This window comes from Eucalyptus grandis, chromosome 8 (assembly GCF_016545825.1).
Source record: "Eucalyptus grandis isolate ANBG69807.140 chromosome 8, ASM1654582v1, whole genome shotgun sequence".
Taxonomy (NCBI): Eukaryota; Viridiplantae; Streptophyta; class Magnoliopsida; order Myrtales; family Myrtaceae; genus Eucalyptus; species Eucalyptus grandis.
In genome coordinates this window covers 63,505,657-63,577,745 of record NC_052619.1, presented here as the reverse complement: position 1 = coordinate 63,577,745, position 72,089 = coordinate 63,505,657, and the positions used below count along the sequence as shown (strand labels likewise).

At 38.2% G+C, this 72,089-nt stretch overlaps 2 protein-coding genes and 1 long non-coding RNA gene across 5 annotated transcripts in view; 1 reads left to right on the top strand and 2 right to left on the bottom strand.

Annotated features, from left to right (window-relative positions):
- LOC104415584 overlaps positions 1-114 on the bottom strand; it is a 3,687-nt gene extending 3,573 nt beyond the window's left edge. Inside the window, exon 1 of the mRNA XM_039299124.1 lies at positions 1-114. This exon is cut by the window's left edge and continues 714 nt beyond it. The gene's annotated coding sequence lies outside the window, so the exon portion shown is untranslated.
- Positions 115-18,037: 17,923 nt separating this feature from the next.
- Positions 18,038-36,004, bottom strand: LOC108954479 (nuclear transport factor 2B-like). Of its 3 annotated transcripts, none has more exons than XM_039299121.1 (2): positions 18,912-19,280; positions 18,038-18,593 (listed from the first exon to the last, which is right to left on the bottom strand). In XM_039299121.1, the coding sequence occupies exons 1-2, from the start codon at positions 19,230-19,232 to the stop codon at positions 18,159-18,161; spliced, it is 756 nt and encodes a 251-aa protein (XP_039155055.1). In that variant the 5' UTR covers positions 19,233-19,280; the 3' UTR covers positions 18,038-18,158. The 3 variants fall into 3 exon arrangements, with proteins under 3 accessions (XP_039155055.1, XP_018716042.2, XP_039155056.1); XM_018860497.2 differs by lacking the exon at positions 18,912-19,280 and adding an exon at positions 35,641-36,004 and having other exon boundaries at positions 18,042-18,590; XM_039299122.1 differs by lacking the exons at positions 18,038-18,593; positions 18,912-19,280 and adding exons at positions 34,894-35,325; positions 35,641-36,004.
- An 18,755-nt stretch (positions 36,005-54,759) lies between these two features.
- Positions 54,760-56,910, top strand: LOC104415619. The gene is made up of 2 exons (XR_005545537.1): positions 54,760-55,311; positions 56,337-56,910. It is a non-coding gene; the product is annotated as an uncharacterized LOC104415619 (long non-coding RNA).
- The last annotated feature ends 15,179 nt before the right edge of the window (positions 56,911-72,089 follow it).

Below are 72,089 nucleotides of genomic sequence, written 5' to 3'. Positions count from 1 at the left end.
GCAACTGCGACGCGTTGCCGCTCAGGATGAACTCCATTTTTCCAGCTCTTCGCTTTCCCTCTCTGCACTGAAGCTACAGATTTTTATGAGGGCGGTCGCTGCAAAATTGGCGGGATGGGAAGAAGACGACACTTTCGGTCTTTGGATCGGGAATTAATGATATAGCACGTCAATTATCATTTTTTTGCCCCCCAAAGATACAACAGTATCACTGATGTTTATCCAAGATAGCATCCCCGGTTTTTTAGATTCATCATTGGATAGTATTGATGCGTAAATCACAACTTATAATTTGAAGGAAAATCACAAAAATGATTCACGAGTATTCCTGCTCAATTTTGATCCGAACACTTCATTTTTGTCATAAATTTGTTTGGTGAAATAATCTTCTGTTTTGATTTTAGGATAAATGTTGATTTCTACGTCCAGATGCAAACAAAAAATGCAAAGTAAGGGCTAAAGATTATTAAGCGACATTAACATTTCATAATAGTGCAAAACTAGTAGGCATCGTGTGTTATTGCATAGAATAAGTTGTTATATAGTTTGACACATCAAAAAATAATAAAAATGCTTTTTTTTTTTTTTGCATGGTTCAACAGCTGCGCGTCATTATTGTTAAGTACATTTACAGAAATTATCTATGATAGATAACATTTGCAATTTTTTAAGAATGCTTTGGCTGCTACTTAATTTAATATTAATTTGTCTGAAGTGATAGAAAAATGTTCGTGTTGTATATACCTTCTATAAACTATGTAGGTCCATGCAAATAATTAAACATCCAACTGTTTCAATCAATCCTGCTTACAATTCTATTATTTTTTTAGTAGCGTCATAGTTTTTTTTTCCTTTTTTTGAAATATCTATTTTTAAGTTTTAGGAGACCTAGAACTTCATTAAAAAAAAAATAATAGCAACTCTAAAATTGAAAGAAGAAACCTACAAATCTTTCTATATCTTGTTGAATTTTCATCCTCTTCAAAGGATTAATCAACAAAAATAGACAAAAGGGTACATGTTTTTCTTATTACTGATAAATGAAAAAATTTAGATAAAAGGGGAAAAAAGAGGAATTAAAGGGAAAAAGAGAAATGAGTTTATGATGCATTTTGACAAATTTAAGATAGAGCTAGCCTGTTTCTAAGTGAGTGCATTAATACAATGATGTTAGTTGATTAGGATTTAATTGACACGAAAAGAGCAAATTACTAACCACTGGGATTCGCTCCAGTGGCCACCTTTCCAACATGGAAGGGGGAGATGAAGGGTTCAAATCCCCACATTCTCAGGGGGCTGGGGTGGGGACGCGTAAGTTTTAGGAGTGTATTTCGACTCCCACGCCCTGAGGCGCAAAAGTCTGAGAATGAGTGTAAAGTAGGAATATGATAGAATTGACCAAAAAAAAAAAAACAAGCAAATTACTTACAAGGAATCCGCAATAACTGAGCCAAAAGAAGAAGTCGGTGGGGGAGAAAGTGGCCCCACTAACAAGCCATAGGAGGAGGGTCCCACCTCCATCATCTGCTGATGCAAATTCGTCTTTTTGACTACGTGTATCATCCAAATAAAGTTTATCGCAAGTCATATGAGTTTCTCTTAACATGAGGAAGAAATAAACAACTTGGTCCAGACAAAGAAGAAAGAGTTTCTCTTAACAAAAGACAGCAATAGTTAATGTGCAGTCTCTTCATACATGGGAGAGTGGCTAGTGAAAATGAGGTCTCTTCATCGATGCGATAGAGGCTTCTTGGCATTTTTTTTTTTTTCAAATTTTAAGATTTTACAAAAGACTCGATAATGTAAGCTCCATTTATTTTATGAAAATAAATAATTTGGTAAATATTTTTCTGAAAACAATCATTTGAAATAATTAGTTGATGAAAAATATTTTCACTATCGAAAACAATTTATATCTAAATATTTTTGTAAATGATAAAAATATTTTTATTTATTTATTTTTGCCAATGAAACAAACGATTATTTTTAGAGATATTTTCTTAATAGTTCATCTTTCGCAAAACAAATGTAGTTTAAATCTATTTCTTTTATCTCAGATTAATAAGTAGTTGTAAAAGTACCAAACTTGTGGAGAGAGATTACTCTGGCCATGAGTTTTACTTGAACTAGTTTACCAAAAACATCATGAAACTTCTCCAATTTAAATAATAGGAGGATGAAGATCCTCTACTTCAAAGGTGCTCTCAATAGCATTTCAACCAATTCGCAACTGCCAATGCACATAAATGAGGCATTCATCGACGATTGATATATGTTGAGATATTATGTTGTGATATAAATAATTCATGTCCAAAAAAATAGGATTAACGACAATTGGCAATAACACTATTTGATGGATCTTTTTTTTTGGTTGACTTTTTTTATTTTATTTTATGGATCTACAATGACTGAATATGCCTCTAAATACAATGTGTGCTCTGAGAGCCTCTGTCCTAAGACATGGCAAGTGGGTGCTACGAGTGCCACCCTCAATGTTAAAGTCAAGGTCGAAGAAAACAGAAAGTCGAGGTTCAAGAAGATGTTGAAATCAAGGCCCAAGAAAAACATAAATTGCGCTGGTACCAACGGTGGCACCTACTTGATAGGATATGTTTGATAGGGACAGGACATAAACATACAGTACATGAACGTTTCTGCATCATATTTTAAAGTTTATGTCCCTATAGCATATGTTCAAAGGAAATTAAAAAAAACATATATAAAAGCAAACCGCAGACCTCATAAACGAAGTGCAGACTGGTCTCATCTTCACCTGCGGAGGACAACTGCTTCGTTTCGTTCCCAAGACAGCCAGCTGCGAAGAGAAACCACATTTTCAGGAAGCAAAGGAGAGATTAGGCAAAGTCGAGAGTTTAATGGAGAACAACAATCCAGCCGATCAGAGGTGAGCCTCAGCAACTTTAGATATATAAAAAAGCACTGGAGCCCAGCTCCATCTGCAAGTAGGAAAAATTGCAGGGAAATTCATGCCTAAATGTTGATATTCTTTGGGGAAACTCGTACCAAAATCTTGATATTCTTTTCTGTCCTTCCTCTGATCATGTCACACTAGATATACCATCGGGAGTACTGCTATATGGCCACAAAAACCTGCATATTAGTCGTTGTATGTGCTAGTTAAGAGAGCTGGGGAATCATTCACTTGCCTGTAGAAAAATGGCCTGTTTCTTGCGTTAGATTGTGAGAGTTGGTCAGAACACCAATTTATAACATCAAGATATTTTCATCCGTTCATTTTTTCCTTTTATTGATTGAGATGTTCATAATGATTCGAATCTCAGAGGAGAAACTGGCTCTACTCATACCAGGAATAATCCCCCTCAAGTATGCATACCATTAAAATAGCTGAGTTTGTCCGAGGAAAGTGAAATCCATAATAACTGCCATGTCTTTTTGAAAATCACCAGGTTGGACAGAATGTGAACCTTCTCCTAAAGTTATTGGATGAGAAAATTCTATCACATTGAAGAAGTGACATGGCTGCATATCTGACTCTGCTTTTTTCTTTTGTCATGAGAAACTTATATTGAGAACAACTATTGATTTGAAGCCTTATCAGCTTTTCCTCTGAAGAAAAACCTGCTGTGAGCTTTGCTCTGTTTCTAGATGGTAAGCAGGGGCCTTACTTGGTAGTTTGGTGCGTCTGGTTGGTTTTGTTTTGTGAATGTGTTGTAAGAGTAGGTTAGGAAAGGTTTGTACGTGTTAAGGAGGCATCCCTTTACTCTGATGTTCCATTTTGTCGAAAAGAAGAATTTTCACTAGCTTAATTAGCCGTGGATCAAAAGATGGGTTACATACCCGCACTACATACAGAGTTTAGACTCCTGCGATGTACACTCATTAACTATGATTTGCACTAGAAGCTTGGCATCATATCGCATCAAATTTCCTTTAGAACTTAAAATGGTAGTTCTTGAAAGCTTTTGGAAAGACTGCCATCTTATGTGAAGCAGAAAGAGCTCAAAACTTGATCTTTTCCAAGAGACTGTTGTCACGGCCCAAATAAAAGCCAACCCAAGAGGTTCTAAGGGACGGCTATGACACATCTGTGGATCAAGCGACCCTTGACTTGTATCCCGAGACCTAGGTTTTCTCGAGTCTTCTAGAATACTCTTGGGTGGGCGATATAGTAATTGTATTCGTATGTAATAAATGCAAGTAGTTGGTAATTGGAGAGATGTGATCTCTACCGTTAGATCAAGGAGAGATCTACGGATACGGTTTGCCTTATACTTATATATATAGGGGTCTGCTCCCCCTCATTGTACTCATTTCATTCACAAGTAAATACAATCCAGAGCTTTTCTCTAGAATTTCTAAGATCGTTGTGAGTTGACTATGAGAAAGACTGTTTGGGAGAAATCCTAAAGCCGCACGGGCAAGAGGTGAAGAAGAGCAGGCAGGTTGAATTGTTGCATTGATCGAATTTTTTGAATCCCTCGAGAAGAACCTGATTCCACTTGTCGAGTGCACTAATGTTCCATCCAACACTACCCGTGCAAAAGTCAAGCGTATCTACAAACTCCTGAAAATCGTTAAGATGGGAGGGCGAGATATAGACCCAAGGTTCCAACTTGCTTTCGCTCTCATTGCTGTTGCTCTTGGAGCTGTCAAGTGCTGTTTGCTGATGTATGTTTTGCTTGGAGACATGCCTTGTTCAATTGTTGTTCTCTATGTCCTCCTGATAGCATTTACATTTAACGCGAATTAGAGAATGGTGACAACTTCCCATTCTCTAGATGCTGTGGTTAGCTCTTTGCAAACATGCTTTGATGTGTCCTAATGCTGGCTTGGAGATCAACCTTATTATTACTTCAAATACCTTTTACATCATGAGAAGAGTATGTAATGATGATGAATAGTGACAGTTTCCAGTTCTCTAGATGCTGTGGCTTGGACATGAACCTTATGGTTGAATCAAGATCTTAACAGAAAAATGAGATAGAGTAATTTTGGTTCAATATAAGTGTAGACATATATAGATGCATGTTGATGACTAAGAATGTTTTTATATGTAAAAAGGGTTGGGGAGTCAGAGATTTCCTGGGAGTGAGCTTGATCCAGAGATTCAGGGGAAAGAAGTTGCTCTAAGTCCTTAGCAATGATAGTTTTTCTTTTTCTTTTTTAGCTGAGAAAGGGGTTGTAAGCTTAAGCGAAGCCAACTATTTCCATTTCCTTCATTCAATTTTATGCGTACTTGAGGTCAAGTGTCAAATGCAGACCATCAAAAACCCAAAGCAAATCACTAGAAATTCCACTTTCTTGCACGTCATATTGTTTGATCATGAGAAACTCATAGATGAAAGCATTGGAACACCAAGTTGGACCCCCAAGAGGTGTTCTCTACTCTTTTTATTATTTTGTTAATATATCCAGGATTTAATTTTTGATGTTCCTAATGACTCAAACTCTTGGAACAGACAATGTAATCAGGGACTATTTGGTGACCGTAAATGTGCAGAAAAGTAAGATCTATTGCCGATAGTCATTGACCCTTTTCATGGACAAAGAGGGGAGAACGCATGGGGGTTGCGAGGTTTTTGGGAACCACTCTTGGGGAAAGTCTTTAAGAAAATGCAAATACCTTTGAGTTAAAGGTGTTTTCCAAAATGCAACTGTATTTGGTAAATTGTACTTTGAAAGCCCTTTGTGAAGTATTTTGAGTAAAATGGCGTTTGAGAAATTACATTTACAAAGGATCTTTGTGGTAAAAAATTATCAAAAGAGAAATTAAAAAAAAAATGACTAGCAAGGGCGGTGGCAGTCGGCGACCTCCGGCGACCCCGGATCTGGGGCGGCGAGGCCGCGCAACACCGTTGCGATCTCCGGCGACCCCGGATCTGGGGCCGCGAGGTTGTAGATCCGGGGGCGGCAAGGTCCTCTCGCGACCACAATCGCCCCCGGATCCGGGTCACGGCAACCCAGACCTCGTCGGGACCCAAATGGTGCGGCGGTCGCGCCACCCCCCGGCGTCGGTCGTCTGGGCGACGGTCGCGGCGACCGCTTGTGGAAGAAGAAGAAGAAGATCGCACCGCCACCCTAGATTTGGGTCGCGGCCACCCCCGGACCTCGGTCGCACCACCTCTGGCGTCGGTCGCGCCACCCCTCGGCGGTTGTTGGCGTCCCTCTAGCGATCGCCGGCCCTCATAGTCAGACAAAGTCGAACCTCTCCGGAGAAGATGAATAGTGTCGCATACAAGGGCAAGAACCGGAAAAACAAAAAATTCGTGAGGACAATTTCGAAAAAAAATATATATATAAACAATGCCCGCGTGGGCATGTCGAAAAAGTCGAAAGTCCAAGGCGTCCTCACCTGCTTTGGGATTTCAGCTTCACAAAACTGGCATTTGGGGATTAGGGGCTGAAAATTTTTTGCCAAACGGGCTGGCATTTGCTCAAGGCTCTTTAGGCCTTTAAAGGGCTTTGGGAAGTGGTTCCAAACGCATCCGGTAGAAGGTTACGGTTTTGGAGGAGGTCTTCGGCAGAGAAGGGCTTTTTGGGGAGGTGATGAGTTTTTTTAGTAAGGGGTCTTCTGATTTTGGGAGAAGGGGCTCGAGCTCTGCAGAAAAAGGAGAAGACTTGGCCATTGCAGAAGAGGCAGAGAGAGACCGAGAGTGAGAGATTTTCTCACTCTTCGCCGGTGGTTCGTCTGCATCGCCTCGGCCTCCTGCAGAAGCTAACTCGCCCGTCGCCGTTCGCCGTAGCAAGCTCCCGAACCAGATAACCCCGGGGACGCTCTTTTTGCCTTGCTTATCAGTTCGAGAACGTGAGACCGAACTGACGAGATTTTGGGGCAAATCGTACGAAACCATACTGATTTGTTGCCAATACGGTTTATCTAGTGCTGGTTTTGTGCCACAAACGATGTTAAATCCGAACTTGGTATTCCGAATCGCACATGAACCGTTTGACAAAATGGTTGAATGAAGCACCGAATTCGAGTTCATAAAATCGATGCTTAAAATCTTTGTTTTACGATCGGTTTGTCCTAATATTGTTGCATTACCACTGAATCTGGGTTTGCCTTTGATTTTGTGGCATGTCGTTTGATACACGAGTCGGCCATGGATGAACGTCTTCCCGCCCGAAAGTCCCCTGTCGGAAACCTACCCCTCACCAGCGTGCCAGCGGTTCGAGGCCGCAATAGTTAGGCTTTCTTTTCTCTGTATTCATGTTTGATCGCTTGCTGGGATTGTTTATTTTTTTTTGAAGAGATATTAGCTTCGGTCTGGATTTTCCCTTTTGTTTGGGGTCGTCGGAGTAGGGGGCCGGCGTTGGTGGGCGTCGGTCGAAGCGGACGACCAGCAACTGATGTTGTTACTATGACGGCTGAGGACGGTGGTCAGTGGCCGGATAGAGTGGTGGTCGTGTCGGTTTTCTGGGGCTGGTTTGTAGGCGATGGAGGCTTCGGCGTAGAGGAAGGAGGCGTGAGGTCGAAGACGATTCTGGAAAAAAAGGTGGAGGGCAAAAAGACAAAATAGAGAAAATGACAAAAGAGAAAAAGAAAAAAGAAAATTTTCGTTTTTTTACCCGATTAGGTCGCATTCGGGTTTGGATCGGATCGGATAGACGGTCCGAATCCGTTATCCGAATATATTACTCCTAATAATAATAATAATAATAATAGTAAATTAAAAAATTCGGAAAAAATATTTAAAAGAGTAAAAGTTCAGAAAATGATAAATTTTTTAAAAGTTTTAGTAAATAATACAAAATTTAGAAAATTCGAAAATCAATAAAAATTATAATTTCAGAAAATCAATAAAAATAGAAAATCCAGAAAACAATAAAAATTAGAAAAATCATTAAAAAATTCTAAAAAATTAGAAACATTCAGAAGGATTAAAAACACTTAGAAAGTGAAACCCAAAAATTGGACAGACCTTTATGGCTTTACAATGGGCTTCTTTGTTTTGGATTACCTTTTTTATTTTTAGGGATTGTATAAGGATGCTCGTATGCTTTCCTTTACGATTATCATTGGTTGTGCATTTCAACATTTTGCATGTTATTTTATTGTTTTAGAATGGTTAGGACAAACCTAGATATTTCTTGATAGGTTGCTATGGCGTTAGTTAACACATGATTAGGTTGGTATTAAAATAATCAAGTCATTGAGTCCAAAATCTTTGGTTGTGTAAATAGTAAGATATCATCCTATATCTTATTGGATTTTTAGTCAGTCACAAAAGGCTAGTGGCAACTCCTTAGTCAAATTTACATAGATTTAATTGATTAAAAAATTTGAACTTTTGATATTGTGCAAAGTATGACATGGAAGAGCCCAAGTCAAGGGAAAGCCATCAATCCAAAGTTGACATACCCCTAAATCTAACAAACTTTTCGCTCTCGCTAGAGCGGTTAGGTTGCAACATAATAAATTGAAAGTTTACGAACCACATTTAACACTTAAAATTATTTGAATGGCCATATTGAACAAATTAAAAATCCAAGCATGCATATTGCTGGTAAGATCCTTTCGCGCATTCAATTAATGCTTTCTCGCCTCTGAAGCTACCGGCATCAAACATAAAAGAAGACAAATAGAATTAGAAGGGATGGCATTCTAAAAAATAGGAGCTGCATTAGTTCGAGTTGAGCACACGATCATTACTAAGTTCAGGTTTGCTGAAAATCAATGTGTATGCATAAAACGAGGGTCCTTACTTTTCCTTCTCTTGCACCGACATAATTCGGGGTTATCGGTTCTGTTCTACTCTCTCTCCCTCTCTCCCTCTCCCTCCCTCCCTCCTTTTTGACCTAACTAACTTCAAAATCTTTTATGCCTGGCCATATAGCATACATCAAGAACCCCTCCCTTTGAAGTGCATTTATCAAGTCAGCTCCCCGAGTCAGACGAAAGAGGCTTAAAAGGCCCACTACTTCGTAATTCATGGCCAAAGTAATTCACCGATAACATTCGCCATTAATCCAAATTCTGCCTTGGCACTAGATCTAGCCACAATGAATTGTTTCTTAGTATGAACATTTACAAAATGACCACCCCCAATCCTGAGGTATCCAGAGGAAGATCTCCCATCAATCAGCCCAATCTGCAAAAGTAAAAGCTTCTACTTGCATATTCTTATTCTTATAGAATTATATACCTTTCCTAGGAGCAACTTTCAAGAATCGAAGAATACGATAAGCCACCTTCATGTGAGACTCCTTAGGATCGTGTATAAATTGCCCATTGCATAAGAAATGTTGAGATGTGTGTGAGATAAAAAAGTGGATACACTAGGTCAAAGTTTAGGACTTATTAGTGCCATTTCCCTACCTTAATTGAACTATTATAATGAAATTAGGTAAAGAATAATTAAATTGATATACTAATAACAGAAAATGGAAATAAGAAAAAAATACTTCTTTTTTTGTTATTTCTAATTGAAAATATGTCTTATTTCATGCCATAATTTTAGCAACCAATAAACTTGCTTCATTTATACATGATAATAGAATTAATTAAGATTAAGAATTTAAAAGATTAACTTTTATAGTTTAATTATAAGGATAAAGCCGCAAAAAATCTTACTCCGACACATTTAACTTAAACTTTTTTCGTCATACAAAAAATTCTAAACTCGTACCTGTATGATATACTTACCTTATATCAAGGTTTTGTCAATGATTATCGTTAAAAATATGCCTACATGGATACCAAAAAGGCTAATGGTGTTGACATGGTGCCCACGTGGTATAAATGAAATAAAAACGATATTTTTTTGACTGAAAAATCATTTGACGAAACCTTAATGAAGGGTAAATGTGTCATATAGTTACAAGTTTGGGTTTTTTTATGTTATAAGAAAAAGTTTAGGAATTAGGTGGTGGGAGGTGTCTAGTGTCCAGTGGCAGGCATTCGACGACCGACAATGGGCAAGCGGCATTTGGCGATTGGCGGCGGGTGTTCGGCATTCCATGGGCGACAAGTGGGCAATTTGCAGTAACAAGAATGAACGATGAGAAGGGTTTTCGTTTAACATTTTGTTCCAAAACTAGAAAAACTAAAAAGTTTCAACTTCTGATTTTTGTTCTAAATCTATTTTTGGAACAAATTTATTCCATAAATATAAAAATGAAATTGCATTATCAGACAGATTTCTATTTTGAACTTGTTCTAGAGAATAGAAAAATAAAGAAATAGAAAAATAAAATGGTCATCATCTGTGCCCTACCTTCTTTCATAATTCCTACAAGAAATAAAACTGATTTCGGCCATGTTCAACTATCGATCACCTTGCCCTTGCTCCAATTTGTAGGACTCTTACAGCATTAAAATAAATGTACAATGTGCTCCACTTGACCATTTCTTGAAAATATTGAAACCACGAGCGACCCCAATTACTTTTCCATCGATAATCATCTTAAACTAGATTAAAATGGTAAAATTAGGGTCATTTTGGCAAGTTAAATTATCATAGACAACTTATCAAAATGCAATTCTATATTAGAAGTAAGTATTTCTTTTCTTTTGCGACGAGAAGAAGTAGATACAAATTGTTATTTCTACTAGTATTCTCACATGAGTAATGGACAATATTGTTGGGAAAGTATTTTCCAAGCAACCGATTCTTTTATGTGGTGCCCCAAATTAGGGAATAATCTTTGTTTGTTTTCTTTTGGTGGGAGAAGGAAGAAAAGAAGAGCTACCAGATATTACAATAATTATTACCAATTAGGCGAGACAGAATATTTGATATTGATTGGTTGAAAATGGCTTAAGGTGGAAACAAAGAGGCATCGCTTTCAGAGTTCCACATGATTGGGCAGCCATAAAACGATGATCACAGAGCCTGAAAAATAATATTTATTTATTATTATGTATAGGAGGAATATATAATTTACATAAAAATAACTTATATAATTGTTTATTTAAATGTTTATTCTCATAATGATTATGGGAAAGTTACCCATTTCCCGCAACTTTAATTCGCCGACCAGGACTAATCCAAACATTATTAATTATTTAATTTGCATGTGTTTCAATAAGTTGCTGCTTCATCAGCTCACTATAGAAAGGCGAGTTGACTAATGTCATTTATATATCAATCTCCTATTTAAATAATCTCTATGCTTTCTTTCTTTTTTTTTTTTTTTTTCAATTTTAAAAGTCCAACACTAATAAAGGCACATATGATAATCATTATGTTTCAGAAATTAATTTCTAGCTAGAAATTGATTTTTCTATTTTTATTTATTGATCAAGTTTTTGAGCAAGATTATGTGTTTCATAACCTTATAAAATTTCTATTCTTGAAATAGAAATTTATTTGATAACAATACAAATTTCTCCTTCCTGAATAGTAGTGGAAGACATCTGGCATTTGGCGACCGGCATCCGGTGGCCGACGATGGGTGGCGAGAGGTGGGGGGCGACATTTGGTGATTGGCAATTGGTGGTCAAGGGGAGGGGGCGATGGTTGGTAGCATGCGATCAACGTTTGGCATTCAGTGGCTGGCGGTTGGTGCTAGGTGATCAATGGCAGGCATTCGGCGTCCCACAAGTGACAGGTGGGCGGCAGATGGTGACAAGTGTAAACAATAAGAAGAGTTTTCATTTTTCATTTTTTTTTCAAAAATAAAAAAGCTAAACATTTTAGGACATGGGTGACAATTATTCTGTTTCTTTATTTCTCTATTTTTCTATTCCTCATAATAGGTTTAGAACAAAAATTCCTTTGGTAACGTAATTTCAATTTTCTATTTCTAGAATAGGTTTTTATAAATTAATCTCCAATTATCTAGTAACTGATCCAATATAGACTAAATATGCTTATTAAGCACCAAAGATGTACAAGAAGCGCTCACGTGAAATGAAAAATAATTGTTCAAAAGAAATTACTAAATGGAGCCATTAGTCTATTAATTAGTGGTAAACTCGCAAGCCATGTGACTGGTTTTCAAAATCAATTCAAATGAAATGCTAAGCGAAGCAAAGGTAATCATTGGGATAATGATATGATTAACCGTAAGCGAATATCTTCAGAAAATCTCTTTAAGTAGTATCAAGAAAGGCCGCACTCACTAAAAGAAAAAGTCGAAACCCAGGTACAAATATCTCCCACCTTATTTTTTGCCGAGCGATTTTGACCACGGTGTACTTATGGCGGGTGTTCTGGCAATGTTGGTCGGACCGCTATGGGTATGCGTGTCCCTACTGGCTTGAATTAAGGACTCCTCCGTGGAATCAAGCTGTTGGTTATTCATTTTAGCATTTTGAGCTGCACGTTTTGATGTACGAGGAATTAAAATGACAAAAACACTTCTTTATACAGCAATCTTTTGCGGAAGCTCAAGTTATCAGGGAATGTGTCTTCGGCTCGTTTATTAGGCACACTTATCAAGTACTTCAAAAAACGAAACATTTCCAAATATTTCCTCATATGTAAATCGGGCAATACACATGAAATATAAGATGTAAGGATTTGAACCTACTAAATATCATAAAAGACAACAATTTTTTTCTAACGGCAGGTTACGAATTTAAAATGAACATATTGCGTTCTTCTTAATATTACAAGCTACATGTACTCACATGAACACAACCTGAGCCGCAAGTCTAAATTCAAAAAGAAAATTCAACGTGAGGTATAATACCATGCCTTTAGTATAAATCATGTCCAATGAGGGATGGAGCTTGTTTGTGTTCACATTCAAATATCGCATGAGCAATTGGAGGCGAGCAGAGACATCCAAGTGCGCAAAAAGAATCCCAACGTCTGAAGGACCCACTCAAACGCAAAAGCGCGACCCGAATGCATTCTGTTGATATAAACGGACGGCCGACCCTGAAATTCTAGGCCTTTCGTTGAGAAGAGCAACTCCGAAAGCACCCGAAACCCGTTTTCAGGAAGAACAGGAGAGATTCGGCAAAGTCTGGAGGTTAACGGAGGGCATCGACCTGGCCGAGCACTTCGCTTGGAGGTAAGCGTCATCAACCACAAACATGTCTTGAGCAATGTAGCCCAGCACGAAGGTCTTGTAAGTTGGAGAATTGCAAGTAAAATCATGCCAAATCTTGATATCCAGATCCCATCTCTGATCATGTCCATTGTCGACCGTGCTTATTCCTCAGAACAGAGTGTATTCCGTGAGTATAAATCCCTCCGAAAGTACGAACGTTTATTGGAGTCATTGACCCCTGTTTTTTGTGATTGAAAAATTTTCATGATATCCATGACTCATGCGAGGAACAATCCAAGTATGCATAACATTAAAACAACTGAGTTTGCCTGAGGAAAGTGAAATCCGAATATCACGGGTTGGAAAGAACGTGACCTTGCAGTCGGAGGATTGCCAGAATGTAGTCCTCATTTCCTTTCGTGAAAAAAGAACTTCGTCATGTCTATGTGTGTGTTCCATTTTGAAAGCTTATGTATCGGTCACATATTTTTCTTTGTTAATTCTTTTATATGCCTATTCAACTGAGCTTGTCTTTTTGACTCATCGACCCCTGTTTTTGTGACTGAAATTTTTTTATGACATTCATTCTCTAATTGAATACGGTAGGACTCATGCCAACGAATAATCCCTCTACAGGTATGCATACATTAAAACAACTGAGTTTGTTGGGGAAAGTGTAATCTGCCATTTCCTTTTTAATATCCTAGGTTGGAAAGAACGTGAGCCTGCAGTTGGAGGATTGCCAGAATGAGTCTTCATTTTCTTTAGTGAAAAAGAACTTCTTAATATCTCTGTATTTGTTCCATCATTTTGAAATCTTGGTGCAAGTATGAACCGCTCACATGTTTTTCTTTGTTAATCATTTATATGCCTATTCTTGATCCTTATTCTTCTGTGAAAGACAGATTGTCTAACCAATTATTTGCTTATTCTATATCAAGGTTTCTGCTAGAGGAGGATGTTGATGGAGTTAACAGAGCTATTGATATTGTCTTGCATTCGCTGATCATGGTCAGGAATTTTCAGTGCAAAAGGCATTCGCCATAACTGTAATGTCATCCTTATCATCCGGTGTCCATTAACCTTCCTGACGAGGAGACAGGATATTGACCTAGATTTCCAACTCGTCTTTTCTTGGATCGCTGCTGCTATGCTTGGATGTGTTGAGTGTGCTCTCCTGATATGCGCTCTACATACCGACTGGCCTGAGCCGGTTATGATTGCCTGGGACCTAACGTTGGTATTTCTACTTCGGTTCATTGTGAATTGAAGGATTGGCTTTTCTGATATGGTGATTTGGTTGATTTGCTCGGGAACCTTCCAATGCTGGCTCGGATATGAACCTCGTGTTGTACTATTACCTTGAACACCTATTACGTAATGATGATGATTACCATCCTTTCTGGCGCAATGTCGTCTCCAGTAAAGTGTACTTTGAGTTAGTTTAAGCATATCTCGATGAGTTCCTACCATCCCCTACCCTGTAAGGCAAGTTTAATCCTTTTGCTAGAGTGCCAGTTTCAGTTTAAGTCCTAAGTGCATTTAGGTCCATTACTTGCGCTTTGGATCGAGTTGAATTGGTAAGATAAAACTCATGGAGTTGCATTACCAGTAAACAGAACTCAGAAATGGAGGAAATCGGAGAAACAGGGCAAGCTTTTCCTATAGGCCAAACAGAAACAGGGCAAATGAGAGTATATACAAAAAAAAATCCCATGCGCTCATTCACTATTCTTTCATTTCGGATACACGCATTGTTAGTTTAATATAATTTATAGTTCATCCCACATATAGTTTTGATCATTATCGTTGTGCTTTTGAGGCTGGTTCATGATAATAAATGACGTATCAAATCGATTGTGATTTGGGTTCTTAAATCCATGTAAAAGGTTGCTTTATTCCCATGATATAAAAAGAGTACACAAAAACATGGGGTTGTGAAAAAAAATCAGGAACTAGTGGGTACCCATCTATTCTCGATTCTAAGTGTGGAATTGCGTACTCACCCACCTAGACCGGACCGGTCATATATAAATATGTACATTTAATTTTCAAGAAATTTTTTCCAACAAAAAAAATTAACAAAAATGAAAACCCTAAAATCCCTAATTTGAAGCTTGACACCCATTAATTGAATGCTCATCTTGTCTCATTCTCACCTCATATAAGTCATCTCTCTCACAAGCTCAAAACGCCCATCAACTCACGGCATCAACTCTCAAATTTTAGTATGAGTCCGATCTTTTTACTTGTCTTGCTATTAAGAATAGGAACGTTATTTATTTGTTTACTTTACTTTGGCTTATTGGAAAATGTTGCACTGAGTGTGTGAAGCTTGATAGGACCAATTTGATGAATCTACTTGAGAACTAGATGCCGTCATGGAACCAACTGGCAATTCTCTATTCCAAGATGGGAACTGCTTATTCGGACCATGCTTACCCCTACACATGCATGTGAAGAAAACATTTACATGGGTGGAGAGAGATAAATAAAAAATAAAAATTAATATAGGTATAAAATTAAAATGATTGTAAGATTAAATTCAATGCTAGTAAGATATCTAAAGTATTATTATCTTACGTATATTTATGTTGCAATTTTGTCCATTTTGTTGAGCTTTGTCACTATGATATATCTAACAAATGGACATAAGCATTACATAATTTTTTTTTTTTTTTTTTTTTTGGGTAAGTAGCATTACATAATTTTATTTTTATAAAAATTGAAATCCTCATTTGGATTTGTTTTATATAGTAGTAATTAACTGGCACTCACTCTATGGATAATCGATTAAATTAGCACGGGCCATAAGTATAATTTCTCTAGTATGGCTTAATTGTTCTCAATGTTCCCATGTAGCGGGGGATTTTGGGCCTAGGCCGGCCCGCTGCCGGTCATAGATAGGACTGGAGTTTAAGCTCTGTCCCGTTTAAAATCCCCAATCCACGGTCCCGCCTTGTGCCTCCTTTCATCTGCTGCCGGCGCATAGCTCTCGGTCCTCCTCCGGCTAAATTCCGGTAATTATTCATCCCTCTGAATACGTAGTTTCCTTCATGTTCCGATGCTTTCATGGGGGTTGTTTTCCTTTTGCATATGATCGACTCAATGAATGATTTTTGTAAAATGAAAGCTGCATTTGACTAGTAAATTCGTGTATCTTTCTTATGAATGGGTTGTTGCGTTGTGAAAATGCAGAAAGATCCAGGTGAATTGCACAACTTACGACTTCAATTAGTCGGTGATGGAAGGAGTGAAAAGGGAGAGTTCCCAAGTTCTAGCACCACAGATGAAGCATGTCCCAAGCTCAAAATGTGTGCAAATCGGAAGTCTTTGTAGTTTTTGTTGGGTCAGAAGTCTTTGTAGTTCAATCCTCTACCAAATAGAGAGTACATATTTAGTATCCACATTTGTCCATACTTGGAAGAGGAATCGTGCGACTTTGGAATCCATTTATCTAACTATAGCTTGTATATGTCAAAATAGATACATTTTAAAGAAAGTAAGCTATGGAATTGTGATAAATTAATATGGGAAAAAAATTAGGGCACACCATACACTTTTAAAAATAAAAATAAAAATTGTGATGAAGCTTAGGGTGCATATATTTCACGGAAAATGGATGATTCAGGAAATATTTTCCGAAAAATGATCGCTTATGTCATTTACAAAAATAAATGAATGGAAAATTTTCCATCGCCCATGATAATATTTAGACATAGATTATTATTGATGATGAAAATATTTTTCATTGATTAATTTTTCTAAACAATATAAGTAATCATTTTTCGAAAGGCTTTTTCTCAAATAATCCATTTTCCATAAAACAAACATATCCCAAATATATTCAAACTCGTCCTTTATGATTTTGGGAGTACCAAATTTTTTTATGATTCGTCTTTCTCAATAAGATTTTAAGTTTAAATTTTCGGCCACATTTCGTTTGTCCATCTTGTTTGACAAGTATTTTTATTGGATTATTAATAGAGTTATTTTTTTTGGAACTAAGGACTCCACCACGAGCCCCCACGGCCGAACAACTCTTGAGGGCCGGGCCCCTATACCTCGAGAGAAACTAGCCCAGCAATCCACCGCCAGGGCCCCCTCATTTAATTTGCTAGCAACTGCAGGTTTCAAACTCTCGATCTCAACGATAAGGGAGGGACTCTCAATCAACGCAGTTACGCATAGATGGGTGATTATTACTAGAGTTTTTTTTTTTTTGGTGACCCAAGGAACCCGCGCACCGTACTAACATGGACAGCCCGAAAGGCCCGGGGTAACGGGGGTAAACCCTGGGGGCAACACGTATTAGCCACCACACACGTGCCACCGGGTAAGTCACCCGGCGACGCCCGGGAATCGAACTCCTCCCCTTGTGTTAGGGGGAGAAGCTCGCCGCCAGCAGCGCCACCCCGTGTGGGTGGTATTATTATTAAATTTAATACCATAAAAAGCCCTAAATTGATACACTTAAGATAAATATATCTCAAACTAATTTTTTTATCACAAAAAACTCCAAACTGGTATACTTTTGACCAATTTGCCTCAAATTGGTACACTTATGACAAATTTATCATGTGTTAATTTCCATTAAAAATTTTTGTTTGAGATTTTACTCTCCGTTTGTCATTATTGATTTTTTGTGATATTAATTTAATTTAATGGATGGTAAATTTGTCACAAATATACTAGTTTAGAATTTTTTGTGGTCAAAAAAATTAATTTGAGGAAATTTTTTTTTAAGTGTACCAATTTAGAGTTTTATGTGGTCATTTAGGATAAATTTGTCACAAGTGTATCGATTTAAGATTTTTGGTGATAAAAAAATTAGTTTGGAATAAATTTGTTGCAAATATATAAATTTGGGGTATTTGATGAAATTAACCCTCATTACTATGCTCATTTGATGACAAGCCTAGATAACGTGATGTCAAAATTTGTGACAATAATAACAAAATAAAATAAAATGATAAACCCATGTCAAAACGTGTTTGTCGATAAGCTCATGTCCAACATATAAATCAATTAATGTGAAAGTGTGTTTATAATTTATGTCCGCTTAAAGTGCAGATCACAAAAGTAGTTCAAGGTGAATTCCATACATACATATATATATATATATATATAGAGATAGAAATACGTTTTAACCACGACCACAACTTGCAATCAAGCAGGACTGCATTCATACATTGAAAATAAAACAGAGACCAGAATGATCAGACTGAAGCCTATGGATGTTTCATCGTCGACATGGGCGGTCCCAGGGTGGAAATATTCATCATGGAAATGGGCAGTGCCAAGGCGGACTCACTTGATGTTGAGGTGGCCATGGGCAGTGCCGAGACAGATGCTGGTGCTAGGGTGGAAATTTTCATCATGGAAATGGGCAGTGCCAAGGTGGACTCACTTGATGCCGAGGCGGAAATGGGCAGTGCCGAGGCGGACTCACTTGATGCCGAGGCGGAAATGGGCAGTGCCGAGGCGGACTCACTTGATGCCGAAGTCGACATGGGCAGTGCCGAGACAGATGCTGGTGCCGGTGCTGAGGCGGACATTGGTGGTGCTGCCAACGAGGTCCGAAGCTTGTTGCGATCAAAGGCCCTCCAAATTTGTGTTCCTACGTAAAAGCCTCCTTCTGGTGTTGGCATCAGATGGAACATCTGAAAAAGGCAAAGAGTCAGGGTCAGACTCTCAGAATTTATGCGCAGGAGGATTGATTGATCGATTAATCAATTGATCGATAGGAAATTGCAAACAGTTGACAAGAAATAACAACTTAGAAAAAGGTTGAATTTATTTAGCTTTTTTCTAAAACAACTTCATCATCGGAGTAACAATTCAACAATTCCTTTCCATTACGCTACAGACACGACGGATAGTCTCTGCTAACAGTGGTGGTGGGCGATGTTAAATCAACAACAAAAATGCCCAACATCTCCTTCATCTCAAAAAATCAATAGAGGGAGAAAGAGAGAGACCATGTTTGTAACGACGGCGTCCGCCTTGTCCTTGGTGCCGCCTACCCACGTCTGGCCGCAGACCCAGACGAGCATACTGCCGGGTGTGCGGTGGCGCACGCAGTTGAAGTCGGCGATTTCGTTGTGGCACTCCGGAATGGAGGTAAGTTTGGCGAGGATAGCCTCCTTGCCCTTGATCTGCTGGCCTTCGAAGGCCAGCACTGACTCTTCCCGGAACAGGTTGACCAAATCCGCTCGGTTCGCGTCGAACGTCCTGTAGTATTTCTCCATGAACCGCTTCGCCTTCTCTATCAGATCCTTGTCTTCTGGCTTGATGCTCCACATCTCTTCCTCCTCCTCGCTTTGTGCACGCGATTCAGACGGTAACCCCAAGATAAAAAGCCCTAGCGCTGCTTCGAGAGTTTCTTATTAATTCGGAATCGGTCGGGTCAACGAACGGACCGGGTTTCGGGTCGACGATTCCTTATGGAAAACGAAACCGGTGTAGCCTTGTTTGGCAGTCGGGATAAAATTCGGGATATGATCCTATCTTACGTTTGGTGCTCACTCAAGACAGGATAAAGTCGAATATAATGAGGATATAGACATGATAAAATTATCCCATGAGCGATGTGGGATAAATGTTGATATGATTTCTAATGTCCATAATAGGAATGTTATTTTTTTTATTAACAAACTTATTAAATTAACAAAATTGAAATTATATTTCAATATAAATAATATTTGTATTCTAATTTAAGAAATAAGAAATAAGAAATTATTTTAAATTAATCATATTTTAATTTATATATTCAACTTTAATTCTATCCTATAATAAACATTCAATCTATAAATTAAATATTTATATTAATTATATATTTTAGGTATTTTTGTATTTTAGGTATGTTATTATAGTTTACTTGTTTGATAAAATTTTATTAAAGAATGATGAAAGGGGAAAAAAGAAATAATAAAGAAAATAATACAAAAAGAGGAAAAATAAAAAAATAAATTAAGGAATAGAGTTACAAGAGATTTTCATCATCTCCGTTTATGAACATTTATGTTCATTTATAATGATATGCCGTTTATATAAAAAAAATGTACATGATATGATGTGAATATATCCGATTTTAATACTTGTGATTCACCAAACAACATATATGATATAAAAAAAAATCCCGAATTTTTTTATATACTATTCAGTCATATCTCAATTAGAAATCCGGATGACTAAATGTAAACTAAAATCCCAGATGTCTCGTTGCCCACCTCCCCCTCCAAGAACGCTCTGATCGCCGAAATCCAAATGCTCTCTCGTCACTCTTGCCGTGCCAATGGACCACTCTTAATCGCCGCCGTTTTTGGCAATCAATACTATTTCGCCTTCGACTCCAGCTGCCTATCCTGCTACTCTATTATGGCCCCACATCGAGGATTGATTTCGATGGCCAAGCTGCCAACTTGGCGAATTAAAGTTGCCAGATTGCAGTAAAAGAACTTAATGTCTCCATATTTGTTCCATCATTTCGAAACCTTGGCTGTTACTCTATTATGGCCCCACATTGAGGATTGATTTCGATGGCCAAGCTGCCAACTTGGCGAATTAAAGTTGCCAGATTGCAGTCTTCATTTCCTTTCATGAAAAAGAACTTAATGTGTCCGTATTTGTTCCATCATTTCAAAACCTTGGTGCAAGTATGAACTGCTCACAAATATCAAGTTTTGTGTTAGAGGAGGATGTTGCTGGAGTTAACAAAGCTCTCCATCCTGATTGTCTTGCATTCGCTGATCATAGTCAGGGACCTGGTCCAATTGTCAGTGTAGAAGGCATTCGGCATATGTGTAATGTCATCCTTATCATCCGGTGTCTATTAACCTTCTTGACGAGGAGACATTCACAAAGAATAATGGCAAGAAAAAATAAGTCAAAGAGAAAAGGCTGTCATTGGTTTTCTATAGTCTCTCACTAAAGAATATTATCGACATCTTAGAAGCGTAAAGAGTAGCATTAAGAAATCATCGACATCTAAGATGCGACACTGGTGAAGAAGAGTAAAGAAAGGGGTGATAACATCTCCTGCTATTGACCAACTGAATCACCTATAGTCATCAAACAAGACTTGTCTAAACTCCTATATATGAAAGAGGTCAAATCATTAGTGCATACTGATTTAGCAAAAGACAGGGTGTTTTAATTACAAAATTAACTCTCAATTCACTATGTCTCAAGCTCTTTTGGATTGCTCACTAGATAGAAAGTTTTTAGAGAGAGAATGTCTCAAGCTCTTTTGGATTGCTCACTAGAGAGAAAGTTTCTAGAGAGAGAAGTTCTGGAAGAAAAATGAACCTTTGATTATTGAAATGGTTGGATGGACACAAATCAGGGGAGGGCACCCGTTCTTATACTTGAGGTCCTTAGATTATAATCATTGATCGAGTTTTCATCCAGCAGACGAGATTGTACCGTCCAATCTACCAACTACTGACACTAATGACAAGAGAATTCTAGACCTTGGCTCAATTACAGATCGCCCACCCTTGGAACGTTTCGGAAGCTCTTTTGTTGAAAATCTTCCGGAACGTTCCAAGGGTGGGCGATACTGTAATTGAGCGAAGGTCTAGAATTCTCTTGCCATTAGTGTCGGTAGTTGGTAGGTTGGATGGTACGATCTTATCCGCTAGATGAAAACTCGATCAATGGTTATAATCTGAGAGCCTCAAGTATAAGAAGGGGTGCCCTCCCCTCATTTGTATAAAAGATCCTCATTGAAAAGGCACGGCCCTTTAGCTACAAAAACCTTTTGACTGTGAGTGCTCCCTCCCTAACCACTGATTCTTTGACCCACATTGCGTGCAAAATAGAAGTGAGAGGGAGAGAGCCAAACCAACTCAAGGAGAGTGAAGGCGAATTGCTCCCCAGCTTGCACATAGATGACATCGCCGTTGATGAAGACAGCATGCTGCAAGGGATGGCGGAGGGTTGGGTGTCAATGGAGATGATCCTGTGCCGCCATTGTCGGAACTCCAAGTTGGTGAATTTGGTGAGGATTCTCTCGTAGCCCAAGATCTTCTCGCCATCGAAGTGCAGGAACGAGTTTGCACGATAAAACCGGGCTGCCTCCGCATAGTTCGTGGCAAAAATCCGATGACACTTTTGGGCAAAAGGTCCAGCAAGAGCCTCTACAACCTCTAATCCATTCTCTTCCTCCTTTGAGAGGCTCTCTGTGTTCTTGAGAAATAGAGAGATACAGAGAACCGCTATCTAATACAGTTGGCACGGTTTAGAGGCAGCGGGAAAATATTAGTTATAGTTTGCAATACACCGCTTTGTTTGGATGTGAATCATATATTGATCACATACAGAGTGCCTGCTATGAGTGTCTTTGATTTCGTGATGCAAATTACATTTAATTTAAATTATATTAGTTGACTGATATGCCAATTCAAATTATGGTTGTTTGTCTAGACTAATCAAAAAGTTAAAACATTTTGTACTTTTTTTGTTAATTCTAAAATATTATTAAGATTTTAAAAGATCATGAGAAAATCACATATGAATATTCATACTCGCGTCAATATTTATCTATTATGAAAATTTTAGATGTTTAAGGTTCAAGAAAGGTGAAGGGGATGCCCCTGAAGATGTGCGAAAAAGAAAAAGTACAAATTACTGTAAGCAAGCTCTAAATATTGTTATGTAGCTAGAATGAATGTAAATGTAAATCATCATGATTTCTGTCCATCCTTTGAGAGTGATGGAGTTAGAAGTATTTATCCACGTGTTGATAATTTATTTTTTTATTTTTATTTTTTATTTTTTTGCGAATTAAAAAATTGAGGCACATCGTGGATGGCCTCGAGAAGGTCCCACCCATATAGACTTATTTTTCTCCAAATTGCCACTTGCTTTCTTTTTTTTTTTTTTTGATTTTTCAAAACTTAACGAACAAGTCATCCGGTATTCCATAAATAACTTTGTGGTCCGTTCGGGGCAAGGCAAGCAATCCACCGTTACCCTCTCATAATTCTATTATTTACAGTTGATTTTAATTTTCTAGGTGTGGAACGGAGCATGGAGCTTATCCAAGCAAGCTATATAAAAGGGAAAAGTATCAGATTAGTTATAAACCTATTGTATTGGGATATAAATTTGATTGTAAAACTCTAATTATACCTATTTAGTTCTAAACCTCTTTTACACTTGTAGTAATTCAGTCCATTTGGTCAATTTGGGCCAAAAATGTTGATGTAGATGTTGATCATCCCATAGCACAACTGTCACTAATGTGGACACGTTATTTAATTTTTAATTTTTTTTTTAATTTACTATTATTTTTTAATTTCTTTTCATTTTCTTTGCTTTCCATCTTTTTTTTTTCTTTTCTTTTCTTTTTTCTTTTATTCATATTATCCTTTGCCAGTCGCAAAGTTGGCAAAGGTCGCTAGCTAGGGCAAAGGCTAGCGACGGCTAGGCGAGGCCACCTCTCACTAGATCTTAAGAGAGGATCCTAACTTGAGGCCCTTGGCAATGGCAGTGATGCCCCTTGCCTAGGGTCCCCTCTTCGACCGTCGCTAATGGCTCGTGAGGGTATCTAGGCCCTTGCCCTCGTTACTAGCCGGTGACCTTCATCAGCAAGCAACTGGTAGAGGGTAATAAGAGAAAAAAGAAAGAGAAAAGAAAGAACAAAAATGGAAATAAAAAAGAAAGAAATGAAGATGACAATAAAAAATAGGAAAAAGAAAAAAATTTAACAAAAAATTGAAAAACTATTTAAAATGAAAAAATTGTCCATGTCACGTTGGTCATCATGTAAGATGTTCGGCATTCACGTTAGCGATTTCCAATCTAAATTGGTCAAATTGACTGAATCGATACTAATATGAAACCGTTTAAGACTAAATTGGTCCAATTCAATGGTTCGAGATTACATTGGTACGATACAATAAGTTTAGGATTTTATTAAATACTTTTTCCTTATATAGAAAACAAATTCAATAAGGTAACCGACCAGATTAATGATGCTTCGATTTTGTCATTGGTATTGTGCTTTTAAGACTGGTTTGCCAAAATTATTTGGGTAATTTCTGTTGGTAATTTGTTTATAAAACAAATGAAGAGGTGCCTTGTTCCACGTCGAAAAGATGTGAGTGCGCACATGGACGGGATTTGGCATTAACCAACGATCATTATTTTTATTTATTGAAAATGCTCGGATTATTTCTATAAAAATTAACTATAAAGTCTTGTTGAAATAGTGCAACTATTCACGAAAAGTTACGGTTATTTATTATTTATTATTTATTTAATTTTAAATTTTTTTAATTGTTTTTTCAACATAACCTTTGAGACATACTTTTTCATTTGGTAACCTTTCCCGAAAGGTTGTCTTTGTTCTTTTTTGCAACCATTTGAAGAGTTACCTCTATTCGAAAGAAAAAGATAAGTAACGTTGTTTTGAGATCAAACAATCATCTTCTTCCATTTTTCGTCTTCTTTTGAAAGAAACTACAGCCATTGTTTTCAATTGTTTCCCATGAGAGACCTTGGAAAAATATTAGAATTGCTATCTAGTATTCTCATTTGAAATTTTGTTGTATCCTAGAGGAAATTTGCCAGTGACCATTAGCAACTTTGTGAGACAAATAAATCCTTAAAGAAAGTGATATCACACATCAAAGTCCGACTTGAGTACTTTAAAGATCCGACTTCATGGTTCTACCCAATTTGAAACCTTGCTTTCCAACAATTTTAAGGATTTATTTGTGCAACAATGGAGTCGAAGGGAAGGAATTGATGGCAGAAAATGAGAGAGGCTGATCTGCGCCACTACCAAGAACCAGGTTGCTATGAATCCCACCGACACCATCTTTGATGTGAAGCGATTGATTTGGTGGAGAATCACCGACCCTTTGGTCTAGAGTAATAGGAGGCATTGGTTGTTCAAGGTCATTACTAGTCCCGACCACAAGCCCATGATTGTCATCAATTTCAAGGGCGAAGAGAAGCAGTTTGCTGAGTATGAAATATCATTCATGGTCCTCACGAAGACACTTGTTTCCAAGTCGAACACTTTGCTTTCCAAGTGCTCCACACCACAGTTCTCCGTCGGATCACTTATCTGCACCTTCGAATCGACCTGCTCTCCCAAAGAATCAACAACAAATGCTAACAGACTCTCAGATACGTGACTACCTCCTTGGTATTCAAATGCCATAAAAAGAATTCTCTAACCCTACAAGCAAATTCAAGGGATGAATTCGAATCCCCAAAACCAACAACTGGAGGATTGTCTACCTTCATGGCTGGTTTGTTCAATGTGATTATCACTGAGAACAGTTTCAAAGTGATGGATGTGTGTCTCCATCTTGAAGTTGTCCGAGGAATTATTTGGAGACGCCCCATGCCTAAACTGCAGCCGTGACTCTGGCATCAGATCAAACCCACAACTGCTCCCCAGCGAACAGCCACGATGCTTCACCATACCCACGCCATCGCTGCCGGGTCTCACCCCATGCCACTCCCTGTTTTTGGGTTTGCACTAGCGAGCTTTCATTCTTTTGCAGGTCCGTGGACGGACTCAGCGACCTTCGACAAACCCCTTCAGTGCCTTGTCCGTTTAGTCCAGTTTCGTTGGTGCCGCTCCAGTTGTTCACCAACAACTTACTGCAATTACGGAAAATGGATTTCACACCTACACCGCAGTTTGTGATTGGATATCGCTAGTAACATGTGACAAATACTGGGCGTTGGACTAGCTGACATGATCGCCATCAATGGATACAAGACAAAACTATGAATGAAGAGTCTTGGGTGGGTTTATCAATCAACGACTATTTATGACGTTGAGAAGGTCCTTTTCCATTTGATAGAGCTAGTACCTTTCCGCTCACTACAGGTATCATCAATTTATGGATGAATTTGTTGCTAAAGAAAAATGAAATTTTTATGGGTTTGATCGATAGGAATAAATGATCTGATAAGGCTATCTACATAAAGATGCACAGTTTTTTCCCTTTTCTGATATCATTTATTCTGATGCATTCATATTTATCTTGATTAGAGGCGAACAAACTGGACTTTGACGCTGACAACTAGAAAGAGTTTGTGGCATGTGTCGAACCACCATTTAGGTTGGTTATGTTAGAGCAAACTCTACGGTTGATGTCCAATGTTCAGTGAAGGGTGTTCCTTGTTTGGTTATGATGTGTTCCATTTGCTGTCCTTGCTCCTCGTAGAATTGATTCTAAGGAATAGTATAAATGAGCCAAGAGAATAGGATTGCATTGGTCTTCTATTTTGATATTTGTAATTCATCGAGCATGAAAATTTGACGATGCATAGTTTTGATTGGATGCCTCATGAAATATTCTTGTGGTGGGGTATATAGTGTTGAATTCTTCTCGAGCGCTCGCCCCCTCTCCACTCCATGCTCCATGCACTCGTCGCTCGCTCCTCTCCTCCTCTCCTCACCCGACAGAACATCATCATCCCGCAGAAGATTCCTTTTTGCTCGAGCACCGTGGTGACGTCACGGCCGCGGAGGGGCTCTCCTGTTTATGCCCGTGAGCGTGTGCCAGCGTGTGTAAAGAAGGGAAATAAGTGATGGGCTGGGCTTCTTTTTTAAGCTCTGGTGGGCCAAAGAAAAGAAAGGAAATGGGAAGCTGGGCCGAAGGGTGAGCCGAAAATAACCAAGTGCGCTAGACAAGCCGGTCCGCTCGATTTCCTCCTTTTATTTTTGTTTGGTCCACTTTGTTCATTTTGTTCATTTTTTTTTTTTTGCTTCTTATATTTTATAATTTTTTATATTTTCGCAAAATAAATGGATATTTAAAAATGTCAACAAAAATTCGGGTGTCAACAACCGTAAACACTTTGAAGATGTTTGCCTTGAAGGTAATTAATTCATTGTCAGATCTTAATGGATTGATTGCGTGAAGGGAAAGATGGAGGTTGAATATGAATATTAGAATCTTAATCAGACATCTGTAAGTAAGAATGTGATATGTATACCGATCAATATTATTTCTATTGCAGTTTCAAATAATCACAAATAGTAAAAAGTGCCAAACATGAGCTTAGACTTGGAATTTCTATTGTTATTTGGTAATCAAATAAGACAAGGCAAAAGGACGTCCTGGAAAAGTATGGTCATGCGAGCGTTTTTCTAGTAAATGCAATCGTGCTTTCACTTATTGAGTGTCACAAAACCATACAAACCAGGACAGAATTATCGAGACAGAATAGCAGCCCCCATAGAAGCTTATCCATAGGGTTTGTTTCCTCTATTTCACTATTTGACATTTTCTTCAAGTACCACTAGTAGTTCTCCTGGCTATAGCTGTGAATTGCCCTGGTCTTATGATATAATGATTTTGAAATCCCCATATCGACAATTTTAGATTCTTTCAATGAACTGATTTTATATTTACGAACGTCAAGTCTGATCATTGTCAACAGGACCAATCACAACTTGGATTAATAACTTTCTGCCTCAAATCCACTGCTAGAAGCTCCATGCACTCGGCAATCGGCAATCGGTTGAAGGACTCAAATTTGTCAATTGGACATTGTATCGAGTGAAATGAGCCAATACCTAACACATCATAAGCATCTAAACTAAGCATCACTCACTGGGGGCACCACTAAGTATTTCTTTTCTTTTGCGACGAGAAGAAGTAGATACAAATTGTTATTTCTACTAGTACTCTCACATAAGTTATGGACAATATTGTTGGGAAAGTATTTTCCAAGCAACCGATTCTTTTATGTGGTGCCCCAAATTAGGGAATAATCTTTTTTTGTTTTCTTTTGGTGGGAGAAGGAAGAAAAGAAGAGCTACCGGATATTATAATAATTATTACCAATTAGGCGAGACAGAATATTTGATATTGATTGGTTGAAAATGGCTTAAGGGGGAAACAAAGAGGCATCGCTTTTAGAGTTCCGCATGATTGGGCAGTCATAAAACGATGATCACAGAGCTTTAAAAATGATATTTTTTTATTATTCTGTATTGGAGGAATATGTAAACATAACTTATATATAAATGTTTATTTAAATGTTTATTCTCATAATGATACTGGGAAAGTTACCCATTTCCCGCAACTTTAATTCGCCGACCACGGCTAATCCCAACATTATTAATTATTTAACTGCACGCGTTTCAAAATTGATGCTTCGTACCTCACCATAGAAAAGCGAGTTGACTCATGTCATTTATATATCAATCTCCTATTTAAATAATCTCTATGCTTTCTTTCTTTTTCTTTTTCTTTTTTTAATTTTAAAGGTCCAACACTAATAAATGCACATATAATAATCATTTTATTTCAGAAAGTAATTTCTAACTAGAAATTGATTTTTCTATTTGTATTCTTTAGCCAAGTTTCTTGAGCAAAATTACGTATTTGATAGCTTTATAAAATTTCTGTTTTTGAATTAGAAATTCATTTAATAACGACACAAAATTTCTCCCTCCCGAGTAGTAGTGGAAGGTGTCCAATGTTTGGCGACTAGCATTTGGTGGTTGGCGATGGGTGGCGAGGGGTGGCGTCCGGTGACCCGCAATTGGTAGCTAAGGGGAGGAGGCGGTGGCCGATGGCGCAACCGACATCCGGCATTCAATGGCTGGCGGTTGGTGCTAGGCGCCAATGGCGGGCGTTTTGGTGTCCCATGGGTGATGGGTGGGTGGCAAGTGGTGACAAGTGTAAATGATGAAAAGAGTTTTCATTTCTCATTTTTTTTTTCAAAATTAGAAAGGCTAAATATTTTAGGGCATGGATGATAATTATTTTGTTTCTCCATTTCTCTATTTCTCTATTCCTCAAAACATATTTTCAACAAAAATCTGTCTGGTAATATAATTTCACTTTTCTATTTATGGAACGGATTTTTATAAATTAATCTCCAGTTACCCGATAACTAATCAAATATAGACTAAATATGCTTATTAAGCACCAAAGATGTACAAGTAGTGCTGACGTGAAATGAAAAAATATATATTCAAGAGAAATTACTAAATGGAGCCATTGGTCTATCAATTAGTGGTAAACTCGCAAGCCATGTGACTAGTTTTCAATATCAATTCAAATGAAATGCTAAGCGAAGCAAAGGTAATCATTGGGATAATGATATGATTAACCGTAAGTGAATATCTTCAGAAAATCTCTTTAAGTAGTATCAAGAAAGGCCGCACTCACTAAAAGAAAAAGTCGAAACCCAGGTACAAATATCTCCCACCTTATTTTTTGCCAAGCGATTTTGACCACGGTGTACTTATGGCGGGTGTTCTGGCAATGTTGGTCGGACCGCTATGGGTATACGTGTCCCTACTGGCTTGAATTAAGGACTCCTCCGTGGAATCGAGCTGTTGGTTATTCATTTTAGCATTTTGAGCTGCACGTTTTGATGTACGAGGAATTAAAATGACAAAAACACTTCTTTATACAGCAATCTTTTGCGGAAGCTCAAGTTATCAGGGACTGTGTCTTCGGCTCGTTTATTAGGCACACTTATCAAGTACTTCAAAAAACGAAACATGTCTAATACTTCCTCATATGTAAATCGGGCAATACACATGAAATACGAGATGTAAGGATTTGAACCTTCTAAATATCATAAAAGACAACAACTTTTTTCTAACGGCAGGTTACGAATTTAAAATGAACATATTGCGTACTTCTTAATATTACAAGCTACATGTACTCACATGAACACAACCTGAACCGCAAGTCTAAATTCCAAAAGAAAATTCAACGTGAGGTATAATACCATGCCTTTAGTATAAATCATATCCAATGAGGGATGGAGCTTGTTTGTGTTCACATTCAAATATCGCATGAGCAATTGGAGGCGAGCAGAGGTCAAAACATCTGAAGTGCGCAATGGTAATCCCAAAGCGCGACTCCAGAGGTCAAAAACATCCAAGTGCGCAAAAAGAATCCCAACGTCTGAAGGACCCACTCAAACGCAAAAGCGCGACCCGGATGCACTCTGTTGATATAAACGGACGGCCGACCCGGAAGTTCAAGGCCTTCCGTTGAGAAGAGCAACTCCGAAAGAACCCGAAACCCGTTTTCAGGAAAAACAGGAGAGATTCGGCAAAGTCTGGAGGTTAACGGAGGGCATCGACCTGGCCGAGCACTTCGCTTGGAGGTAAGCGTCATCAACCACAAACATGTCTTGAGCAATGTAGCCCAGCACGAAGGTCTTGAAAGTTGGAGAATTGCAAGTAAAATCATGCCAAATCTTGATATCCAGATCCCATCTCTGATCATGTCCATTGTCGACCGTGCTCATTCCTCAGAACAGAGTGTATTCGGTGAGTATAAATCCCTCCGAAAGTACGAACGTTTATTGGAGTCATTGACCCTTGTTTTTTGTGATTGAAAAATTTTCATGATATCCATGACTCATGTGAGGAACAATCCAAGTATGCATAACATTAAAACAACTGAGTTTGTCTGAGGAAAGTGAAATCCGAATATCACGGGTTGGAAAGAACGTGACCTTGCAGTCAGAGGATTGCCAGAATGTAGTCCTCATTTCCTTTCGTGAAAAAAGAACTTCGTCATGTCTATGTGTGTGTTCCATTTTGAAACCTTATGTATCGGTCACATGTTTTTCTTTGTTAATTCTTTTATATGCCTATTCAACTGAGCTTGTCTTTTTGACTCATCGACCCCTGTTTTTGTGACTGAAATTTTTTTATGACATTCATTCTCTAATTGAATACGGTAGGACTCATGCCAACGAATAATCCCTCTCCAGGTATGCATAACATTAAAACAACTGAGTTTGTTGCCAGAATGTAGTCCTCATTTCCTTTCGTGAAAAAAGAACTTCGTCATGTCTATGTGTGTGTTCCATTTTGAAACCTTATGTATCGGTCACATGTTTTTCTTTGTTAATTCTTTTATATGCCTATTCAACCGAGCTTGTCTTTTTGACTCATTGACCCCTGTTTTTGTGACTCAAAATTTTTTTATGACATTCATTCTCTAATTGAATACGGTAGGACTCATGCCAACGAATAATCCCTCTCCAGGTATGCATAACATTAAAACAACTGAGTTTGTTGGGGAAAGTGTAATCTGCCATTTCCTTTTTAATATCCTGGGTTGGAAAGAACGTGAGCCTGCAGTTGGAGGATTGCCAGAATGAGTCTTCATTTTCTTTAGTGAAAAAGAACTTCTTAATATCTCTGTATTTGTTCCATCATTTTGAAACCTTGGTGCAAGTATGAACCGCTCACATGTTTTTCTTTGTTAATCTTTTATATGCCTATTCTTGATCCTTATTCTTCTGTGAAAGACAGATTGTCTAACCAATTATTTGCTGATTCTATATCAAGGTTTCTGCTAGAGGAGGATGTTGATGGAGTTAACAGAGCTATTGATATTGTCTTGCATTCGCTGATCATGGTCAGGAATTTTCAGTGCAAAAGGCATTCGCTATATCTATAATGTCATCCTTGTCATCCGGTGTCCATTAACCTTCCTGACGAGGAGACAGGATATTGACCTAGATTTCCAACTCGTCTTTTCTTGGATGGCTGCTGCTATGCTTGGATGTGTTGAGTGTGCTCTCTTGATATGCGCTCTACATAGCGACTGGCCTGAGCTGGTTATGATTGTCTGGGACCTAACGTTGGTATTTCTACTTCGGTTCATTGTGAATTGAAGGATTGGCTTTTCAGATATGGTGATTTGGTTGATTTGCTCGGGAACCTTCCAATGTTGGCTCGGATATGAACCTTGTGTTGTACTATTACCCTGAACACCTATTACGTAATAGCAAAATAAATTCTGATGATGATTACAATCCTTTCTGGCGCAATGTCGTCTCCAGTTAAGTGTACTTTGAGTTAGTTTAAGCATATCTCGGTGAGTTCCTACCATCCCCTACCCTGTAAGGCAAGTTTAATCCTTTTGCTAGAGTGCCAGTTTCAGTTTTAAGTCCTAAGTGCGTTTAGGTCCATTACTTGCGCTTTGGATCGAGTTGAATTGGTAAGATAAAACTCATGGAGTTGCATTACTAGTAAACAGAACTCAGAAATGGAGGAAATCGGAGAAATAGGGCAAGCTTTTCCTATGGGCCAAACAGAAACAGGGCAAATGAGAGCATATACAAAAAAATCCCATGCGCTCATTCACTATTCTTTCATTTCGGATCCACACATTGTTAGTTTAATATAATTTATAGCATCCCACATATAGTTTTGATCGTTATCGTTGTGCTTTTGAGGCTGGTTCATGATAATAAATTACGTATCAAATCGATTGTGATTTGGGTTCTTAAATCCATGTAAAAGGTTGCTTTATTCCCATGGTATAAAAAGAGTACACAAAAACATGGGGTTGTGCAAAAAAAATCAGGAACTAGTGGGTACCTATCCGTTCTCGATTCTAAGTGTGGAATTGCATACTCATCCACCTAGACCGGACCGGTCATATATAAATATGTACATTTAATTTTCAAGAAATTTTTTCCAACAAAAAATAATTAAGAAAAATGAAAACCCTAAAATCCCTAATTTGAAGCTTGACACCCATTAACTGAATGCTCATCTTGTCTCATTCTCACCTCATATAAGTCATCTCTCTCACAAGCTCAACGCCCATCAACTCACGGCATCAACTCTCAAATTTTAGTATGAGTCTGATCTTTTTACTTGTCTTGTTATTAAGGATAGGAATGTTATTTATTCTTTTTACTTTACTTTTGCTTATTGGAAAATGTTGCACTAAGTGTGTGAAGCTTGATGGGACCAGTTTGATGGATCTACTTGAGAACGAGACTGAACCGGCCATCATGGAACCAATTGGCAATTCTCGATTCCAAGGTAGGAACCGCTCATTCGGACCATGCTTACCTCTACACATGCATGTGATGAAAACATTTACATGGGTGGAGAGAGATAAATACAAAAATAAAAATTAACATAGGTATAAAATTAAAATGATTGTAAGATTAAATTCAATGCTAGTAAGATATCTAAAGTATTATTATCTTACGTATATTTATGTTGCAATTTTGTCCATTTTGTTGAGCTATGTCACTATGATATATCTAACAAATGGACATAAGCATTACATAAATTTTTTTTTTTTTTTATAAAAATTGAAATCCTCATTTGGATTTGTTTTATATAGTAGTAATTAACTGGCGCTCACTCTATGGATAATCTATTAAATTAGCACGGGCCATAAATATAATTTCTATAGTATGGCTTAATTGTTCTCAATGTTCCCATGCAGAGGGGGATTTTGGGCCTGGGCCGGCCCGCTGCCGGTCATGGATAGGACTGGAGTTTAAGCTCTGTCCCGTTTAAAATCCCCAATCCACGGTCCCGCCTTGTGCCTTCTTTCATCTGCTGCCGGCGCATAGCTCTCAGTCCTCCTCCGGCTTTCCGGTAATTATTCATCCCTCTAAATACGTAGTTTCCTTCACATTCCGATGCTTTCATGGGGGTTGTTTTCCTTTTGCATATGATATGAATGATTTTGTAAAACGAAAGCTGCATTTGACTAGTAAATTCGTGTATCTTGCTTATTAACGAGTTTTTGCGTTGTGAAAATGCAGAAAGATCCAGGTGAATTGCACAACTTAAGATTTCAATTAATCGGTGATGGAAGGAGTGAAAAGGGAGAGTTCCCAAGTTCTAGCACCACAGATGAAGCATGTCCCAAGCTCAAAATGTGTGCAAATCAGAAGTCTTTGTAGTTTTTGTTGGGTCAGAAGTCTTTGTAGTTCAATCCTCTACCAAATAGAGAGGACAGATTTAGTATCCACATTTGTCCGTACTTGGAAGAGGTATCGTGCGACTTTGGAATCCATTTATCTAACTAGAGCTTGTATATGTCAAAATAGATACATTTTTAAGAAAGTAAGCTATGAAATTGTGATAAATTAATATGGGAAAAAAATTAGGGCACACCATATACTTTTAAAAAATAAAAATAAAAATTGTGATGAAACTTAGGGTGCATATATTTCACAGAAAATGGATGATTAAGGAAATATTTTTTGAAAAATGATCGCTTATGTTATTTAGAAAAATAAATGAATGGAAAATTTTCCATCGAAAGGTTTTTCATCAAATAATCCATTTTTCGTAAAACAAACATATCACAAATATATTCAAACACGTCCTTTATGATTTTGGGAGTACCAAAAATTTATATTATTAGTCTTTCTCAATAAGATTTTAAGTTAAATTTTCAGCCACATTTCTTTTGTCTAGTTTGACGAATACTACGGGTTCGAACTCTTGATCTCACCGATGAGGGAGGGTTACTCAACCAATGCAACTACCCGTGGATGGGTGATTATTACTAGAGTTAATACCATGAAAAGCACTAAATTGATGCACTTAAGACAAATTTATCTCAAACTAATTTTTTTTATCACCAAAAACTCCAAATTGGTATACTTTTGACAAATTTGCCTCAAATTGGTACACTTATTCATGTATTAGTTTCCATTAAATTTTGTTGTTTGAGATTTTACTCTTTGTTTGTCATTATTGATTTTTTGTGATATTAATTTAATTTAATGGAGGGTAAATTTGTTACAAATATATTAATTTAGAATTTTTTTGTGGTAAAAAAAATTAATTTGAGGAAATTTTTTTGTAAGTGTACCAATTTAGAGTTTTATGTGGTCATTTAGGATAAATTTGTCATAGGTGTAGTGGTTTGGGATTTTTGGTGATCAAAAAATTAGTTTAGAATAAATTTGTTACAAATATATCAATTTGGGGTATTTCATGAAATTAACCCTTATTACAATGCTCATTTGATGACAAGCCCAGATAACATGATGTCAAAATTGGTGACAATAACAAAAATAAAAAAAAAATTGATAAACCCATGTCAAAACGTGTTTCAACGTAAATTCCACACACACACACACACACACATGTGACACACACACACACACACACATATATATATATATATATTTATTTATATATATTTATATTTATATTTATATAGAGATAGAAATACGTTTTAACCACGACCACAACTTGCAATCAAGCAGGACTGCATTCATACATTGAAAATAAAATAGAGACTAGAATGATCAGACTGAAGCCTAGGGATGTTTCATCGTCGACATGGGCGGTCCCAGGGTGAAAATTTTCATCATGGAAATGGGTAGTGCCAAGGCGGACTCACTTGATGCTGAGGCGGAAATGGGCGGTGCCAAGGCGGACTCACTTGATGCCGAGGCGGAAATGGGTAGTGTCGAGGCGGACTCACTTGATGCCGAGGTAGACATGGGCAGTGCCAAGACAGATGCTGGTGCCGGTGCTGAGGCGGACATTGGTGGTGCTGCCAATGAGGTCCGAAGCTTGTTGAGATCAAAGGGCCTCCAAATTTGTGTTCCTACGTAAAAGCCTCCTAGTGATGTTGGCATCAGATGGAACATTTGAAAAAGGCAAAGAATCAGGGTCAGACTCTCAGAATTTATGCGCAGGAGGATTGATTAATCGATTAATCAATTGATCGATAGGAAATTGCAAACAGTTGACCAGAAATAACAACTTAGAAAAAGGTTAAATTTATTTAGCTTTTTTCTTAAACAAATTCATCTTCGGAGCAACAATACAATTCCTTTCCATTACGCTACAGACAAGACGGATAGTCTCTGCTAACAGTGGTGGTGGCCGATGTTAAATCAACAACAAAAATGCCCAACATCTCCTTCATCTCAAAAAATCAATAGAGGGAGAGAGAGAGAGACCTGGTTTGTAAGGACGGCGTCCGCCTTGTCCTTGGTGCCGCCTACCCACGTCTGGCCGCAGACCCAGACGAGCATACTGCCGGGTGTGCGGTGGCGCAAGCAGTTGAAGTCGGCGATTTCGTTGTGGCACTCCGGAATGGAGGTAAGTTTGGCGAGGATAGCCTCCTTGCCCTTGATCTGCTGGCCTTCAAAGGCCAGCACCGACTCTTCCCGGAACAGGTTGACCAAATCCGCCCGGTTCGCGTCGAACGTCCTGTAGTATTTCTCCATGAACCGCTTCGCCTTCTCTATCAGATCCTTGTCTTCTGGCTTGATGCTCCACATCTCTTCCTCCTCCTCGCTTTGTGCACGCGATTCAGACGGTAACCCCAAGATAAAAAGCCCTAGCGCTGCTTCGAGAGTTTCTTATTAATTCGGAATCAGTCGGGTCAACGGACAGACCAGGTTTCGGGTTGGGTCGGGTTTTTTTTTTTAATAAAAAAATCCTTCCCCTTCTCTTCATATGTACCCGAGAGACCCAACGATTCCTTATCGAAAACAAAACCGCTGTAAACCTAAGATTACGTTTGGCAGTCGGGATAAAATTCGGGATATGATCTTATCCTCCGTTTGGTGCTCACTCAAGATAGGATAAAATCGGATATACTAGGGACATAGATAGAATAAAATTATCCCATGAAGGAGATGGGATAAATGTGGATATGATTTCTAATATTCATAATAGGAAAGTTATTTTCTTGATTAACAAACTTATTAAATTAACAAAATTGAAATTATATTTCAATATAAATAATATTTATATTCTAATTTAAGAAATAAGAAATAAAAATAATTTTAAATTAATCATATTTTAATTTATATATTCAACTTTAATTCTATCCCATAATAAACATTCAATCTATAAATTAAATATTTATATTAATGATATATTTTAGGTATTTGTGTATTATAGGTATGTTATTATAGTTTACTATTTGATAAAATTTTATTAAAGAATGATGAAAAGGGAAAAAAGAAATAATAAAGAAAATAATATAAAAAAGAGGAAATATAAAATAAAAATAAATTAAGGAATAGTGTTACAAGAGATTTTCACCATCTTTGTTTATGAACATTTATGTTCATTTATAATGATATGCCATTTATATCAAAAAAATGTATATGATATGATGTGAATATATCCGACTTTAATACTGTAATTTACCAAACAATGAATATGATATAAAAAAATTCACGATTTTATCCTATTTAGTCCTATCCCGATTAGAAATCCGAACGACTAAACGTAACCTAAAATCCCAGATGTCTCGTTGCCCACCTCCCCCTCCAAGAACGCTCTGATCGCCGAAATCCAAACGCTCTCTCGTCACTCTTGCCGCACCGATGGACCACGCTTAATCATCGCCTTTTTTGGCAGTCAATACTACTTCGCCTTTGACTCTAGCCACCCAGCTACTCTATTATGGCTCCACATCGAGGATTGATTTCGATGGCCAAGTTAGCAACTTGGCAAATTAAAGTTGCCAGATTGCAGTCTTCATTTCCTTTCCCGAAAAAGAACTTAATGTCTCCATATTTGTTCCATCATTTCGAAACCTTGGCTGCTACTCTATTATGGCCCCACATTGAGGATTGATTTGCCAAGCTGCCAACTTGGCGAATAAAAGTTGCCATATTGCAGTCTTCATTTCCTTCCATGAAAAAGAACTTAATGTCTCCGTAGTTGTTCCATCATTTCAAAACCTTGATGAACCGCTCACAAATATCAAGATTTGTGTTAGAGGAGGATGTTGCTGGAGTTAACAAAGCTCTTGATGCCATCCTGATTGTCTTGCATTTGCTGATCATGGTCAGGGACCTTGACAGGTTCAATTGTCACTGCAGAAGGCATTCGGCATATCTGTAATGTCATCCTTATCGTCCGGTGTCTATTAACCTTCCTGACGAGGAGACAAAGAGTAATGGCAGGAAAAAATAAGCCAAAGAGAAAAGGCTGTCATAGTCATCGACATCTAAGATGCGACACTGGTGAAGAAGAGTAAAGAAAGTGGTGATAACATCTCCTGCTATCGACCAACTGAATCACCTATAGTCATCAAACAAGGCTTGTCTAAACTCCTATATATGAAGGAGGTCAAATCACTAGTGCATACTGATTAAGCAAAAGACAGGGTGTTTTAATTACAAAATTAACTCTCAATTCACTGATGTCTCAAGCTCTTTTGGATTGCTCACTAGAGAGAAATTTTTTAGAGAGAGAATGTCTCAAGCTCTTTTGGATTGCTCACTAGAGAGAAAGTTTCTAGAGAGAGAAGTTCTGGAAGAGAAATGAGCCTTTGATTATTGAAATGGTTGGATGGATACAAATCAGGGGAGGGTGCTAGTTCTTATACTTGAGGTCCTTAGATTACAATCATTGATCAAGTTTTTATCTAGTTTAGATTACAATCATTGATCAAGTTTTTATCTAGTGGACAAGATCATACCGTCCAACCTACCAACTACTGACACTAATGACAGGAGAATTCTAGACCTTGGCTCAATTACCGTATCGCCCGCCCTTGGAACGTTCCGGAAGCTCTCTTGTTGGAAATCTTCCCGAACGTTCCAAGGGCGGGCGATACGGTAATTGAGCGAAGGTCTAGAATTCTCCTACCATTAGTGTCGGTAGTTGGTAGGTTGGATGGTACGATCTCATCCGCTGGATGAAAACTTTATCAATGGTTATAATCTGAGGGCCTCAAGTATAAGAAGGGTGCCCTCTCCTCATTTGTATAGAAGATCCTCATCGAAAAGGCACAGCCCTTTAGCTACAAAAACTTTTTGCTGTGACACAAGAGTGCTCCCTCCCTAACCACTGATTCTTTGACCCGCATTGCGTGCAAAATAGAAGGGAGAGGGAGATGGGTGCTCCCTCCCTAACCACTGATTCTTTGACCCGATTGGAGAGGATAAAAAAGACAAAATAGAAGGGAGAGGGAGATGGGTGCTCCCTCCCTAACCACTGTAAAAGATTCTTTGACCCGCAATTTAGATAATAAAAATGAAGGGAGAGGGAGACGGGTGCTCCCTCCCTAACCACTGATTCTTTGACCCGCATTGCGTGCAAAATAGAAGGGAGAGGGAGAGAGCCAAACCAACCTCAAGGAGAGTGAAGGCGAACTGCTCCCCGGAAGGGGTCGGAAGAGGAAGTCCTTGCTCCCCCGATACATGAAAAATAAAAAAAAGTACAAAAAATTCCACTAAGGCATGGACCAAACCAAGAAAGAAGGTATACCCGTGGATAATATAAATATAAATATTTAAGAAAATAGAACAAAATAATAAAAAAGAAAAGTAGAAAGCGAGACCTCTTCTTCAAACGAATGCTTGCACACAGATGACATCGCCATTGATGAAGACGAGCACGCTGCAAGGATGCCGGAGGGCTGGGCATTGATGGAGATGATCCTGTGCCACCATTGCTGGAACTCCAAGTTGCTGAATTTGGTGAGGATTCTCTTGTAGCCCAGGATCTTCTTGCCGTTGAAGTGTAGGAACGAGTTTGCACAATAAAACCGGGCTGCCTTCGCATAGTTCGTGGCAAAGATCTGATGATACTTTCGAGCAAAAAGGTCCAGCAAGAGCCTCTGCAACCTCTGATCCATTTTCTTCCTCCTTCAAGAGGCTCTCTATGTTCTTGAGAAATACACGGAGGAGAGATACAGAAAACCGCTATCTAATACAGTCGGCACGATTCAGAGGCCGCGGGAAAATATCAGTTACAATCTGCAATACATCGCTTTGTTTTTTTGGATGTGAATCATATATTGATCACATATGAATCATATATTGATCACATACGGAGTGCCTGCTATGAGTGTCTTTGATTTCGTGATGCAAATTACATTTAATTTAAATTATATTAGTTGACTGATATGCCAATTCAAATTATGGTTGTTTGTCTAGACTAATCAAAAAGTTAAAAGTATTTTGTACTTTTATGTTAATTCTAAAATATTATTCAGATTTTAAAAGATCATGAGAAAATCACATATGAATATTCATACTCATGTCAATAATTATCTATTATGAAAATTTTAGATGTTTAAGGTTCAAAAAAGGCAAAGGAGACGCCCCTCAAGATGTGCGAAAAAAAAATACAAATTACTGTAAGCAAGTTCTAGATATTATTATGTAGCTAGAATGATACATAATAATGTAAATGTAAATCATCATGATTTCTGTCCATCCTTTGAGAGTGATGGAGTTAGAAGTATTTATCCACGTGTTGATAATTTTTTTTTTTTTTTTTGCGAATTAAAAAATTAAGGCACATCGTGGATGGCCTCGAGAAGGTCCCACCCATATAGATTTATTTTTCTCCAAATTGCCACTTGCTTTCTTTTGATTTTTCAAAACTTAACGAACAAGTCATCCGGTATTCCACAAATAACTTCATGGTCGGTTCGGGGGTGAAGCGAGGAATGCACCGTTACCCTCTCGTAATTCTATAATTTACAGTTGATTTTAATTTTCTAGGTGTGGAACGGAGCATGGAGCTTATTTGAGCAAGCTGTATAGAAGGGAAAAATATCAAATTAGTCATAAATCTATTGCATTAGAAAACAAATTTGATCATAAAACTTTTAATTATGCCAATTTAATTCTAAACCTCTTTTACACTTGTGGTAATTCAGTCCATCTGGTCAATTTGGGCCACAAAATGTTGATGTAGATGTTGATCATCCCATAGCACAACTGTCACTAATGTGGACACGTTATTTAATTTTCTTTTTTTAAAATTTACTATTATTTTTCTTTTTTTTTTTGCTTTCCATCTTTTCTTTTTTCTTTCCTTTCTTTTTTTTTTTTTATTCGTATTATCCTTTGCCAGTCGTAAAGTTGGCAAAGGTCGCTAGCGATGGCTAGGCAAGGATGCCCCTCACTAGATCTTGATAGGGGACCCTTGCTTGAGGCCCTTGGCAATGGTAGCGAAGCCCCTTGCCTAGGGTCCCCTCTTCAATCGTCGCCAATGGCTCGTGAGGGTATCTAGGCCCTTGCCCACATTACTAGCCGGTGACCTTCACCGGCAAGCGACTGGTAGAGGGTAATAAGAGAAAAAAGAAAGAGAAAGGAAAGAATAAAAAGGGAAAGAAAAAAAGAAAGAAAAGAAACGAAGATGACAATAAAAAAAAGGAAAAAGAAAAAAATTAACAAAAAATTGAAAAAATATTTAAAATTAAAATTTTTTCCATGTCACGCTAGTCATCATGTAAGATGTTTGGCGTTCATGTTAGCAATTTCCAATCTAAATTGGTCAAATTGACTGAATTGATACTAATATGAAAATGTTTAAGACTAAATTGGTCCAATTCAATGGTTCGAGATTAAATTGGTACGATACAATAAGTTTAGGATTTTATTAAATACTTTTTCCTTATATAGAAAACAAATTTAATAAGGTAACTGACCAGATTAACGATGCTTCGATTTTGTCATAAGTATTGTGCTTTTAAGACTAGTTTACCAAAATTATTTGGGTAATTTCTGTTGGTAATTTGTTTATAAAACAAATGAAGAGGTGTCTTGTTTCACATCGAAAAGATGTGAGTGTGCATGTGGACGAGATTTGGCATTAACTAACGATCATTATTTTTATTTATTGAAAATATTCGGATTATTTCTATAAAAATTAACTATAAAGTCTTGTTGAAACAGTGTGACTATTCACGAAAAGTTATGGTTAATTATTATTTATTATTTATTTAATTCTGATTTTTTTAATGTTTTTTCAACATAACCTTTGAAACATACTTGTTCATTTTATAACCTTTCCTGAAAGGTTGGCCTTTATTCTTTTTTGCAACCATTTGAAGAGTTGCCTCTATTCGAAAGAAAAAGATAAGTAACGTTGTTTTGAGATCAAACACTCATATTCTTCCATTTTTTGTCTTTTTTTTTAAAAGAACAAAACTCTGGATATATTAACACAAATAAAAATAGAGGTGGCAAATGCAAAGGCGATCACAAAAAGAAAAAAAGAGAAAAGCAATGGTCATCAAATCGTCAACGGGAGGCCCCACACGAAAATACCCACAAGCGTTCGCCGCACACTAGTTAATCTCCTGAAGAACTTCGTTCACGAGATAGCAATCCGCAAACACTCAAAGAAACGACATTTGCAGGAAAGAGAAGGAGAGATAGGGCAAATTCGAAAGGTTAACGGAGGACAACGGTCCAACTGATCACGGTGGCCGGACGTAAGCCTCAGCAACCCTAAAAATATTTAAAAGCTCTGTTAGCCCAGCTCCGTCAGTAAGTCTGAGGATTCCGAGGAAACTCATGGAAATATCTTGATATTCTTTTCTGTTTCTGTCTCGGATCATGACACATGGCATATACATTATGTGAATGCAGCTTTATGGCGAAGAAACCTGCATAGCCGATGGGAATCTTTCACTTGTCCGTAGAAAATGGCCTGTTTATCGTGTTAGATTGTGAGAGTCGGGTCAGTCGAGAAACTCATACTGAGAACACCGAATTAATTGAAAGTCTTCTTAGCTTTTCCTCCTAAAAAAGAGAAGACATCCAGTTAGCTTTACTCTGCTTTTACCCGTAAACAGGGGGCTTACCTAGCAGTTTTGTGCAACTGGGTGGTCTTTCTTTTTTTTTCTTTTTTTTGGGTGAAAAGTGTTGTAAGAGAAGGTTATGAAAATTGAAAATTTTATAGGTGTCAAGGAGGTATCCCTGATATTCTGATGTTTCAGTTTGTTGAAAAGAAGAGTTTTTCTCTAACTTAATTAGTTTTATAGATGGGCTATAATCCTCCAGTGGATACGTAGGTTAGACTCTTGCAATGCATACACTCGTTAGCTATGATTTGCACCAAAAGCTTGGTGTCATACGTTGTTCTTGAAATCTTTTGGAAAGGTTGCCCTCTAATGTGATGCAAAAACAACTCAAACTTGAGCTTTCCAAAAGACTGTACACTAACAAATGGTTTGCTGATTTCATTTCCAAGACCTAGAGTAGAGTATGCAGGTCAAATTGCTAAAATTCATTTCATGGAGAAGATCTTGCTAAAGATTATGATTGGTGCCATTGGAATCATGGGTATTCTAGCCATCACTAACCTTCAAACCATCGTGTGTATCTACATAGTGCTCACAATCATTGGGCAATTACTAATCCTCAATATGGGAAGGCAAAAATATGGACCCAAGGTTCTGACTTATGTCCGCTTGCATTGTTGTTAATCTCGGATGTGTCAAGTGTTGTCTGCTGATGTACATTCCACTTCGAGTCATGCCTTTGCCAATTTTCATTCTCCGCATCCTTGCGTTGATGAACCTATAAGCATTCATTGTGAATTAGAGAATTGTGACCATTTTCGATTTTCCTAATATTGTGGTTTGCAATTTGGGAAGTTGGTGTTGATGTGTATCGTGCTTATGTTCGGGACACGAACCTTGTCTTGTACTATTATTACCTCGAACATCTTATATATTGGAAAGCATGATATGTGATTTGATGAAGGCAATGATACTACTTAATTAAGATCCTAGTGCAATACAATGAAGTTGGAGACACGGGATTTTTTTCCTTTGGCTAGAGAGAAATAAGATATTGATTCATAAAATTTGAGAAAAAATCAGTGTCCTCATTCACTAATCTTTCAATCCACGAATTGCAATTTTAACGTAGTTTATAACCCGATCCTCATATCCAACCTCAACAATATTCTAGATAGTATCTTGACCTAAACTTCGAGTCACAAATGAAAACCACCAAACTTGGCATAAAGGAAGCATGCATGCGAGAGTGGGAAGTAACTGGCCCCAAATTCTTTAATGAAAGATTTACTCATTTGCGAACAAAGTGGAATCACATTAGAAAAGGGAGATGTGTGACATTTTGTATGTTGAGGCATATTTCGAAAAATTTGAAAAGTAAGATGGAGTAATTTTGCTTCAATCTGAGTATAGACATATGTAGATAGACTTCGATGACTAGGAATTTTTTGTTTCTGTCGTGTACATGCTAAAAGGTTGGGAAATAGAGATTTCCTAGGAGATGGGCCTAGTCCATTAAGAGGAAGAGTCAAATGGGGACACTCAAAAGCTCAAAACAAATCACAAGAAATTTTGTATGCTTGCACCTTGTCTTGTTTGAGCGTGAGCAACTCATAGATGGGGAGTGCGGAACACCAAGATGTACCCCAAGATTTTTTCTTTATTTAAAAATATATATATATATATCTAGACTTTATTATTTGAATTGATTCCCCTATTTCTCTCGGGCCAAAGGAAGGAAGAAAAAGATATTTGTTTCTCCAATTTCATTGAATTGCATCAGAGTCCTAATTCAGTAGGTACATTTTCTCCATCGTCATCATATCTTTTTGCAATGTTATATAGAAAGTGTTTAAGATAATAACAGTACAACATGAGGTTCATGTCCAAGCTAGAATTGGCAAGACACACATAAAAACAAACTTCCCAAAGAGTACACAACAACATTAGGAAAATAAAAAAATTATCACCATTTTCCAATTAATCCTTGGGTTAGAATTCAAATGGGGGTATCAACATTAGAACGTGGGGAATGAGAATCAGGCAAGGTATGTCACATCTAGCATAACGTATATTGGTAGACTGCACACACCATGTCTTATTTGATCACAAGAAAGTCATAGATTGATGTGTTGGAACTCCAAATTGTACCCCCAAGTTTTGTTCTCTTTTCCTTCTCTCTCTCTCTCTCTCTCTCTCTCCTCCCTAGTGACTTAAGCCTCCTGGAGTAGACCATGTATACAAGAGCGGTTCTACTCTATTTTCTTTTGATCGGTTCTACTCTACTCCTACTCTTACTTTTTATTTTCAGACTTTTGCTCTACCTCGGTTCTACTTTATTTTATTTTATTTTTTCTCAATTCTACTCTATTCCTACTTTTACTCATATTCTTAGACTTTTGTCTTACCTCTCTATAAGGTGTGGAGTCGAAACCCACATCTGAAGTTAAATCATTCCTACTTTTACTAAGTAGGACCATTGTCTCCATCATCATCATATATTTTTGCAATGTTATATAGAAAGTGTTTAAGATAATAATAGTACAACATGAGTTTTGTGTCCAAGCTAGAATTGGCAAGACATGCATCAAAACAAACTTCCCAAAGAGCACACAACAACATTACGAAAATCGAAAATTATCACCATTTTCCAATTAATCCTTGGGTTGGAATTCGAATGGGAGTATCAACATTAGAATAGAGGGAATGAGAATCAGGCAAGGCATGTCATCAAGCAGAATGTATATCGGTAGACTACATGCTTCATGTCTTGTTTGATCACAAGAAAATCATAGATAGGTGTGTTGGAACTCCAATTTGTACCCCCAAGTTTTGTCTACTCTTACTTTTATTCTTAGACTTTTGCTCTACCTTGGTTTTACTTTACTCTTTTGGTTGGTTCTTTTTTCTAACTTGATTCTACTCTATTTGTACTCTTACTCATATTCTTAGACTTTTGCTTTACCTTTCTGTAAGGTGTGAGAGTGAAACCCACACCTAAAGTTAAATCATTTCTACCCCAACCCTCTTGAGAAGATGATGATTCAAACTCCCCACCTTTTCCTTCCCATGTGGGAATTGTGACCACTAAAGCAAACCCCAGTGGTTACTCAATAGTGTATTTAGTGGCTGTAAATCTATTGAAAAGTAAGATTTATTGGTAATAGTCCTCGACCTTGACCTTTTTCTGGAGTGTCTCAAATTATTTCAGCGGTTGATATATGCCTCATTTACATTCTTTTATAATAATTTCTTTTTAATTTTTATTTAGCTAATATCATTGTAATAGTTCAACTAAGTTATTATTAAATGAAGTTAAACAAAGTTATGAGATGAGCTGTATTTAAAATTCAGAATAATCAGCCTACGATTCATATGCGTTGTTTTTAATCGTAATTGTTTATAGTTTGATATTATCAATTATATTTGGAATAACCTGCATCGTCAATGTTATTCACACAATGAGTAATGGTTGTCACTTTACCGTAGCAACAGGCTAAATTAATATTGTCCCATTATGAGTTATATTAAAAAATAACATATATTAGTTAAAAATTATTTTACAACATGTTATCTTGAAATTAAAATGAGCATACTATTGATAATTTTACTATTACGAGTTTCTTTAACAAACTAGCTTTCACCTTTTATGACATTTTACACTTGTACTTGATAATATGTTTGACAATAATCTTTCAGAAAAGCTTTTTCATTCTTTACGCCAAAATATGCATCATACAAAGACGGCAATTTTTCCAAAAGCTATCAAGATGTGGGTCTATGATGAACATCAATATACTCGCATAAACACATTAGAACTACCAAAACTTAAGTTTAGAAGGAAATTTAATGCATGGTATGATGCCACGATTCTAGTGCAACTAATAGTAATGCCTCCATGCATTGCAGAAGTCTGACCTATGTATGTACAGAGGAGTGCATAACTCATCTATTAATCCACGGCTAATCAAGAGAATAAAACGTTAGTACAAGGGAATGCCTCCTTAACACGAGACAAGGCAACCCATTTTCCACCCCTATTTGCGGCGTTGGGTTTATGGTAGGCCGCTCCAATTTTATGAGTGGGTTAAAAAGTATTACAAAAATCAAAGCCCAATTAAAAGTGGGTTTAAATGGGTTTAACTCATACCCATATTTCAATTTTAATTGGGCCATGTATTGCTTTTTAGCCGTTGGGGCCTATTTTGTGTACCACAACCTACATGCTAACACGTCCACCCTATAACTTCTAGTGGATTACATAGGCGGGAAAAGAGCCACTAAAAACTCCAAACTTTATCAAGTGTGACAAATTTATTTCAATTTTTTTTTTGTGGTATCAAACCCCAAACTTTGTCTAATGTGATAATTTTACCTTAAATTTTTTGTGACACCAAAAATCCCAAATTTTGATATTGTAACATTTTTATCTCAAACTTTTTTTTTTTTTTTTTTTTTTTGCAACACAAAAAATTTCAAACTTATATCTATATGACATATTCACCCCAAACTATAAGACATTTTCGTCTTTTACTTTTAAAAATTCTTTTCTTTTTCTATTATTTTTTTCCTTCTTCTCTCTTCCCTCCACCATGGTCGGTAGAGGGAAGCCGGACTTGAGGCGAGGGTCACCCTTGCCGATGGTGGGCAAGGGCCGCCCTTGCGCTTGCGTCGGGTGAGGGCGGCCCTCCTCGGATTTGGCGAGGGCAAGCCTTGCCCAACTCTGGCGAGGGCGGCCCTCAGCTAGATTTGAGAAGGGCAACCCTCACTTGACATAGGTGAGGGTTGCCCTCGTTGAGTCTGGCAAGGGCTATTAGGTGAGGGTCGCCATTACTAGCATTAGGTGAGGTCGTTGGCGACAATGACCCTTGCTTGAGTCTGGCTTCCCTCCGCCGGCCATGGCGGAGGGAAGAGAGAAGAAGAAAAAAAGAGGAAAAAAAGATAAAGGAAAAACATAAAAGGAAAGAAAATTATAAAATTTAGAAGAAAATGCCTATAGTCATAGAGTTTGGGATAAATGTGTCACAATTGGTAAATTTGTGGTTTTTTGTGTCACAAAAAAAATTTTGTGGTAAAAATGTCATTCTGAACAAAGTTTGGTGTTTTTAGTTGTTTTTATGGGCAGATATAAATTTTCCGTAAATTGAATTAAATATTGATGTATTTCAATAATATGGATCGGATTGTTAAAAGTCACTAAAATTTTATTGCTGAAAAATAGGTCAAATACACGTTAAATTAATTAATTTTAGTTGGACCAATTTCAATCATATCTAAATCCGGCCTGATTCACCTATTTGATGAGCTGCTTTAACTACCTACAAATCTTTCCGGGCCTGCTCCAACAACACTTTTAAGCAACCGTGTAGCTATTTCACTTGATGGATGAAGCCGAGGAATGATGATCGACATGGATTTCAGTGGCGACACGTCCGAGCTGCGGGCGAGAGAGAGACGGAGAAGACGAAGCGTGTGAAGAAATCGAGTCGCTTGGGAAAGAGAAGCCTGAATGGGGAGGTCGTTGCCAACGCGGGAGAGGCAAGTGATGGAGCGGGCGAAGGTCTTCAAGGCGTTGCCGCTGAGGGTGAACTCCATTTTTTTGAGTTCTTTGCTTCCCCACTCTGCACCGACACGCTACAGATTTTCATGAGGTGGTCGCTGAAAAATTGGCGGTATTGGAAAAATGACAATGCATTTCTTTTGGTTCATTAGCATTACTCGCAATTTTCTTACTATAAAATATCCGATTGCACCATTTTTCAATGATACTTTTATTGTTTGCAAGCTTTCTATTAAAAAAATAAAAATAAAATGAACGTTATCATACTCATAATAAAATTTTGAGTTTTAACTGATATGATATATTTTAATTGATCAATTAATGGTGTAAATATTAACAATCATTTTCACGTCGAAGGGAGGATTATGTCATGTAATACTAATGCTACGGGGTTTATGATTTTATTTTAACAATCCACTAAAATGACCGGATTAACCTTCCTGGTGCTGGAGCTCACCCCCTGGCGGCTGTAGTTCATATCATATACCAGGAGAATCCACTGTTTCCACATTTCATCTTCTTCTTTAACTCTCCAGGAAGGCAACATCGGCAGCTTAATGGAGAACAACAATCCAGCTGATCACGGTGGCTGGAGGTAAGCCTCAGTGACCTTATGTATATCTTAAGTTCTGTCTGTCCTTCTCTTGATGTTCTTCCCCGTTCCTACCTCTGATCATGTCTGTAAGTCGGATAAGTACACTACCAGTGCCAAAACTTGTGTACGAAGCTCAGGATCCAGAGGAAACTCACGTCAAAATCTTGATGTCTCTCCCTAATTCAAAACCCTAAATCCCCAAATTGAAAGAGAGAGAGAGAAGATTCCCTACCTCTGATCATGTCACACCACATATTCCATTACTTGAAAGCTGTTTTGTAGCAAAAAAACCAGCACTCTAGGTAAATCAGGTGAACTCGTTCATGAATTCTTGAACTTGTACCATTCAACTTACGAGCTCATGGGGAGTTGCCTGTGGAAAATGACCTTTCTCGCATTAGATCGTGAGAATTGGATTGGAACACCAATCTGTACCGCCCATAATTTTTTTGTCCTCTATTCCTTTTTTTGGTACTGATAGTGTACTTTTAAATCAGTTGATTGAGCCAAGTTTTTGTTCTCGATGTTCATAATGACAGACTATCAAAGAGCAGAAATAATAGGCTCTACTCAGAACGGCGCATTTAGGGGCATATCTGGTGGATGTAAAATGACTTGTTCCTTGTATTTCCTGGGCTGGGGCTGTTTGTCTGAGAAAAGCGAAATGCCACAACAACTGTCATTTCTTTGAAAAGAATGTGAACCTTCTTCTCAAGTTACTGGATGGGAAAATTCTGTCACTTTGATGAAGGGACACGATTTTATATATACTCTCTTTCTTAGATTTCTCAAGAGAAAGTCATATCAAGAACAACGTATTAAGTGAAAGTCTTATTAGCTTTTCCTCTTAAGAAAATATGAGACCTGCAATTAGCATTAATCTGTTTCTACCTGGTAAGCATGGGGCCTTACGTAGTAGTTTCGTGCTGTCTGGTGGTTTTGTTTGTGTATAATTGTTTCTAGAGGGGGTTGGGAAAGGTTTGTAAGTGCTAAGGTAGTATCCCTTTAGTACTCTCATGTTGCATTTTGTCCAAAAGAAGAGTTTTCACTAGCTTAATTAGCCGTGGATCAACAAATGGATTACACGCCTGCAGCGCATACTCATTAGCTATGATTTGCACCAAAAGCTTGGTGTCAAACTGCGCATTAATTTCCTTTTGAACTTAAATTGGTAGCTCTGGAATCTTTTGGAAAGATCGTCGTCTTATATGATGTAGAAAGAGCTTAACAATTGAGCTTTTCCGAAAGTCTGTACAATAACAAGGATTTTGTCGATTTTATTTCCAAGATGTGGAGCAGAGCATGCAGATTAGATTGCTACAATTCATTTCCTAGAAAAGATCCTGCTAAAGATCCTAATTGGTGTCATCGGAATCACAAGTATTCCAGCCATCACTAACCTTGAAATCACCGTATATCTACACAGTACTCATAATCATAGGGCAGTTACTAATCCTCAAGATGGGAAGGCCAGATATGGACCCAAGGTTCTGACTTACGTCTTGCTCAAACCATTGTCGTTCAAGGATGTGTCAGGTGTAGTCTATTGATGTACATTTTGCTTCGTGTCATGCCTTGGTTGATTTTTGTTCTCCATGTCCTTGAGTTGATGAACCCATAAACATTCATCACGAATTAGAGAATTGTGACATTTTTGGGCTTTCCAAATATTGTGGTTTGCTCTTTGGGAAGTTGGTATTGACGTGCATCATGCAAATGTTGGCTGGGACATGACCTTGTGTTGTATTATCATTACCTTGAACATCTTATGTATAAGAAATGCATAATATGTGATGTGATAAACATAATGGTACTACTTAGTTAAAATCCTGGTGCTCCATAATGAAGTTGGAGGCATGGGAATTTTTTTTCCTTTGGCTAAAGAGAAATAGGGGAATTGATTCATAAAATTTGAGAAAGAAGCACATTATATTCATTCACCAATCTTCCGATTCACAAATTGCAATTTAGGCGTAGTTCATAACCTGATCCTCATATCCAATCTCGGCAATATTCTAGACACTAGCTTGACATGAATTTCAAGTCACAAATGAAATCCACTAAGTTTGTCTAACATATGAATTTTTTGTTCGAGCGAGTCCCAAATGTTTGACGGTCTACACTACGTTAGCAAGCTCACCATCGGACTACGCCGTTCGTGTTCTCACCGCATCATCATCGAGCGATGCCATTTTCACCTCAGACGAGGACGCATCTACATTATAGAGTCACTGCCAATACCTCATCGTCAATAAACTATTTTGATCCAAATATCCCAATAGCTTTAGGAATTTCCAAGTTGCCACGTCCCCTACACCAACCGAAGACGCTTGAAATTTCCTATGAAGAGTCTTGAATCTTCTCCATGGCTGCCGGTTCCAGCTGGCACGAAATGAAGCAGCTGAGTCAACCAAAAAAAAAAAAAATCACCGCCGGAGAGAGAGAGAGAGAGACAGAGAAAAGTCGCTCGCTCTCTTAATTCCACCGCCAGCCTCCACTACCTCGATTCCTTTCCCCTTCTCACCTCTCGACTATACCCAGAACGAGCAAACTGACTACCACACCTCAGTCCACTCCTCTCCCCTCTCAAGTCCAACTTCATTTCTTCTCTCCCTCTTTTCTGTTGCAACCGTGACACGAGAAGCCAGCGAAGGAGCCCTTCCCCTTTCCTTTCTATTGCGACGCCAGCACCTCACGTCCGCAGACCAGACGCAGCGAAAGCCAACAAGCAGAAGCAGCAAAGACCGTCCCTTTCTGTCACAGCTACTTGCGCCGCTGCCGTCAACCTCGCCTTCATCTCGTCAAGTCACGAACTGCCTTCCATGATGACCCGAGACAAGTGGATATCCTTCCTTTTATCCTATACTGATCGCTTGTCATGTGATGATGAGAGTTTCCCCAAAAATTGGTTGGAATTTGGAATTAAACCTGTGCTGGGACTGAGGGCAGGTTCGGATCCTAGCCCAATGCCGAATCTTTCTAATTTTGTAATGACTTATGCAAATTTCATGAGTCATTCTCAAGAAAGTTGTCTCTTATTGGCTGTTTTATGACATACTTTAATTTCAGAATTTTTGGACTTTGTACGACAAAAATATATTTGGAAAACGTTTCGGAATTCAAAATCTGTTTTTGGACTTGCTGCATCGATCACTCCTCGTTTTTCTTTTTCCACAGATTTTTTGATCCAGAATTCTAACACATGTCCTCTATGAAAGTTGTAGAATACATCCTAGGTTACCACATATTAAATTTTCATACTTTTTTTTTGTCTCATTTGGTTGGAGAAATATTTATTTTTTCTACTCAATTTCGTTCTGGAAATTTTGACTGTTTTGGGCCCAGTTTGTAAAAAATTATTTAGAACTATATGAGCTGAATTGGACTTTGAATCATTCATGAAAATGTCTCTGAAGATCATGTCTACCTCATATTAAAGTTTCATGATTTTTAAAACCGTTTACCTAGATAACAGCCATTGTTTCCAAAGGCACGCGGGACGCTCTATAAGGCTAGTTTAGGCCTAGGATGTGGGAGTTCCTTATAGTTCACTTAATTTTTGTACGAATAAGTTTATATTAGTCTAAGGGATGAAAATGACTAATGATTCATTAGATGTATGCTTGGATCCCTGAATAGTAGTGATGTTAAAGTTCTTTTAATTGAATTATGAAATTGTTGTATCATGGTGTGAATATATGATTGAGAATACTATCTGTCCTTGGGACGACAATGCCTTGAGTTGTAGTAGAGATGCCTAGAGGGGTAACTAGGTACCTTTGAGGCCTTGGGAGTGTAACACGGTTCCCCCAAATGCCCTCGTGATGCCGGATGGGTGCGAGATGCCAAGGGTAATAGGGTTCCCTTGATGATGATGGCAACATGAAATTATATTGATCATGACTTTGGTATTCCTGAATTAAATTACTAATTATATGTTGGGAAAAATTATTACCGTATTGGTCTACCATGTATTTTGAAAAGGTTCTCAAGTGAGTTGATGTACATGCGATTTATTGAACTTTCTATTGAGGCTTTCTTTGTTAGTATGGTGGTCAATTTATGTAGTATAGATCGGTGGACCTTTTGCTTGTTGGGTTGTGACTTATTGGTTGATTAATAGAAAGTCAATCCCACCTATTTCCTCGATGGTCCATTATGGGGTGCTAGTTGACTTTACGTAAGAGGGAAGCAAGACTTTAAAGCTGGGAAGATTTTGATGGTGTCAGGGCTTAGGTTAGGCAAAACGTGTACAGTTAGGTGGGCATGGGTGATCAATGTACAGTTTGGAGCAGTTAGTAATACTAATCTTTTGAATTCTCTAGTGCACCCCACTTGTTTTCTAATGTACATATATAAATAAAGAAGAAATGAAGTTACCTTGTTTACAGGAAATCATGTGTACCGCAGGATTTTTTTAGTCTCTTACGCTTCCGCATGCTTAAGAAAGATGAAATGGAAAAGATAATGACACTGGTAGTTCCATAGTAGCCGTGACGTTTTGAGGTTGTCACACTAGTATAAGGAAGCATGTAAAATGTGAGAGAGGGAAGTAACCATCCGCAAATATTTCAACGAAAGATTTACCCATTTGAGGACAAAGCGGACTCACATCAAAAAGGGAGATGCACGACCTTTTATTTGTTGACATATTTGAAAGAAATAGAAAGGTGAGAGTAATTTTGCTTCAATATAAGTAAGGACAGGGCTTGAGTCCTCAGCACCTGAGCTTGAGACCTCACAGCTAGTGCTTAAGTGCTTGACGCCCAATCTTAATTCCATCGAGGTAGGGCTTAGGTCCACTGAGGTCCAAACTCAAGACCGAGGGCCCAATCTTAATTTCATGAAGGCAAGGCCTAGGTCCATTGAGGTCCAAACTTGGGACCTTGGTGCTTGTGCCCTCTGTCCCGAGCGCTCGATGCTCGGGCTTAGGGCCATCGAGTTTGAGGGTGGAATATTCTCAAGTCCCAGGCTTAGATATCAGGGATCTCGGTATGGGCACTAACGTCCCAAACCTAGCCTTTGTGGACCTTGACCCGCTTGATGGGGCCAACCCCGAGTGACAAAGATCCAAGCACGAGCATTGGGTTCCCCACCCATCCTCAATGGGCCTAGCCTAGGGAGTTGGGCATAGAATCCGAGGTCTCAAGCCCTACATGGATTGATCGAGGCCCAAGCGCTAGGGGCCCAAAATCTCAAGTTTGGACTCCATAGACTTTGGCCCTACCTCGATGGACCTGGCCACAAGCACCTTTCGTGAGTCCATATAGGCCATATCTCGGACCCCGTGCTCATGCTTGGTTTTTCCTTATCTGTGCTCAAGTTACTAGCATCTGAATAATGCATATTTATTTAGGTAAATAGAAGCAGGTTTTCATTTCCAAACAGCAAAATATAATTTCCAATTCATTTTCCATTATTGGCCAAACACCAAAAAAAATTAAATGATTTTCTAGAAAACTATTTTTTGGAAAATATTATTCAAAAATATTAAATTTTTCCGCAAAGCAAACGGAGTCTAAATTATCGAATTAATATCATTTAACTTTTTGAATATGAATAAAGAAATAAAGAGAAAGAAGATGGATATTCTCTACCTCGAAGTTGGTTCTAGTATTTCACCAATTCTCGACCATCGATTCAGGTAAATGAGACATGTGTCAATGATTGAGATATGTGGAGACACTTTATGACCAGTGGGAGTATCGCGTGGGTTACTAATACGCAGACAAAAAAATTGAAGTTAACGTGTCTTAGCAATAAGTACTTTTTTATGGGTCTGTACAATCATCAAATGTCCATAAGTACATTGTCTGCACTGATGGTCCCAGTCATTAGGACTAATCGTGAATGATAATCTGGATATATTAACAAAAAGAAAAAGAAAAAGACAAAACAGAATATAGAGGACAAAATATCGGTGGAGCTTGTTGATGATACGTTCACCTCTAGTCAAGGAAACGGTAGAACGAAGGAGAGTGGATCGTGGGTTCAATTATTTTTTATTTTCAAGTAATTGTCCGGCACTTGACTTCACGCAATATGCACGGACAGTAAGATTTTAAACTAAAATTCGGATATTATGAGATTTTATGGGACCATTATGGACTGTTTTAAAAACTTAATTTAATATTTAATTATTTTAATACTCACCATCATGTTTAGTCTTGTCTTTTTGCCTGGTATTAAATGTTAGACATATTTAATTAGAGAGGTAAATGAAGCCTATAACTATTCGAATTTTGAGACCTCTAATTCTAATATCTTGCAAGACTTTGTGAGATTACTGCCAACTATTTTAAAAGCTTAAATTGTTGGATGAAGGCGTAATTTAATATGTAATTATTCCAACACGTTAACCATAAGAAAAGAGATCAGAGAACAGAACTTGTGGGGCGACCTTAGGTCGCTTTCGCCTTTTTGTTTTCTTTGGTCAGATGCCGCAGCCTCTTCCTTACTATAAGGGAACTTGGGCAGCTGAGTGCAGACAAAGCTGACGATGCAACGCAAGAAAGCGCCAGCAAATAGCATGAAGGACTTCCCATGAAGAGCTCCTAGCGCGCTGCAATCGCCCCGTGCTTGAAGAAACCTCGTTCTCGGTAAGAAAAAAGGGGAGGCTAGGCGAAGTCGGAAGGTTAATGGAGAACAATAACCGTCCAGCTGATCACGGTCGCTGGAGGTAAGCTGCCGCAACCTTGAATATATCTTGAGCTCTGTAGCCCAGCTCCCTCAGTAAGTTGGAGGATCCCGGGCAAACTCACGCCGGATTCTTGATATTGCTTCCCGTTCCTGCCTCTGATCATGTCACACTGTATTCCACTGCGTGAATGCTGTTTCGCGGCGAAAAAAGCTGTGGGTGAAGTCGTCGCAGACCTCTGAGCTTGTACTGTTCACTTGCACCTGCGAGTCCCATGGGGGTCTTCCACTTTCCTGTGGAAAAAAAAAGGGCTTTGTCTCTTGAAGTAAGCTGTTGAGAGTCGGATTGGAATACCGACTTGTTACCATCCAGATTTGTTCCTGTGCTCGTTTTTCCTCTTTTTGTTGATTGAGCCGGCTTTTTGTTCTCGATGTTCATGATGACCACTTAGATGCCGGTTTGAGGTAGTTATATCTGGTGGATGTTAAATAAGAGATTGCTTAGGGGCATATCTGGTGGATGTAAAATCATTTCCATTATCTGGGTAGTTATACTGTAACACTCAGGTGCTGGTTTTTGTTCTCGACGTTCATAGTGGCTTAGACTCTCGGGACAGAGAATATGGGCTCGCGCTCATAATAGAGTATTTTCAGTGGGTGTAAATCCGTCGAAAAAGTATGAATATAGTAGGACTCATACCAGGAATAACTGCCATTTCTTTCTGAAAATCATGAAGTTGGAAATAATGTCCTAGAGTCATTGGGTAAGAGAGAAAATTCTGTCACTGTGAGGAAGAGACACGACTTAATATGCACTCTGCAGCCTTCTTTTGTCAGGAGAAACTCATATGGAGAACACCGCACTAATTGAAAGTCTTCTTAGCTTTTCCTCCTAAGAAAAGAGAAGACGCGCAGCTAGCTTTACTCTGTTTCAACCACTAAACAGGGGGCTTACTTGGTAGTTTTGTGCATGTGAGTGGTCTTGTTTTTGTGAATGTGTTGTAAGAGAAGGTTAGGAAAAGTTTATAGGTGTTAAGGAGGTATCCCTTGTGCTCTGATGTACCGGTTTGTTGAAATGAAGTCTTTCAATAGCTTAATTAGACGTGGATCAATAGATGGTTTATACTCTTGTAGTGCATATATAGCTTAGAGTTCTACAATGCATAGACGCCTTAGCTACCAGAAGCTTGGTTTCATACATCATCAAATTTCCTCTAGAACTTAAATTGGTAGTTTTTGAAAGCTTCTGGAAAGACTGCCCTCTTATGTGATGCAAAAAGAGCTCAAAATTTGAGCTTTTCCAAAAGACTATACGTACACTAACAAGTGATTTGCTGATTTTGTTTTGTAGACGTGGAGCGGAGCATGCTGATCGAATTGCTACAATTAATTTCCTGGAGAAGATCCTGCTAAAGATCTTGATTGGTGCCATCGGAATCATGGGTATTCCAACCATCACTAACCTTGAAACCATCGTGTGCATTTACGCAGTGCTCATAATCGTCGGGCAGTTATTAATCCTCAAGATGGGAAGGCAAGATATGGACCCAAGGTTCCGACTTGCGTTTGCTCACATCATTGTTGTTATCAGATGTGTCAAGTGCTGTCTGCTGATGTACATTTTGCTTCGTGTCATGCCTTGGTCGATTTTCGTTCTCCACGTCCTTGAGTTGATGAACCCACAAGCATTCATCGTGAATTAGAAAATTGTGACCGTTTTCGGTTTTCTTAATATTGTGGTTTACTCTTTGGGAAACTAGTATTGATGTGCATCGTGCTTATGTTATCCTAGACATGAACCTTTTGTTGTACTATTATTACTTTAGGGACATGGACCTTGTGTTGTACTATTATTACCTTGAACATCATCCATATCGAAAAGCATAATATGTGATGTGATGAAGAGAATAGTACTGTTTAGTTAAGACCCTAGTTCAATGTAATGAAGTTGGAGACATCGGGAATCTTTTTTTCTTTGGCTAGAATCAATTCATAAAATTTGAGAAAAAAAATCAAATCATCCTCATTCATTAATCTTTCTATTCGTGAATTGCAATTTAGGCATAATTCGTAATCCGATCCTCATATTTAACCTAAAAATATTTTAGAAACTATCTACCCAAACTCGGAGTCACATGAAAACCACTAAGCTTGGCATAAAGGAAGCATGCGATATGCGAGAGACGGAAGTAACAGGGCCTAAATTCCTCAACAAAAGATTTATCATTTGAGAATAAAGAGGAATCACATTAGAAAATGAAGATGCATGACCTTTTGTAAGTTGAAGCATATGTGGAAAAAATTGAAAAGTGAGCCATAGTAATTTTGCTTCAATATATAGATGACTAGGAATTTTTTGTTTTTGGTGTTTATGTTTTAAATGGGTTGGGAGATAGATATTTCAAGAGAGATGAATTTGATCTGTTGAGATAAAGAGTCAAATGGGGATACTCAAAAGCCCAAAGCAAACCACAAAAAATTCCATTTGCTAGCCCCAGTCTTGTTTGATCGCGAGCGACTTGTAGATGGGGAGCATTGGAACACCAAGTTTTACCCCAAGATTTGTTTCCTATTCTTCTTCTTTTGTTTAATATATACGGGCTTTATTCTTTGAATCAATTTCCCCGTTTCTCTCTGGCCAAAGAAAAAAATCCTTGTTTCTCCAATTTCATGAATTGCATCAGAATCTTTACTAAGTAGTACCATCGTCTTCATCATCATCATATATTTTTGCAATGTCATGCAAAAAAAGTTTAAGATAATAATAATACAACATGAGGTTCATATCTAAGCTAGAATTGGAAAGATGCACATCAAAACAAACTTCGTAAGAAGCACACAACAACAATAGGAAAACTGAAAACTATCACCATTGTCCAATTAATCCTCCAATTCGAATTCGAATGGGATCATCAACATTAGGACACAAGGAATGAGAATCAGCCAAGGCATGTCACCAAGCAGAATGTATATCAGCAGACTGCATGCAACACAACCGAGAGCAATAGAGGTGAGAGCATATGCAAGTTGGAACCTTGGGTCAGTATCTTACCTTCCTATCTCGAAAATTAATTTGTGTCGGACATTTTTTACCAATATGTAGATGAGCATGATGGCTGCAATGGTAGTGTTGATTGGACTTGTGTAGCTATACATGTCCCTGATGGCTAGTAAGATCTCCTCCGTTGAATCGAGATGGTTGTTATATGTAGCAGCAATTTGAATTACAAGCTCTGCTTTAAATCTTTGAATTAAAAAAAAGCAAACTACTAGTTAGATGCTAGTTTTTGGCAAAAGCTTAAGTTGTGAGCTCTTTTTACACCATACATGAAGACATTTTTTCCGAAAGCTATATCAAGATGCTAGTCCACAATAAACAACAAGCGTTTCCCAAGACCTCTTTAACTAATAAACTCGCTGAAACACATCAAGAACTACCAACGTAAGTTCAAAAGGAAAATTAATTTGTAGTATGATGTCAAGCTTCTGGTGCAAATCATAGCTAATGAGTCTATGCATCGCATTAGTCTAACCTATGTATGCACTGCAGGAGTGTAACCCATGCATTGATCCACGACTAATTAAGCTGGTGAAAGCTCTCCTTTTGGACAAAATGTAACACCGGAGTGCAAGGGATACCTCCTTAACTCCTTCAAACCTTTCCCAACTCACTCGCGATAACACTTAAATCACAAAAACAAAACCACCCACTAGCACAAAACTACCAGGAAAGCTCCCGTACTTATCGGGTAGAAACAGGGTAAAGCTAATTGCAAGTCTTTTCTTTACTCATGTGGAAAGCTAACAAGACTTTACATTGTACTCGTTATAAGTTTTGCTGGACAAAAGAACGAAACAGAGTGTAAATGCAGTTGTGTCTCTTCATCACCATCCAGAATTTTTCCACCAGGTAATTTTAAAAGAAGGTCGCATTCTTTCCAAATCTGTGATTTTTAAAAAGAACTAACAGTTATTACGATATTTCACTCTCCTTGGACAAACTCTGTCGTTTGGGATTGTTGTTGCTATGAATCCAACTGTATTCAATCACCAAATGAATATCACGAGTATTTATCAAGTCGCAAAAAAAAATGTCCATGAGTGCAATTTCACTTCACTGAATATGCTCTGTTTTGATGGACCCAGTATGCTCTGTTCTGATAGTCAAGCCATTAAATACATCGAGAATAAAAAGCTCGATCATTTGGCAGGAATAGAAGACAAAATGGGAGTAAAACTTCCAGGAAATGCCAGAAACAAGCTGTTTTACATCCAGCAAATGTGCCCCTAAGTACGTGCTCTGTTCCGAGAATCGAGTCATCATGAACATGGATAACAGAAACCTGAATCAATAACAGAAAGATAAAAGAAAATTGAAAAAAAGCTGGGTGGTACAAAGGTCGCCTGATTTAGTGCAAGTATTTTCCTAGTAAAACAGCATCCACGTAATGGAATATATGCAGTGGACATGATCCGGGATGGGAACCGCGAAGAATATCAAGAATTTGACATGATTTTATTCCCAATCCTCCAACTTATTGATGGAGGCTGGGCTACATTGCTTAAGATGTATTTGAGGACGATGAAGCTTACCTTCGACGACCGTGATCAGCTGGATAGTTGTTCTCCACAACCTTTCCACTTTTTGCATCGCTAAGAGACTTCCTTTCTCACGTGAATATATAGACTACGCCGCCTCAAAAACAGAAACACAATGGGAGATCATCCTATAATCAGACCCCATGTCTTGGATTTCTAAGGCCCAATGTTAAATGACAAGGCTGGGTCGGAGAAATCCGATTTCTCAGACCCCGCCTATGCTCGCGGGGTCTGAGCATCTGCAGGGTTTGTCTGTCGAATTTTCTAAGACCCAATGTTAAATTACAAGGTTGGATCGGAGAAGTCCGATTTCTCAGACCCTACAACTGCAGGGTTTGTCTAACCGATTCCGAATTCTCAGTACCAATGTTAAAATTACTCCTGAACCCAAGCCATTCTGTGTAATGTTGATTAAGGAGACCGAATGGGTTGGGTCAATGGGTAATTTTCATGAAGCGAACGTGGTCCCTCGAGAAGGTCATAATAAGGGGACAATCCCAGTAATCACAAAATGATAGGAGATGGTGGGGTTCTGTAACTAGGAAGAAGATGGGGTGGGAGGCAGAAAAGCTGGACCAAGATATAAATGGATGTCGATGACTAAGATTTTTCGTTTCTACGTACACAAAATGCGGAAATAAGAGATTTCCTGGGAGATGGGGCCTGATCCATTGACATTCTGGGCAAGCAAGTCGTCTCAAGTCTCTCTTTGTCTAGTGGAGAATGGGTTTCAAGCTTCCGCGAAGCAGACTATGCCGTCTTCTCTTGCTCGACTTTATGTGTAATTGAGATGAAGTGTCAAATGTGTAACCTCAAAAGCCCAAAGCAAATCACAAGAAAGTTCCATTTACTTTGCACCTCATCGTGTTTATTTACAAGAAACTTGCGGATGGGAGTGTTGGAACTCCAATTTTTACCCCCAAATTTTGTTCTCTATTCTTTTTCTTTGTCTTTTCTATTTTTGTTAATATATCCAGATTTTAACTCTTTATGTTCCTAGTGAATGAGATTCACAAAAAAGATAATATACTTGGGACATAATATCTTTGTCCCGCAAAATACTCCCATAAATCATGAGTGTTTTAACATATCTCTTTCATCGATATGTGCATCATTTATATGAATCAATGGCTGCTCTTTGCCAATGCTACCTTTGGTTGATTAATAGAAAGTCGATGCCTACCTCCTCGATGGTCCATTACGGGGTGTTAGTTGACTTTACGTAGGAGGGAAGCAAGACTTTTAAAGCTGGGAAGATTTTGATGGTGTTAGGGGCTTAGGTTAGGCAAAACACGTATAGCTAGGTGGAGATGGGTGATCAATGTACAGTCCGGTGTAGTAAGTAATACTAACCTTTTGAATTCTCTAGTGCACTCTACTTGTTATCTGATGTATATATATATAAATAAATAAATAAATAAGAAATGAAGTTGTCATGTTTACAAGAAATCGCGTGTATTGCAAAATTTTCTTTAGTCCCTTACACTTCCGCATGCTTAGGAAAGATGAAATGGAAAAGATAATGATGTTGGTAGTTCTACAATAGCCGTGACGTTTTGGGGTCGTCACACTAGTATAAGGAAGCATGTAAAATATGAGAGAGGGAAGTAACCGTCTACAAATATTTCAACGAAAGATTTACCCATTTGAGGACAAAGTAGACTCTCGTCAGAAAAGGGAGATGCACGACCTTTTATTTGTTGATGCATATTTGAAAGAAATAGAAAGGTGAGTAATTTTGCTTCAGTATAAGTAAGGACAAGGCTTGAGTCCTTAGCACTTGAGCTTGAGACCTCATGGCTAGTGCTTGAGTGCTTGATGCCCAATGTTAATTTCATTGAGGTAGGGCCTAGGTCCATCAAGGTCCAAACTCGGGACCGAGGGCCCAATCTTAATTTCATCAAGGCAAGGCCTAGGTCCATTGAGGTCCAAACTTAGGACCTTGGCGCTTGTGCCCTCGGTCCCGAGCCCTCAACACTCGGGCTCGAGGTCATTGAGTTCGAGGGTGGAGCACTCTTAGGTCCCAAGCTTAGATATCAGGGATCTTAGCATGGGCGCTAGGATCCCAAACCTGGCCTTTATGGACCTCGACCCGCTTGATGGGGCCAACCCCGAGTGACAAGATCCAAGAACAAGCATTGGGTTCCCTACCCATCCTCAATGGGCCTGAGCTTGGGGAGATGGGCATAGAATCCGAGGTCTCAAGCCCTACATGGATTGATCGAGGCCCAAGCACTAAGGGCCCAAAATCTCATGTTTGGACTCCATAGACTTTGGCCTTACCTCAATGGACCCGGTCACAAGCACCTTTTGTGAGTCCACAAAGGCCATATCTTGGACCTCGTGCTCATGCTTGGTTTTTCCTTATTTGTGCTTAAGTTACTAGCGTTTGAATAATGCATATTTATTTAGGTAAATATAAGTGGGTTTTCATTTTCAAACAACAAAATATAATTTCAGGTTCATTTTCCATTATTGGCCAAACACAAAAAAAAATATAGTGATTTTCTAGAAAACTATTTCTTGGAAAATATTTTTAAAAAATGTCAAATTTTTCCACGAAACAAACGGAGTCTAGACTATCAAATTAATATCATTTAGCTTTTTGAATATGAATAAAGAAATAAAGAGAAAGAGGATTGATATTCTCTACCTCGAAGTTGGTTCTAGTATTTCAACCAATTCTCGACCATTGACTCAGGTAAATGGGACATAAGTCAATGATTGAGATATGTGGGGACACTTTATGACCAGTGGGAGTTTCGCGTGGGGTCACTAATACACAGACAAAAAAACCAAGTTAACGTGTCTTAGCAACAAGTACTTTTTTATGGGTCTGTACAATCATCAAATGTCCATAAGTACATTGTCTGCAGTGATGGTCCCAGTCATTAAAACCATCGTGAATGATAATCTGGATATATTAACAAAAAAAAACAAAACAAAACAAAACAGAGGATAGAGGACACAAATATCGGTGGGGCTTGTTGATGATACGTTCACCTCAAGTCAAGGAAACAGTAGAACGAAGGAGAGTGGATCATGGGTTCAATTATTTTTTTATTTTCAAGTAAGTGCCCGGCACTTGGCATTTTGCATTCACGCAATACATGCGGATGGTAAGATTTAAAAATTAAAATTCGGATATCATGAGATTTTGTGGGGCACTATCAATTATTCTAAAACTTAAACTATTAGACAGTGGTGTGATTTAATATTTAATTATTATAATATTAACTCTCATGTTTATTCTGGTTTTTTTGCCTAGTACTAAATGTTGACATATTTAATTAACGATGTAAATGGAGTCTGAAAATGTTTGAATTTTAGGACTTCTAGCTCTGATACAATACAAGATTTTGTGAGATTATAGTTAATTGTTCTAAAAATTTAAATTATTAGACAAAGGCGTAATTTAATATTTGATTATTTCAATATATATATATATATTAACCATAAGGAAAGAGATTAGAGAACAAAACTTGCGGGGCGACCTTGGGTCGCTTTCGCCTTTTTGTTTTCTTTGGTCAGATGCCGCAGCCTCTTCCTTACTATAAGTGAACTTGGGCTGCTAAGTGTTGACAAAGCCGACGCATGCAACGCAAGAAAGCGCCTGCAACTCGCATGTACTTCTCATGAGGAACTCCTAGCGCGCCGCAATCGCCCGTGCTTGAAGAAACCTCGTTCTCGGGAAACAAAGGAGGCGAGGCTAGGCGAAGTCGGAAGGTTAATGGAGAACAATAACATTCCAGCTGGTCACGGCGGTTGGAGGTAAGCTGCCGCAACCTTGAATATATCTTGAGCTCTGTAGCCCAGTTCCCTCGGTAAGTTGGAGGATCCCGGGCAAACTCACGCCGGATTTTTGATATTGCTTCCCGTTCCTGCCTCTAATCATGTCACACTGTATTCCACTGCGTGAATTCTGTTTCACGGCGAAAAAAGCTGCGGGTGAAGTCGTCGCAGAACTCTCAGCTTGTACTCTTCGCTTCCACCTGCAAGCCCCATGGGGATCTTCCACTTTCCTGCGGAAAAAGAAAGGCTTTGTCTCTTGAAGCAAGCTGTTGAGAGTCGGATTGAAATACCGACTTGTTACCGTCCAGATTTGTTCCCGTGCTCGTTTTTTCTCTTTTTGTTGATTGAGCCGGCTTTTTGTTCTCGATGTTCGTAATGACCACTTAGATGCCGGTTTGAGGTAGTTATATCCGGTGGATGTTAAATAAGGGAGTGCTTAGGGGCATATCTGGTGGATGTAAAATCATTTCCTCTATCGGGGTAGTTATATTGTAACACTCAGATGCTGGTTTTTATTCTTGACGTTCGTAGTGGCTTAGACTCTCGGAACAGAGCATATTGGCTCGTGCTCATAATAGAGTATACTCAGTGAGTGTAAATCCGTCGAAAAAGTAGGAATATAGTAGGACTCATACCAGGAATAACTGCCATTTCTTTCTGAAAATCATGAAGTTGGAAAGAATGTTAACCTTCTCCTAGAGTCATTGGGTGAGAGGGAAAATTCTGTCACTGTGATGAAGAGACACTACTTAATATGCACTCTGCAGCCTTCTTTTGTCAAGAGAAACTCATATGGAGAACACCGCACTAATTGAAAGTCTTCTTAGCTTTTCCTCCTAAGAAAAGAGAAGACGCGCAGCTAGCTTTACTCTGTTTCGACCACTAAACAGGGGGCTTACTTGGTAGTTTTGTGCATGTGAGTGGTCTTGTTTTTGTGAATGTGTTGTAAGAGAAGGTTAGGAAAGGTTTATAGGTGTTAAAGGAGGTATCCCTTGTGCTCTGATTGTTCCGGTTTGTTGAAATGAAGAGTCTTTCACTAGCTTAATTAGATAGGATCAATAGATGGGTTATAATTTTGTAGTGCATATATAGCTTAGAGTCCTGCAATGCATAGACGCCTTAACTACTATTTGCACCAGAAGCTTGGTTTCATACATCATCAAATTTCCTTTAGAACTTAAATTGGTAGTTTTTGAAAGCTTCCGGAAAGACTGCCCTCTTATGTGATGCAAAAAGAGCACAAAATTTGAGCTTTTCCAAAAGACTATATGTACACTAACAAGTGATTTGCTGATTTTATTTTGTAGACGTGGAGTAGAGCATGCTGATCGAATTGCTACAATTAATTCCCTGGAGAAGATCCTGCTAAAGATCTTGATTGATGCCATTGGAATCATGGGTATTCCAACCATCACTAATTTTAAAACCATCGCGTGCATTTACACAGTGCTCATAATCGTCGAGCAGTTACTAATCCTCAAGATGGGAAGGCAAGATATGGACCCAAGGTTCCGACTTACGTTTGCTCACATCATTGGTGTTATCGGATGTGTCAGGTGTTGTCTACTGATGTACATTTTGCTTTGTGTCATGCCTTGGCTGATTTTCGTTCTCCACGTTCTTGAGTTGATGAACCCACAAGCATTCATCGCGAATTAGAAAATTGTGACCGTTTTCGGTTTTCTTAATATTGTGGTTTGCTCTTTGGCAAACTAGTATTGATGTGCATCGTGCTTATGTTATCCTAGACATGAACCTTTTGTTGTACTATTATTACTTTAGGGACATGAACCTCGTGTTGTACTATTATTACCTTGAACATCGTACATATCAAAAAGCATAATATGTGATGTGATGAAGAGAATAGTAATATTTAGTTAAGACCCTAGTGCAATGTAATGAAGTTGGAGACATAGGGAATCTTTTTTTCTTTGGCTAGAATCAATTCATAAAATTTGAGAAAAAAATCACATCATCCTCATTCATTAATCTTTCGATTCGCGAATGGCAATTTAGGCGTAATTCATAATCCGATCCTCATATTTAACCTAAACAATATTTTAGAACTTGTCTTGACCCAAACTCGAAGTCACATGAAAACCACTAAGCTTGGCATAAAGGAAGCATGCGATATGTGAGAGACGGAAGTAACGGGGCCCAAATTCTTCAATGAAAGATTTACCCACTTGAGAATAAAGAGGAATCACATTAGAAAATGGAGATGCATGACCTTTTGTAAGTTGAAGCATATGTGGAAAAAATTGAAAAGTGAGCCATAGTAATTTTGCTTCAATATATTGATGACTAGGAATTTTTTGTTTTTGGTGTTTATGTTTTAAATGGGTTGGGAGATAGAGATTTCCAGAGAGATGGATCTGATCTAATCTGTTGAGATAAAGAGTCAAATGGATACTCAAAAGCCCAAAGCAAACCACAAAAAATTCGATTTGCTAGCCCAATCTTGTTTGATCGCGAGCGACTCGTAGATGGGGAGCATTGGAACACCAAGTTTTACCCTGAGATTTGTTCATTCTTCTTCTTTTGTTTAATATATACGGAATGAGAAAGAAAAAAAATCGGAATTGCATCAAGGCCATCATCTTCATTATCATCATATATTTTTGTCACCAAGAACATGAGAATGTATGAAAACTATCACCAATGTCCAATTAATCCTCCGATTTGAATTCGACATCAACATTAGGACACAAGGAATGCAACATGTCACCACAAAATGTATATCGGAACACAACCGAGAGCAATAGAGGTGAGAGCATATGCAAGTTGGAACCTTGGGTTAGTATCTTGTCTTCCTATCTTGAAAATTAATTTGTGTCGGACATTTTTTACCAATGTGTAGATGAGCATGATGGGTGCAATGGTAGTGTTAATTGGACTTGTATAGCTATACATGTCCCTGATGGCTAGTAAGATCTCCTCCATTGAATTAAGATGGTCGTTATATGTAGCAGCAATTTGAATTACAAGCTCTACTCCATATCTTTGAATTAAAAAAAAAAAAAAAAAGCAAACTACTAGTTAGACACTAGTTTTTGGCAAAAACTTAAGTTGTGAGCTCTTTTTACACCATACATGACGACATGTTTTCCGAAAGCTATATCAAGATGCTAGTCCACAATAAACAACAAGCGTTTCCCAAGACCTCTTTAACTAATAAACTCGCTGAAACACATCAAGAACTACCAATGTAAGTTCAAAAGGAAAACTAATTCGTGGTATGATGTCAAGCTTCTGGTGCAAATCATAGCTAATGAGTCTATGCATCGCATGAGTCTAATCTATGTATGCATTGCAGGAGTGTAACCCATGTATTGATCCACGACTAATTAAGCTGGCGAAAGCTCTCCTTTTGGACAAAATGTAACACCGGAGTACAAGATCCAGCAGACTAAACAGAACATGTCCGTCTAACCAACTATGTGATTTCAACTAAAATAATCCACACTCTAAGCCAGAACCCAAAGGAGTACTAAGAATTGACAGAGTGAAAATGAATGTCTCCTTAAGTGACTTTATTATTGCGTTTGGTGGGGGGAGTTTAGTTCGGTTCTCGTGATAACTCAATGCCATAAGTCTCAACTATGCCCTCCATCGATGTTATTTTTCGTCGCTCTGGTTAAATGGAAGCTCAGAGAAGGGAAATTGACAGATTACATCACATCACATCTCAAGAACCTTAATTTAGATGGTTGGTTCCGCAAGGAAAAACAATGAACAATAACAAAACAGATTGCAGGCCTCTACTGTGAAACTTTTATTGGTCCAGGTGGAGAATCAAGAGTGGGAGTCGTTTGAAAAATGCAGTACACAAACTAATTACTCCGCAGAGAAGGATTAAAAACAGAAGATCCAATGACGGATGCAGTGTTTTTAAGAAGGTTGACACCAGACTTTTGATGAGGTGACCATAGTCTTACGGTAGAAAGTCACCATCGTGCAACCACTTTTTAACAGCTCAGCCCCTTCTTCTGCAATTTCCTATAAGTGAGTCCTCGTTAGCAGAAGTCTAGAAATAACCTCCTTTTATTCGATATCTTTCTTTTTCAATCATCGTCCATGTACATGTTCTGTTTGGATCTTATGAGCAGAACCAAGATTGGTTGGCATCTGATTGTGCTGCACTTTTACATCCGTGCAATGCCTAAAGAATCAAAAGAATAATTACATGGCTGAATCATAAATGCAATACATACACCAGGCAAGGCCATGGAGTTCCTGCACATATTTCCCTTTAAAAAAGCTTCATGTGATCCAATTTACTTCAATAAGCAGACTGCCTGAAGTGTTGTATGCAGGAAAGGTTAACAAAAACTTTAGGCAGGATTGCCTCTGGTGTTGTGACTTACTTCAAATGGAGGTAGGTGATGCGCAATGCAATAACTGAAACTATTAATCTTCAAATTACTTTCTCCTGATCCAAACGCCAATGGACCATGGCGTATTTGAAGCTTCCTCAATTGAAAACTAGTAAGGAAATTTCTTGATTAAACCAAAGCATAACGATGTGCTGCCTGATTTCTTGATCTATTCCCAGCATAGTCCTCTCTCTAGTACATTAGTTAATACATGCTTGCCAAGGTAATCCTTGCTTGAAGAACTTTTCAAATTTCAACAACAACATAAAAAACCAAAGTATAAATCGTGTTGATTCTCAAGCAGGCTCCTCCGACGCCATCTACAAATCCATGCCACAAAATATGAGACTATCTAGAATATGCAACAGAATATGAGATAACCTTCTTATCAAGGCCTAGCTGTGTGAAACAACCTTAAGAAATGCTTTAGTCCGGATGAGAAATGTTTTAGCCCGACACATAAAAAGTGCTTTGGAAGCAAGCATATGCCCAGAATGTTCTTTGTATTTTCCTCCAAATAACAGAGTTGATCAAATTTTATAATATAACAAAGACAACATCGTCAGCCACAGAATCCTTCATGAATATAAAAGCAAAAGTTTCTAAGAGATGGAGATTGACCCTTTCAACAACAGTCCTTACTCAAACAAGTTGAGCTTCAAAACAAACATGGTCAGATACTATCACTTGATATTGTTTTTCAAGACTTGGCCTCCATAGATTCATTCCCAGGTCATCGCACCGCTTCATGAAGGTTGGTGTTCATTTCTTAATTGGAGGAACATGAAATTAATGGACACGTGCTTGAATTTGTTGTGGAACGATTCGTCCATTGTGTTTACAACTAAACATGCATAACATTTGAAGATTTACAAATTTTATGCTGCCTATCACGCAGAGGCACTGTACTGGGTCAGCCAATCTTCATCCATGAATAGAGCAGTTGTTTCCATGCCTCATCAAGTAGATTACCTTGAGAGAGCTTAATTAGACTTATTAACATATTCTGCTGGACTTACCTTGACCAAACACTCAAGCCAACAAGTTTAGGATCAACTAAATATATAACTGCTCTTCATCATGACATTTATTGGACGTGGAACCATTTCACTAGTACTCTTGAATGTCCACCTCAAAATTACAATCTAATTCTTTATGTATTGTAAGGTTGAGCGAGCTGATCATTAACTGTCTTTTTATTTAATGTAGTCTTTAAGTTAAACAATAATTCATCTCAGTGGGCGACAGAGACTCGCTATAACCAAATTGGAGTACCCTCCCATATTTTATATGGAGCAGGTGTTCAGTGGAGAATAGACAGCGCTTCAGCCACAGAACTTTCCATACTTCATAAGCAGAGAAGGAAAATTATCTCATAAAATTTTAGTATCGACAACGGTTTGGATGTGAAGCTCACAGCAGAGGTATGAGTTAAAAAGTCGCCATCATCTAGACAGACATCTACAACTCTCCCATTTCTACATGTTATATTAAAAAGTATTGCTGACTCCAGTCCATAGCAGAGCTGACCGCAGTAGTGGTGTCTGTTTATTTGCAATTTCTTCGTCAGAATCATCCTGATCTGCGTAAAAGATTTCGTTGTTCATCCTCTGTTGAGTCCTGATCTATACTTTATCAAGAACTTTAAAGTTAAAAGCAGTAAAATGAAATTTGGTGATCTGCGGAGGATTAACGTGGTTCTTTGTTATTTCTTAACAGAAAACTCATGACCTTCCTGAAGCGTCAAATTCCCAGAGAATTCAGCAAGTTGCAAGATTCACCAGTACAAGAAAGTAAATAAATTGTATTGTCCATCCTCAAGTAATGTGTCTTGTAAGCTCTAGATGATTAAGGTACTGTGCATGACACTAAAACCTTCTGTTCATTAGGTCGCAAAGCAGTGGCAGCTTGCGATGACAGTATCTTACGCAGGAATACTTTATCAATTTTTGTGCAAGGAAAAAGAGAAATGCAACCAAGTAAATGTTAAAAACTTTGGTATTTGGTACCAAACAGGGGATATTGAGAACAAGCTTATTTTCAGGATGAATACAGATATGGATATAGTTTTCTTTTGCAACCTTCGAATTCAATCTTTCCAAGATGTCAGATTGTCAAAGAAGAAATGGTCTATACTTGATGTTGCTGCTTCGAGATGGTCTCCAAGAAAAGTAGAAGAAACAGTACAAGGATGTAGAAGTTATTGAAGACCACTTCCATATCAGATGACTTTTCATCATAGTTGTTATGGAGCATCATCCCTGCTTCAACTTCTGAAGACTTGAATCTGTTCCTTTCTCGCGTGAATATATAGACTACGCCGCCTCAAAAAAAGAAACACAATGGAGATCATCCTAGAATCAGACCCCATGTCTCGGATTTCTAAGGCCCACTGTTAAATGACAAGGCTGGGTCGGAGAAATCCGATTTCTCAGACCCCGCCTATGCTCGCAGGGTCTGAGCATCTGCAGGGTTTGTCTGGAAATTTTCTAAGACCCAATGTTAAATTACAAGGTTGGGTCGGAGGAATCCGATTTCTCAGACCCTACAACTGCGGGGTTTGTCTGACCGATTCCGATTCCTCAGTACCAATGTTAAAATTACTCCTGAACCCAAGCCCTTCTGTGTAATATTGATAAAGGAGACCGAATGGGTTGGGTTAATGGGTAATTTTCATGAAGCAGAACGTGGTCCCTCGAGAATGTCAAAATAAGGGGACAGTCCTAGTAATCACAAAATGATTGGAGATGGAGGGGTTCTGTGACTAGGAAGAAGATGGGGTGGGAGACAGAAAAGCTGGACCAAGATATAATTAGATGTCGATGACTAGGATTTTTCGTTTCTATGCACACAAAGGGCGGAAATAAGAGATTCCCCGGGAGATGGGGCCTGATCCATTGAGATTCTGGGCAAGGAAGTCGCGCCAAGTCTCTCTTTGTCTAGTGGAGGATGGGTTTCAAGCTTCCGCGAAGCAGACTATGCCATCTTCTCTTGCTCGACTTTATGTGTACTTGAGATGAAGGGTCAAATGTGTAACCTCAAAAGCCCAAAGCAAACCACAAGAAAATTCCATTTACTTTGCACCTCATCTTGTTTATTTACAAGAAACTCGCAGATGGGAGTGTTGGGACTCCAATTTTTACCCCCAAATTTTGTTCTCTATTCTTCGTCTTCTTCTTTTCTCTTTTTGTTAATATGTCCAGATTTTTACTCTTTATGTTCCTAGTGACCGAGATTCACAAAAAGATAATATATCTAGGACATAATATCTTTGTCCCGCAAAATACTCCTATAGGTCATTATTGTTTTAACATTTCTCTATCATCGATATATGCATCATTTATATGGATCAATGATTGCTCTTTGCCAATGCTGCCTCGGATATTTACTATTATTTTTTGTCCTTGTACTTTGTTTTGTGACGAATTTGATTCCTAAACTAATCCCAAGTCACATATTCACGATCAGTTTCGTATCTTTCTTTCGTTCAAATTTTGATAGAAAATGCTAAATAAACATTGGAGGTGAACATATGGCACTATTTTTGTCATGTAATTGGTTGGTGGACCAACGTCCAATCTTGATTTTAGGAATGTCGTGTGTTTTTATTCGTCCAAATGCAAACAAAAAGTAAGGGCTAGGAGCCAAAGATGAATACGTGGCATCGTGGAGACCTTATAATAATGTCGTGTGTTTTTATTCGTCCAAATGCAAACAAAAAGTAAAGGCTAGGGCCAAAGATGAATACGTGGCATCGTGTTATAATAGTGCGAAACTAGTGGGCATGTTACAGAAAAATAACTTTGTCACGTAGTTTGGCACGTCAAAAAATAATAAATAGTTATTTTTTGAGGAAGGTTCGAGTCGTTCGACTGCCGCATTCATTATCATGAAGTATATTTATAATAACTATAAATAATAATATTCGATTAACGAACTGCAACGTACGAGGGCAATGGGCTCATTACACGTGGACTCCGCTTGCTTCCGCTAAAGAAAAAAATGCGAAGCTTTCGTACGGAACTGCTACAGAGCAGTCCACGTGGCCCATAGTTGTTGATAAGCCAACGTACATTTCGCTCCCATATAAAGAAATCGATATATTATTCAAGGAAATTTATCCAAAGGCAATTTATATGTTTATGACATTTTGATAATTTATTTCACAATTTGATAAACAAAATGCATTTTCCCCCTACAGTCAATGTGTCTATCTAGATAAAATGAGTTTAGATAGCGACGGAGGAGTTGCTACTGTCGATTGTCCCTCTCGTCTTTTAAGAAAATGAAAAAAGTCTAAAATTATTTTCTTATAAGTGGAGTTTGAATCATGATCC

Bases quoted from the DNA above. Each gene is read 5' to 3' on its own strand.
- LOC108954479 (XM_018860497.2), bottom strand. From the start codon at position 35,964: ATGTGGAGCATCAAGCCAGAAGACAAGGATCTGATAGAGAAGGCGAAG. The intron at 18,591-35,640 runs GTCTCTCTCTCT...TGCCTTTTTCAG, and splicing joins ACGCCGTCCTTACAAACCAG to ATGTTCCATCTGATGCCAAC.